This window comes from Phyllobates terribilis, unplaced genomic scaffold, assembly GCF_046119375.1.
Source record: "Phyllobates terribilis strain yellow unplaced genomic scaffold, ASM4611937v1 Scaffold_7__3_contigs__length_470593459, whole genome shotgun sequence".
NCBI lineage: Eukaryota > Metazoa > Chordata > Amphibia > Anura > Dendrobatidae > Phyllobates > Phyllobates terribilis.
Genome location: NW_027362767.1, coordinates 311,784,285 through 311,856,373, shown reverse-complemented (window position 1 = coordinate 311,856,373; position 72,089 = coordinate 311,784,285).

The window sequence follows — 72,089 nt, the reverse complement described above, 5'->3', positions numbered from 1 at the left end:
GAGGTCAGTATAGATGGACTAATAGACCAAGTCCCACACACCGCTAGAAGCCCAACTATTTTTTCAGAGCTAGATGCAGAAAAAAATTATATTCAATTTGCAACCTGCTGGAGGTCAGTATAGAAGGACTAATAGAACAAGTCCCACACACTGCTAGAAGCCCAAATATTTTTTCAGAGCTAAATGAAGAAAAAAATTATTTTTAATTTGCAACCTGATGGAGGTCAGTATAGATGGACTAATAGACCAAGTCCCACACACTGCTAGAAGCCCAAATATTTTTTCAGAGCTAGATGCAGAAAAAAATTATTTTTAATTTGCAACCTGATGGAGGTCAGTATAGATGGACTAATAGACCAAGTCCCACACACCGCTAGAAGCCCAAATATTTTTTCAGAGCTAGATGCAGAAAAAAATTATTTTTAATTTGCAACCTGATGGAGGTCAGTATAGATGGACTAATAGACCAAGTCCCACACACTGCTAGAAGCCCAAATATTTTTTCAGAGCTAGATGCAGAAAAAAATTATTTTTAATTTGCAACCTGATGGAGGTCAGTATAGATGGACTAATAGACCAAGTCCCACACACCGCTAGAAGCCCAACTATTTTTTCAGAGCTAGATGCAGAAAAAAATTATATTCAATTTGCAACCTGCTGGAGGTCAGTATAGAAGGACAAATAGAACAAGTCCCACACACTGCTAGAAGCCCAAATATTTTTTCAGAGCTAAATGAAGAAAAAAATTATTTTTAATTTGCAACCTGATGGAGGTCAGTATAGATGGACTAATAGACCAAGTCCCACACACTGCTAGAAGCCCAAATATTTTTTCAGAGCTAGATGCAGAAAAAAAATATTTTTAATTTGCAACCTGATGGAGGTCAGTATAGATGGACTAATAGACCAAGTCCCACACACTGCTAGAAGCCCAAATATTTTTTCAGAGCTAGATGCAGAAAAAAATTATATTCAGTTTGCAACCTGATGGAGGTCAGTATAGATGGACTAATAGAATGATGCTATGCCCAAAAGATTTTACTTCACTAGGTGCAGTAAAAAAATTGGTATTCTATACACAGGTGTTATATCTTGCAACACAGATAGGCTACTCCACTGACTAACACACTCTGCAATAGGCCAAAAAGGATTAGCTTTGCTAGATTCAGCCAAATGCTGTGAAAAAAACTTGCACAGCACTGGCACAGACCTGCCTGGCAAAAACTGATAGGAACTCATGTAACCTAGTCCTGAAAAGGACTCCAATTACAATTAGTCTTTACTCCCACAACCTATCTATTTAAGAGCACAGACCTCCCTGATAAAAGTCGTAGGAAATGCTGTAACCTAGTCCTTAAAAGGACTGCAATCACAACTATTCCCTACTCCCAAGCTATCTGTATATTTGTGCGAAAATTGGCTTGAAATTAACAAGGTATAGCGCACACAGCAACAGCGGTGCCGTCTAACACGCAGCTGCAGCAGTGAGAAAATGGTGGCGACGGGGAAAATGGCTTGGTCTTATAGGGCAAGGACATGTGACATACACTGCCAATGACACATGCCCTTGCTTGTGTGAAAAAAAGCACTTCGCTCCGTGTGTGCGCTGCTGATAGGCTGACAGATTGCACCTCCCCACTGCAAATGCGGGAAAGAGAAAAAAAAATGGAGATCTTCATTGTTCCTGCAGAGATCCATCCCCTGCCACTCCCCCACCCCGCTGTACACTCAAACTGCGTATTAACATTAATTTTCATCATTACTGAGAAAAAATCCAGTTATGATTTTGGTGCACGAACAGTTATCGAACATAACCTCGAACAGCCGAATTTTTCTCAAATTGTTCGTGTTCGCCGAACGGCTCGAACACCGCCCAAAACAGCTCGCATTTGAGATTGGCGAACAGTTCGAGTAGAACAACGCTCATCTCTATTCTTTAATGAGCATTTTGAGTTTGCTCATCAGTCAGTTCTAATAACTTAGATTTCCCAACATCACCTATTTTCCAACAAATTCCATTGATCTATATAGCACTGATGTTCAAATTAAAAATAAGAAGAATTCTAAAATATCTTTACTGCTATCAAAGTGTAGAAAACTTAAAATGTTTAAAATTCTTTAATCAGTACTGCAAGAGCAATCTTTTTTATAGTAAAAATAACTTTGATCCTATGAAGCAGAATGAAATTTCAGAATTTGATGTAAATATATATGTCATGAAAATTGGATTGAAGTTTATCTTTCTGACCCTTATTTTTTTTATAAAAGTGAAAACAAAGAGTTAGGAAGAAAGAATTGTGAGATGCTTTAGTTTTGCTGTCATCAAAGAGTAGACCTCTTATTTACTGAAGGAAATTGATTTTCTTTCAACAGTAAGTAAGGTTAGTTGTTGTAGGTAATGTATAAATTACTAATGCAGCTCCCATATTTCCCAGCTTATATGGGTGTTAAATATGTTATCATGCAGCTTTTACAGTTACAGGAGCCATATATACTTACTGTACTACTGGATCTTTTGTAATGTTTCCTACTGTGTTAAGATTTAGGTTAAGTGCACATGAAGCGTTTTTGATGCGCTTTCGCGGCGGTTTTCCCGCCGTGGAAACGCTGCGAAAACAATAGTTAATAAGTCTGCCAGGTATAGCAATGCTAATCCTGATGTGATGCATAAATTTCCGCTCTGGATTTGCATTGGGTTAAAAACCACAGCAAGACCATTTCTTCTGCGATCCCGCTGTGAATTAGCGCCCATTGAGGACCATTGAACTGCATCAAATCCGCAAGTCTTAAAAATACTTGCTGATTTGCGGCACATTTACTGCATTCTTGTTCCCCAAAAATGCAGCAAATAGGAAGTGACCTCAGTGGGCGGGAATGACATCCCATGAGCATCCCATAATCCAGGAAGTAGAGAATCAAATAGAAGATTCCCGACTTCCTGAATTATAGCCGCTCTTCCAGCCAGGTACAACAGCATGAAGATAATTGTCTCCGGGCTGATCCAGTTGGTAAGTGTACCCATGTGTCCGGTGGTCTCTGTGTCACTGTGTGTGTGTCCGGTGGTCTGTGTGTCGGTGTGTGTATTCATCCGTGTGTGTGTCCGGTGGTCTCAGGTTGTGTCCTTTGCCGGTCCGGGTGTCGGGGTTTGCAGCCAGACATAGTCTGATGAGAGACTATCCCATCTGCCTATGTCTGTCCCCCATGCTGAAGTGAGGGCAGGAGCGCGATGATGGTAGCAGTAGTTCCCATCAGCGTGCTCCTGCTTTGTAGTGCCCCTAAAAAATAAAAAAGAATATAGCCCTATAAATAAATATTAAAATAATAGTTGTTCCCTTAAAAAAAAATAAAATAAAAAATAAAAAATTTTTGGCCAATAAAAATGCAAAAATAAATTTTACCTCGAAAAAAATTAATTTGTATCCAATAAAAAAAAAAATTTAATAAATGTAGTTCATATTTACCTGTCTCTGATGTTATCGCACCCTAAAAAAATATAAAATAAAAAAACACCTATACTCACCTTGCACCTAAATCCCCGAAGCCATTGATCTCCTGTGATAAATTAAAAATAAAAAACCAACAATCTTATCCTCACCTTTCCGACGTAGTCCAAGTAAAATAAATCGAGTGGCCCACGAAGATCTAAAGTTTAAAGCAGCCACTAGTGTTCAGCCACCCCCGTAGTGTTCGGGTTCGGTTCGGTTCGCAGAACACCGGGATGTTCGTGGAACTGTTCGTCAATCACCTTAGAACACTGTCGAACACCGTCGAACACCGTTAAAACCAATGGCAGGCAAATAAAAAAACATCGAAAACACCTTCAAAGGTGTCCAAAAGCTGACAAACTGCTCAGAAGACAATCTCTTTAAAAAAGCCGGCCGGCAATTCAGCATAGGTACCCGACAATTTAGAACAGAAAGAATAGAGCATCACACATCGATTAGATAGATAGAAACATGTCAGTCACATATATAAGAAGTACAGTGACAGTATTGGTTACTGTACTTGTCATTTAGTGTTAAAGGATTTATTTAAAAAAAATAATAGTGTTTTCATGCACCGTCTCTTTAAAAAAGCCGGCCGGCAATTCAGCATCGGTACCCGACAATTTAGAACAGAAAGAATAGAGCATCACACATAAATTAGATAGATAGAAATATGTCAGTCACATATATAATAAGTACAGTGATAGTGATTACTGTATTTGTCATTTAGTGTTAAAATAAAGGATTTATTAAAAAAAAAATTGGCGTGGGGTTCGCCGTAATTTTAGTCTCTAGCGGAGGTTAAGCAGATGGCTGGGGCAGACGTTTGAAGCCTGGGAAGGGGGTAATACCCACGGAGCATCCCAGGGTACTAATATCAGCCCCCAGCTGAATACCTAGCCTTTACTAGCTATTAAAATGGAGGACCCCGCAAAAAATGACGTGGGGTCCCCCCTATTTTAATAGCTAGCAAAGGGTAGGCAGACAGCTGGGGGCTGATATTAATAGCCCAGGAAGGGTGCCATGAATATTGGCCCCCTCCCAGGTTAGAAACACCAGCCGTCAGCCACCCCAGAGATATATCCTTTAACGCTAAATGACAAGTACAGTAACCAACACTGACATGTTTCTTTCTATCTAATCTATGTGTGATGCTCTATTCTTTCTCTTCTAAATTGTCGGGTACTGGTGTATGCCGCTGCTGAATTGCCGGCTTTTCATGTTTCACTGTGAGCACTGTTCCCATCGATTTGGGCAAACACTGTAATGCCACAACCACCATGGCTGTGACATTACAGTGAGTGGCAGACAATCCCTGCATGATGTGAAAAAATCCAGTTACGTTTTTGATGCACGAACAGTTATCGAACATAACCTCGAACAGCGAATTTTTTGCAAATCGTTCGCGTTCGTCGAACTACTCGAACACAGCCCAAAACAGCTCGAATTTGAGATTGGCGAACAGTTCTAGTCGAACACTGCTCATCTCTAGTAGCCACATAAGATGTGACCTCTCTAAAGGACCGCCGGCGAAACACTGAGGGGAATGTAAAGCTCTCCAGCAAGTTCAGTCAGCGTTGCTCCGGTGACCTCCTTTATGGCCCCAACCCTTCGTGAGAATTTCCCACTGTACGCCAGGGCCATAAAGGAGGTCACCGAAGCAGATCAGCTGACTGCACTCTGGTGACCTCAGTCAGTGCTTCACACTGCTGGGAGTGATCGCGTTCCCGGTATTGTGAGCTTACTACAAGCATGACAGCTGCCACATCTCCAGAATAGTGATGAGCGAGCACTAAAATGCTCGGATACTCATTGTTCGAGTCAAGCAAATTGGAATGCTGGAATGCTTGGACCGAGTAACGAGCCCAATGTAAGTCTATGGCAAACTCAAGCATTTTTCAGGTGGCTCCCCCGGGCGGTCTGCAGAGGGCCTAAAAATTGCCCAAATCGATAGGAACAGTGCTCTAATGACATGGGGACAGCATGGGGTAGACCACTGGAAGCATTTCTGACTCCCAGGTCAATGCTGTCAACAACATTGCCAGAGGTATTACACCACTTTTACGGACTCACAATAAAACATACAAAAACGAAACCAAAATTGATTTTCCTAGGCAATATGTTAATGAACATCCTTTCCAGGTTAATGACTTGTATATAAGGCAAAATAAATAACCAAAAACACAAATGCTCCTCCAAAACTTGATCTATGTTCACACGTAGGGTTTTTGATGCGTTTTTGCACTTTTGCATTGCTTTCAACCAAGACAAATGCATTCCCCGGGAAATGTAATTTTAACATTCTACTACCTTATCAGGTCATGTGGTGTGTGACACATCATCAGACACATCCTGTTTCATTGAAGATGGAGGGACTCTCAAAGTCACAAAGACTATTTTTATAGGACCATCAGGCGGCTGTTACTATTCTTAAAGGTCCAGCAGTGGGCCCTCACTATTGTTAGAGAGCTATCAGCCGGCTATGCTTTGTTGTTTCCATTATTAATGAGTGGGTCTCCTATACTGTTAATGCATATGCAGTGACTGCAATGGCTGTCAAAAATTTGGAGGAACTTCAATGCCCCTTGCACGAGTTGTAGAGGTCGGAGGGCCTCCTAAAAACAATGTTCCGATTATTAGGAAGTGGGTCTCCTATACTGTTTGCCTATGCAGTGAAGAAGCGACTGCCAAAAATTTGGAGGAACTCCAATGTCCCTTGTAAGAGACGTAGAGGTCAGAGGGCCTCCTGAAAACAATGTTCCCATTATTAGGAATTGGGTCTCCCATACTGTTTGCCTATGAATTGAAGCAACGGCTGCCAAAAATTTGGAGGAACTCCAATGCCCCTTGCAAGAGACGTAGATATGTTGATATATATCATGGTTGTAACATACTTGGCGGCGTCCTTGCATGGTGGTCCATCTCCCACTGTGCAAGAGCGCGCACTTGATCTCCAGTCCAGAATGTCTCTCTGGCTTCCCTCCTTGCTGTCTGTTTGTCTGTTTTGGCTGCATAGGGCGATGCCCTCTGAACTTCCTGTTTCTTGTACCTGCTGCGGACATGCCCCTGTTGCACCTTCAGCCTATTGCTGTCCATCTTTGGGTATTTATACCACCTTCTTCCTCAAGATGGCGCCAGAGCATTGTTTCTTGTCAGTTGGCTTTTTGTCTCTGACATGCCAGGTCCTATCCTGTTTTCCAGTTCTGTGTCTGAACTGTGGTCTGTTCTTGTGAACACGCTTCGTGCCTGTTCTTTCGCCTTCTAGGGGCCGTATTCCTAGATCTGCCTGTCTGTGCCTTGCGGTATCTGTTCCCGTCTGAACAGAGTCCTGTTTGTGTCTCTGCCTTGCGGTATCTGTTCCCGTCTGAACAGAGTCCTGTTTGTGTCCCTGCCTTGCGGTATCTGTTCCCGTCTGAACAGAGTCCTGTTTGTGTCTCTGCCTTTTGGTATCTGTTCCCGTCTGAACAGAGTCCTGTTTGTGTCTCTGCCTTGCGGTATCTGTTCCCGTCTGAACAGAGTCCTGTTTGTGTCCCTGCCTTGCGGTATCTGTTCCCGTCTGAACAGAGTCCTGTTTGTGTCCCTGCCTTGCGGTATCTGTTCCCGTCTGAACAGAGTCCTGTTTGTGTTCCTGCCTTGCTGTCTCTGTTCCCGTTCCTCTGTTCCCTGTTCCCTGTGCCTCGTTTCTACTTTAACCTTGTCTCCCTTTTCCCTCTATGTCTGTTTTCTGCGTCTTTCTGCAGAGTCTGAACTCGCTCCTAAATTCCTTCTTGTCGTCTCTGTACCTCTGTTGTGAATTTAGTGTACGCTCGCTACTTCTATGTAAGTACTGTGCGTGCTTCTGGTTCTGCCTTTCCTTCTCCGTCTGTTCTTTGTGAACAGAGTCCTATCCCCTTGCCTTGCTTACCGCTCTGCGGTGTCTGCTCTGCTCCTGCTTAGCTTGCCGCTCTTGCGGTTTCTGCTCTGCTCCTGCCTTGTTTACCGCTCTGCGGTGTCCGCTCTGCTCCTGCTTAGCTTGCCGCTCTTGCGGTTTCTGCTCTGCTCCTGCCTTGTTTACCGCTCTGCGGTGTCCGCTCTGCTCCTGCTTAGCTTGCCGCTCTTGCGGTTTCTGCTCTGCTCCTGCCTTGTTTACCGCTCTGCGGTGTCCGCTCTGCTCCTGCTTAGCTTGCCGCTCTTGCGGTTTCTGCTCTGCTCCTGCCTTGTTTACCGCTCTGCGGTGTCCGCTCTGCTCCTGCTTAGCTTGCCGCTCTTGCGGTTTTCACTCTGCTCTTGCCTTGCTTGCCGCTCCTGCGGTTTCTGCTCTGCTCTTTTCTTGCTTACTGCTTCTGCGGTTTCCGCCCTGCCCTGCTTCTGCCCGCTGCTCCGGCAGTCCTGTCCTGCCCTGCTTGTGCTCGCTGCTCCTGCAGCCCCGTCCTGCTCTGTTCTTGCCCACCGCTTCGGGCGTTCCCTCTCTGCTGTGGTTGTCTACCGCATCTGCGGTTCTGTGACCCAGTCTGTACTGGGTCTTAACCTCTCTGTGCTCCAGCCCGTCCTTTCGGCCAGTACCTCCCTGCCTGCATACTCGCCTGTATCCACCCATCTGCATACCTGCCGTGTTTGCTTACATCCACCAGTCTGTGCCAGCCTAACCTGCCTGTTCCAGTAATCCCAGCGTGGGTCAGACCCCGTGTCCGGAGTTTGACCTGGAGTAGCACCTGGTCCCTCTGCCCGGTTTCTCCCTGGTGCACTGGCGCCGTATGCCGTCGTGCCACCTTGGTCGGATCGGCCAGATACTTAGTCACGCCCCTCCAGGCACTCTCCGGTCCATGGTCCAGTGGAACCACAACACCCGCACACGCCAGTCAGTCCGGGCGTGTGCATAACAGCATGCTCAGGCCATGGTTCCCGTTGAGCCCCACGGCCTTCGCTCTCTGAGAAGTTTTCCAGCGAATACATGCATTAAAAATAAATAAATATTTTTTTTTTTTTTTCTCAGCTGAGTTCCAGGCGAATTACGCACCCGTCCAGATGGATCTATCTGCTCTCGTTCCTGCGGATCCGCCACGTTACTATGGGGATCCAAGACAAAGTCGTGCATTTGTGGAGCAATGCATGCTACACTTCAAGTTCTACCCTCTATGTTTTCCCACCGATCGGGTTAAGGTGGCATTCATTATGTCTTACCTGGCGGGTGATGCCTTGGAATGGATCAACCCCCTATATGAAACACAGGATCCGATCCTCCTGGACCTAATGGCCTTCCTGGTGGCCTTTCTAATGGTCTTCGATGATCCTAACCCGGAGGCTCCTGCTGAAGCTTCACCTCCCAATATCCCGGAGCAGCCCCGATGGGTAATGTGTGTGGGTAGCGCAATAGTCCTCCAGCCCAATGAGACTACTGCCCACCCAGAATCCTCACAGGGTGACTACGCTTTCCGGAATACTTCTCCCAACCTCAAGAGGCAGTCCAGACGTGCTAGACGTAGAGGCAAGCCGTCACGCCAGGGTCTGTCCTCCCTGAGACCTCCTGACCCCAACCTTGAAGTCCCTACTGAAGCTTCATCTCCCTGTATCCCGGAGAAGCCCCAACGGGTAATGTGCGTGGGTAGTGCTCCGGTTCTCCTGCCCGAAGAGACTTCTGCCCATCCAGACTCCACACAGGAGAACTTCCTGCACCCGGCATCAGATGCTTCACCCACTTTAACCGGTGTGCATGTCCAAGGATGCTCCAAAGCTGTGGTTACCTCTGAGTCTGTGCACCTCTACTACCTGGCGGAGGACCCCTTGTTGCCTCCTGAATCCTCCGGGATACCACTCGATGACAAATGGAGAGAGACTTCTCTACACTCGGTACTCGATACTTTGTCCGCTTCGTCCTGTGAGCCTGACAATGGGTACCCCAAAATGGTAGTTACCCCCGAGTCTCTACACCCCTCCGACCAGGCGGAGGACCTCCAGTTGTCTCCAGAACCCTTCGGGGTGCTACCTGGTAGCGAAAGGACAGAGACTCTCCTATACTCTGTACCTGATACCTCGCTCGCTTCGTCCAGTGAGTCCAACCTAGTGTACTCCGAAGCAGAGGTTACTCCTGAGTCTCTACACCCCTCCGACCAGGCAGAGGACCTCCAGTTGTCTCCAGAACCCTTCGGGGTGCTACCTGGTAGCGAAAGGACAGAGACTCTCCTATACTCTGTACCTGATACCTCGCTCGCTTCGTCCAGTGAGTCCAACCTAGTGTACTCCGAAGCAGAGGTTACTCCCGAGTCTCTACACCCCTCCGACCAGGCAGAGGACCTCCAGTTGTCTCCAGAACCCTTCGGGGTGCCACCTGGTGGTGAATGGACAGAGACTTTCCTATATCCTGGATCTGATACCTCGCTTGCTTCGTCCAGTGAGTCCGACCTTGTGTACTCTGAAGCAGAGGTTACCCTTGAGTCTCTACACCCCTCTGACCAGGCGGAGGACCTCCAGTTGTCTCCAGAACCCTTCGGGGTGCCACCTGGTGGTGAATGGACAGAGTCTTTCCTATACTCGGTACCCGATACCTCGCCTGCTTCCTCCGACCTAGTGTACTCTGAAGCAGATGTTTTCTCTGAGCCTCTGCACTCTTCTGACCCGGTGGAGGACCTCCAGTTGTTTCCTGAATTCTCCGGGGTACCACCAGATAACAAAGAGACAGTGACTTTTCCTCATTATGTACCTGATAACCCGACTATTTCTTCCTGTGAGCTTGACAAGATGTACCTCGAAGCAGAGATTACCCCTAAGTCTCTGTCCCCCTCCAACCCGGTGAAGGACTTCCAGTTGTCTCCTGTACCCTCTGGGGTGCCACCTGAAAATATGTGGAGAGAGACTTCCTTGTGTGCTGTTCCTGGTACTCCACCCGTTTCGTCTGTTGCTAAGGATGGCTGGATAGGAGGTAGCATCCTAGCTAACCAGATGAGATCAATTTTTCCTGTGGACAGTGGAAGTGATCTCCTTGAAGTGAACGACTGGTCCTCGAATTCCCTGCGGAAGATTCTGGCAGGCCTGAAGAAGAGGGGGCGTAAGGGGGGGGGGTACTGTAACATACCTGGCGGCGTCCTTGCATGGTGGTCCATCTCCCACTGTGCAAGAGCGCGCACTTGATCTCCAGTCCAGAATGTCTCTCTGGCTTCCCTCCTTGCTGTCTGTTTGTCTGTTTTGGCTGCATAGGGCGACGCCCGCTGAACTTCCTGTTTCTTGTACCTGCTGCGGACACGCCCCTGTTGCACCTTCAGCCTATTGCTGTCCATCTTTGGGTATTTATACCACCTTCTTCCTCAAGATGGCGCCTGAGCATTGTTTCTTGTCAGTTGGCTTTTTGTCTCTGACATGCCAGGTCCTATCCTGTTTTCCAGTTCTGTGTCTGAACTGTGGTCTGTTCTTGTGAACACGCTTCTTGCCTGTTCTTTTGCCTTCTAGGGGCCGTATTCCTAGATCTGCCTGTCTGTGCCTTGCGGTATCTGTTCCCGTCTGAACAGAGTCCTGTTTGTGTCTCTGCCTTGCGGTATCTGTTCCCGTCTGAACAGAGTCCTGTTTGTGTCCCTGCCTTGCGGTATCTGTTCCCGTCTGAACAGAGTCCTGTTTGTGTCTCTGCCTTGCGGTATCTGTTCCCGTCTGAACAGAGTCCTGTTTGTGTCCCTGCCTTGCGGTATCTGTTCCCGTCTGAACAGAGTCCTGTTTGTGTCTCTGCCTTTTGGTATCTGTTCCCGTCTGAACAGAGTCCTGTTTGTGTCTCTGCCTTGCGGTATCTGTTCCCGTCTGAAAAAAGTCCTGTTTGTGTCCCTGCCTTGCAGTATATGTTCCCGTCTGAAGAGAGTCCTGTTTGTGTCCCTGCCTTGCGGTATCTGTTCCCGTCTGAACAGAGTCCTGTTTGTGTTCCTGCCTTGCGGTATCTGTTCCCGTCTGAACAGAGTCCTGTTTGTGTTCCTGCCTTTCTGTCTCTGTTCCCGTTCCTCTGTTCCCTGTTGTCTGTGCCTCGTTTCTACTTTAACCTTGTCTCCCTTTTCTCTCTATGTCTGTTTTCTGCGTCTTTCTGCAGAGTCTGAACTCGCTCCTAAATTCCTTCTTGTCGTCTCTGTACCTCTGTTGTGAATTTAGTGTACGCTCGCTACTTCTATGTAAGTACTGTGCGTGCTTCTGGTTCTGCCTTTCCTTCTCCGTATGTTCTTTGTGAACAGAGTCCTATCCCCTTGCCTTGTTTACCGCTCTGCGGTGTCTGCTCTGCTCCTGCTTAGCTTGCCGCTCTTGCGGTTTCTGCTCTGCTCCTGCCGTGTTTACCGCTCTGCGGTGTCCGCTCTGCTCCTGCTTAGCTTGCCGCTCTTGCGGTTTCTGCTCTGCTCCTGCCTTGTTTACCGCTCTGCGGTGTCCGCTCTGCTCCTGCTTAGCTTGCCGCTCTTGCGGTTTCTGCTCTGCTCCTGCCTTGTTTACCGCTCTGCGGTGTCCGCTCTGCTCCTGCTTAGCTTGCTGCTCTTGCGGTTTCTGCTCTGCTCCTGCCTTGTTTACCGCTCTGCGGTGTCCGCTCTGCTCCTGCTTAGCTTGCCACTCTTGCGGTTTTCACTCTGCTCTTGCCTTGCCTGCTGCTCCTGCGGTTTCTGCTCTGCTCTTTTCTTGCTTACTGCTTCTGCGGTTTCCGCCCTGCCCTGCTTCTGCCTGCTGCTCCGGCAGTCCTGTCCTGCCCTGCTTGTGCTCGCTGCTCCTGCAGCCCCGTCCTGCTCTGTTCTTGCCCACCGCTTCGGGCGTTCCCTCTCTGCTGTGGTTGTCTACCTCATCTGCGGTTCTGTGACCCAGTCTGTACTGGGTCTTAACCTCTCTGTGCTCCAGCCCGTCCTTTCGGCCAGTACCTCCCTGCCTGCATACTCGCCTGTATCCACCCATCTGCATACCTGCCGTGTTTGCTTACATCCACCAGTCTGTGCCAGCCTAACCTGCCTGTTCCAGTAATCCCAGGGTGGGTCAACCCCCGTGTCCGGAGTTTGACCTGGAGTAGCACCTGGTCCCTCTGCCCGGTTTCTCCCTGGTGCACTGGCGTCGTATGCCGTCGTGCCACCTTGGTCGGATCGGCCAGATACTTAGTCACGCCCCTCCAGGTACTCTCCGGTCCATGGTCCCGTGGAACCACAACACCCGCACACGCCAGTCAGTCCGGGCGTGTGCATAACAATGGTGATATGGTGGTGGATGACGAGGATGTAGAGAAGGAGGAGGACATGAGCAAATAGACAAAATCAGGAAGCGTGTACCCATATCTGGGTGTGAAGACAGAGGTGCATGGGAATAGAATTAGACCTCCCAAAACAAAATACTGTATTTGAGTTTATGTTACGCTGCTATCATTCGGTGGTGTTGAGAAGTCTGGCCCAATCCAGCACATTTTCATTTTTATAAGAGACAGCCTGTCAGCATTTTCAGTTGACAGGCGGATGCACTTATCAATTTTTAATTCCACCGGCGGCACTAAAACCACGCTTTGACAAAATGCTAGTGGCAGGGCAGGCCAGGACCTCTAAGTCGTAGAAAGCCAGTTCATGTCATGTGTCCAGCTGGGATACCCAATAATTATTAGGCACAGAGGAATCATGGAGAACGTTGGTACAGTCGGCCAGGTACTCCCTCTCCATCTTAAGAAACTTTTAATTATTTGAGAGAGTACCCTGCGCATCAGGGCTTATGCGATGGAAGGGTTTGTGAAAACTGTCCCAGAACTTTGGCAATATTCCTCTGCCTCTGCTCGATTGCATTTGTGTCTCTTGCCTGTACACCTTTGTTGTCCAACGAGCTGTGACCTCTGCCGCCAGCGTTTTCAGGTGGGAATTTTTTTAATAATTCCGCAACAAGGGCCTTCTTGTACTGCACTATTTTATTAGGCCTGTCCTGCAAGGGAATAAGAGACAGAAATTTCCCCTTGTAGTATAGGTCTAGAAGTGTCACCAACCAATAATCACTGTCAACCAAAATTTGTACAATGCGAGGGTCACGGAAAGGCAGCGTAACATAAACTCAGCCATGTGTGCCAGACTGCAAAGAGGCAAGACTTCCAGGTCCTCCCCAAGAGAATTACTGATCATGCTCTCCTCCTCATCTTCCTCCTCCCTTTCCTCAGGCCATCCACGCTGAACAGACGGTATGACAGTTGTGCAGGTAGTAGCGCATGAAACTAGCTCCTGTTCTTTCTCCTCCTCCTCTTCCTCATTGTCACCCAATCCATGTTGGGATGGGATGAGGCTGGGCAGTGTGTAATCACCCTGCATGGTTCCATGCTCCATCTCATCGTGGTCCGCCTGCAATGCATCCTCTTTAATTGTGAGCAGAGAGAGCATTTCAGAAGACAGAGAAGCAGAATGGTGACGCTAATTATGGCGTCATCGCTGCTCACCATTTTGGTGGAGTCCGCAAAGTTTTGGAGGATGGTACATATGTCTGACATCCATGTCCACTCCTGAGGTCTTATGTGTGGAGCCTGAACTGAATACCGATGGCCTTGTTGATGCTGGTAGTCAACAACTGCCCTATTCTGCTCAAAAATCCTTCCCAACATCGGCAATGTAGAGTTCCAACGCATGGGGACATTACCCATCATTCGGTGAGCAGGAAGCTGCAAATGCTGCTGAAGAATGGAAAGAGTGGAGGAAGCTGTAGCTGACTTTCAAAAATGGGCATACAGGTAGAGTACTTTAACAAGCAGATCCGGCAGCTCCGGGAAGGATTTGAGAAACCGTTGAATCACGAGGTTAAGCACATGGGCCCGGCACGGTACATGTGTGAGCTTGCCTTGCCTCAGAGGCGCGATCAGGTTCCGACCATTGTCACACATGACCATGCCTGGTTGTAGGTTCAGCAGTGTGAGCCACAGATCTGCCTACTCTTTCAGAGCTGTCCAGAACTCTTCATCATTGTGCGTTTTGTCACCTAAGCATATTAGTTTCAGCACAGCCAGTTGCCGCTTGGCTGAGGTAGTGCTGCAGTGTTTCCAGCTTGTGTCATTTCGGAGATGAAGGCTGAAGAGGAGGAGGATGAGGTGCAGTAGCTGTAGAATGTGGTGGCAACCCTAATTGACCTAGAGCCCGCAATCCTTGTGTTCCGTCACAAGGTCCGACTGGGTCCCTGCTTCCACTATTTTAACCCAGTGTGCCGTCAGTGGTATTTACCATCTATACCCACAAGCACTTGTCCATGTGTCCGTGGTTAGGTGGAGGTTCCCACTAACTGCATTGTTGAGGGCATGACTAATTGTTATGGGGACGGTTGCAAACAAATTTATTAATAATGGAAAGCAACCGAACCCGGGGTCCGCGGTGCAGCCTAGAAGACTGCGGCCAAACACCCACCGGATAAGAAGGTAAAACAACCAATTAGTATATAAATCCCTCCAGTGTTACTGCACACCGAGGCGGGAAAAGGGATTCGCACTATCTCCGCTAACTGCACGAGAGATGTGCGACAATTAACGTAGCCGTAGCCCTGTTAACTGCACAGAGGCTATGCAGCAGATGCTAAGAAGTGTGTGTGACTCACGCCGGCGTATACGTGCTCCCAGCCAGTGTGCGACCGGACTGCGGAGTAACTCTCCACGTGGCTAACAGGCGGTGCCAGGAATATGGAGTTCACAGTCTGCTCACGGTGTATAGCGACCCCCTTGTCGGAGCCAGACTGTCAAACGTAACTACCTGCCTCCCTCCAGCTAAGACTGCCTATCCCCAGCTAAACCTGCCTGTCCGAAGCTAGAGCAGCAAGAGAGCACGTGGAACTCAAACAGACAAGTGTCTACACATGAACACAACCTTAGCTCAATGATCAGAGCGCGCTGCCATGCTTGTGGGCGGCCTATTTAAAGACTAAGCCCTGCCCACTGTGGCATTATTGTTCGCACTACTGATGATGTCATCCGCGGCCAATCAGGCGGTGCCAGGTCACCAGATCAGCTGACACCAAGACACCAATCACGGTCTGCCGTGTCACGGGCATGCTCAGTGCAGTGCATCCTGGACTTAGGCTGTAGCAGCCCTTGTTCCCCTCTGCAACCTATGCTTAACACTACTAGGAACAACTACCCAATAGACAGCCTGTACTTCCCGTGCACTGGCTAGGCGTTGGGACCGATAGTGATGCTAAGCAGCATCTGCCCCAACTTGACCAGAATGGGAGACTACAGATGATTCTGACCCAATTTCCGGTTCAGCAACCGCCCGACGCCTAACACTAATATTGGGAAACACATGCTTGTGTAATGTGGGGATGGCACACTGGGAGAAATAGTGGCGGCTGAGGACCGAGTACTGAGGGATGGCCGCCAGCATCAGGTTGCAGAAAACTTCCATCTCTATGAGCCTAAAAGGCAACATTTTGAGCGCAAGCATTTGCAAAATGTATGAATTTAGTAGCATGGCCTGATGGCCTGAGGGGTGTTGTTTGCGCTTGGGTTCCATGGACTGAGACAAGGATGTGGATGTGCTTGCTGATGATGCTAGTTGAGAGTGTGCAATGACAGGTGCCGGGCAGGAGTCATCTTTGCATGTGCCATGAACAGGGGATTGGTGTGAACGCCCAACAGCAGAAGAAGCAGTAGTGTCACCCCCAGACACTGTTTCTGGACCCTTCATTTAGGCCAACTTAGTCGGGTGCTTTGCTGCCATGTGCCTAATCAGGCTGCTAGTTTTGCTACTCCTGCTGATGCTGGCCTGGCAGGTGGTGCAAATGGCCTTTTTGAGGTTATCGGCAGAGTCTTTAAAAAACAACCAGACTCAGGGAGACCTAACAGTTGTACTGGCAACTTCTGTCGTGTTGCTGTCACGGGGATTAGTTGCCCGCCTTCTGTCTGTTGCCACCACACTGCTTGTTCTTGCCTGTTGTGGTGCTATGTCTCCCTCCCCCTGTGTTCTGCTGTCCTTGCTCTGCATGTCACCTTGCCAGGTTGGGTCAGTGACTTCATCGTCCACCACCACATCTTCCACTTCCTCACCCTGGTCCTCCTCTTGACTTTCTGGCAATTGTGTCTCATCATGATCCACCTCTTGTGACAGTTTCCCACTATCGCCTTTGTGTGACCGTGGCTGCTCAAAAATTTGGGCATCGCTACATGCAATCTCCTCTTGCCCCGCTTCAAGTGGACAGGACGAGAGGCCCGAATCAAAAAATAGAAAAATGAAAAGCTCTTCGGACTGTCCAAGTGTGGGATCAGTTGTCTCAGGGCACTCGGCATGGTGGGAGGAAGAAGGATCAGGGTGAGGAATATGCAGTCCAGATTCAAGGCAACTGAGACTTCACCGTGTTGAAGACAGGGTGGTGGTGGTGGCTAAGTGACTGGAAGCATTATCTGCTATCCAACCAATAACCTTTTCACACTACTCTGTGTTCAATAGTGGTGTTCTGTGGTCCCCTATTAATTGGGACAGGAAGGTTGAGTGACAAGATGTGGGTGTTTGTTGTGGCACAATTTCAGCTAGCCCACGGCCTCGGTCTCGTCCTCTGCATGCATCATCACCATCACGTTCACTTCCCCGTCTCTTGCCACGCGCCTTCCCACTTTAAATGGAGGACATTATTTTCATGTTCACTACAAATGGCTGAATTTGAAGCACACTTATATGTGATACGTGTGATGGAAAACCACAATTTTAAATAGCTGGCCTGTAGGTTACTATTTTTCTCAGCGACCTCGTGTCTATAACTTCACTGACACAGTGCAACAAAATTTAAATGGAGGCCAGAAATGGCTGAATTTGGAGATCACCTCTATGTAATATGTGTTACAGAAAACCACAGTTTTAAAGAGCTGGCCTGTAGGTTACTATTTTTCACAGTGACCTTGTGTCAATAACTTCACTGACTCACTGCAACAATATTTAAATGGAGGCCAATATTTTCCACAATCACTACAAATTTCTGAATTTTTATCACTGTAATATGGAAAGAATCTGGCTGTATCATTCAGTGCCAACATGCAAATAGAGCAGAAAAATGGTGTACTCTGGATAGCTTTTTAAGTAAATAACCAGGATTAAGATAAAAAAAATATTTCCCTGGCCCCTGATATCTGGGGCTATATCTACAAATATCTGTAAGAACAGCAGCAGCAGGAACGTTCAATGGACCCTCTTGCACTATATGCACTGCAGTCTGCCACATACACTGCCTGCCTGCCTAATTCCTGCTATCACCACTGAATATATGCAGCTGGATTAGTACTCAGAGGGACTGTTAGTTGAGATGGATATAAATATATGTTGTGGAATACCTATACTAACTATGAAGAAGCAAATCTCTCCCTGACGCAACAGCAGCTCTCCCTACTCTGCATGATTCCGGGGTAGACTTTGACGAACATGGCAGCGTCCAGTCTTAAATACACCTGATGATGCCGTGCGGCCAGTCAATCACTGTAATTCCCACAACCAACATGGCTATGATATTACAGTAGGTGGCAGGCAATCTCTGCATGTTCATTGGCTCTCTAAAGAGCGCCAAAAATCAAGGGAGGAGACCTGAGCTCCTACTCGAGCAACCCGGAAATACTGGTCGAGCGCCGAGCATCTCAAGCAGTGAGATGCTCAGGCGAGTACCGAGCAGTGGCGAGCATGTTCGCTCATCACTAGTCCATGTGTGACAGATGTTCATGTGAGATCTGCATGGGAACGTGACAGATAAGTATTTTTGTGCTTTTTTTATTTTTTTGAGACAAGGAAATCGATGATTAGACATTTAGGTAAGTATTTTTTTTTTAGTAAAATAAGAATTAAATAAAAAAAATGTGTCATTTATTTCAATTAATTATTTTTTCTGGGTTTTGATGTTTTTATTTTTTTAACTCTTTCTGTAGGTTAGTAATGGGGGCGTCTTTTAGACGCCCTGCATTACTAACCTGGGATTCATGCCAGCTGCGAGGCTAAGTGCCAGATTTGATGCACAAAATTGATGCGGAAAATCTGAGGCGGCTGAGAGCTGATATTATAGCCTGGGAGGGGGCCAATATCCATGGCCCCTTTTTTAGGCTATTAATATCAGCTTCAAGTTGTCTACCTATCCTTTGCTGGTTACAATTTATAGAAGCACTTCAAGCCATTTTTTTTCTCGGGTACCCCTGTAAAAAAGCCAGAAAAGTCTAAGCAAATTGCTGCGGGCTGGTATTACTAGCCAAGGAAGGGGCCATGACTACTGACTACTTCCCAGAGTATAATCAAAATCCACAAGGACTCGCACAGACCAAATAAATATGCTCAGAAGGAAAATGAAATCATAATATGAAGGTCAACCTTCAGCACTATAGTGATATGTTGGAGAATTGTTTGATGCCAAAAAGAAAAAACTTTATTGAGAGCGACCAATCCAACAAAATTGACCAAAGTTTCGGCTTACGCTTTTTTCAAGGTTATCTATACAAAAAGAAAACATATATGCAGCTATCAATGGTCGTTCTGACTTATACATGGGAATAATACAATTATTATAAGCATTACACAAAAATTATGCTCTCTTTATAGTGTGAAAATCTCATTAAATTTCAATCACGGAGGCAAAGGTAAAAAAATAGTCCTGTAGGGATGAGAGTACATAATAAATCACCAGTCTAAATAATTTCAGGGTACCGGTAACCATAAGTAATGTTCCCATTGCAAGAGAAACATGGATAGTGCCCTAAATCAACATATAAGGAGAACACAAGGTCCAGAAAATAAGTATATAACAACCATGTGCATCTTAGCAATACTTAATAAGGCCCAAAAGCTCAAATGGAGAAACGATAGGTGAGCACCGGAAAATGTGAAAGATAAAGACCGCTTACCTGGCTCAGTAATAGGTGCTCATAGCCTGTGAATAGCTTGTACAGGAGCGTATGTTCCTCCATTATTGTGTGAAGGAAAAAGAGTCTGTCCCTCTAAGTACATGTTCCGGAAAGCGGAAACAGATGTGACGTCACAAACCGGATCTGACAGTTGCGTTCCACCACCAGAAAAAGAGGAAGAAGCTGCGCATGCGCAGGCTCAAGGTCTGCGTTCCACTGTGTGATTAGCTGATGGAAACATTTGCATCGATAGTATTATGATAAAAATGGATGTTATATAGGTGTAGATAAACTGTGGAGAATAAATGTAACACCTATGTGGGAAATGAGTAAGAAGTGAAATAACAGAAAGGAAGAAAAGAAAATGGAAAATAAGGAGCAAATACCTCATGGAGACCTAAGGTACCTGGAAAAAAAGAAAAAAATTACAAAGTTAAAAGTACAATAAAAACTGTACCACGTCAAATAATGTAAATATCTCTGTCCTGGCTCAATGCAAAGGCCACATAATTAATATAGCCAAACTCTAAGTTCCAAATACAATTCTAATATATAATTTCATACTCCCGATTCAGCCCATTAGGTTCTAGAGTATCTAATCGAAATATCCAAAATGCCTCCCTTTGTTTTAACTTTAAAATTCTATTCCCACCTCTTCTAAGAATCGGAATTGTTTCCAATATTTGAAAGAGAAGTTGGGAGATATTATGTGCAGCTGCTGTAAAATATGCCGGAATAGGGAGCATAATTTTTTGCACCTAATGGTAGATTTATGTTGTGATATGCGGTCTCAGATATTCTGGGCAGTCTCCCCAACATATCCGAGAACGCATGGACATTTGATCATATAAAACGCAAAGGAATAGTCACATGTATAGAAACTCCTTGCTTGAAATTTCTCGCCTGTCCTGGGGTGAGTAAAAAATTCCCTCTTAATAATGTTGGAACACTGGGGGCAGTGTAAACACAGGTAGGTGCCCTTTTTTGGTGTGGATAGAAAAGTTTGTTGGTCCACCCTCACCCGTGACCCTATGTCAACCCTAACTAACTGATTCCTTAGATTAGTTGCTCTTTCATGACAAATACGGGGTGGTGAGGAAAATTCATGAATTTCTGGGTATGACTTGTTCAATAAAGGCCAATGTTGGTGGATTACCTTATGAAAAAGATTCATAAAGGAATAATATGTGTTCACAAAAGTCACCTGAGGTGGACCAACAAACTTTTCTATCCACACTAAAAAAGGGTACCTACCCATGTTTACACTGCCCCCAGTGTTCCAACAAAATTAAGGGGGAATTTTTTACTCACCCCAGGACAGGCGAGAAATTTCAAGCAAGTGGTTTCTATACATGTGACTCTTCCTTTGCGGTCCATATGATCAAATGTCCATGCGGTCTCGGATATGTTGGGGAGACTACCCAGCATATCCGAGACCGCATATCTCAACATAAATCTACCATTAGGTGCAAACAAATTCTGCTCCCTATTCCGGCATATTTTACAGCAGCCGGACATAATATCTCCCAACATCGATTTCAAATATTGGAAACAATTTCGATTCTTAGAAGAGGATGGAATAGAATTTAAAAGTTAAAACAAAGGGAGGCATTTTGGATACTTCGATTAGATACTCTAGAACCTAATGGGCTGAATCAGGAGTATGAAATTATATATTAGAATTATATTTGGGACTTAGAGTTTGGCTATATTAATTATGTCGCCTTTGCATTGAGCCAGGACAGAGATATTTACATTATTTGACGTGGTGCAGTTTTTATTGTACTTTTAACTTTGTAATATTTTCTTTTTTTCCAGGTACTTTAGGTCTCCATGAGGTATTTGCTCCTTATTTTCCATTTTCTTTTCTTTCTTTCTGTTATTTCACTTCTTACTCATTTCCCACATAGGTGTTACATTTATTCTCCACAATTTATCTACATCTATATAACATCCATTTTTATCATAATACTATCGACGCAAATGTTTCCATCAGCTATGCGATTTCTTATATAGATTACGATAACACACACAGTGGAACTCAGATCTTGAGCCTGCGCATGCGCATCTTCTTCCTTTTCTTCTGGTGTTGGAACTCAACTGTCAGTTCCGGTTTCTAACATCACATCAAGTTCTGCTTTCCAGAACACATACTTATAGAGGGACAGACTCTTTTTCCTTCACACAATAACAGAGGAACATACGCTCCTGTACAAGCTATTCACAGGCTATGAGCACATACTACTGAGCCAGGTAAGCAGTCTCTATCTTTCATATCTTCCTGTTCTCCTTATATGTTGATTTGGGACACTATCCATGTTTCTCTTGGAATGGGAACATTACCTATGGTTAATGGTATCCTGATATTATTTAGACTGGTGACTTATTATGTACTCTCATCCCTAAAGGACTACTTTTCTACCTTTGCCTCCGTGATTGAAACTTGATGAGATTTTCACAATATAAAGAGAGCATAATTTTTGTATGTTGTTTATAATAATTGTATTATTCTCATGTATAAGTCAGAACGACCATTGATAGCTGCATATACAGTACAGACCAAAAGTTTGGACACACCTTCTCATTTAAAGATTTTTCTGTATTTTCATGACTTTGAAAATTGTACATTCGCACTGAAGGCATCAAAACTATGAATTAACACATGTGGAATTATATACTTAATAAAAATGTGTGAAACAACTGAAAATTTGTCTTATATTCTAGGTTCTTTAAAGTAGCCACCTTTTGTTTTGATGACTGCTTTGCTCACTCTTGGAATTCTCTTGATGAGTTTCAAGTGGTAGTCACCAGAAATGGTTTTCACTTCACAGGTGTGCCCTGTCAGGTTTAATAAGTGGGATTTCTTGTCTTATAAATGGGGTTGGGACCATCAGTTGTGTTGAGAAAAAGTCATGTGGATACACAGCTGATAGTCCTACTGAATAGACTGTTAGAATTTGTATTATGGCAAGAAAAAGGCAGCTAAGTAAAGAAAAACGAGTGGCCATCATTACTTTAAGAAATGAAGGTCAGTCAGTCAGAAAAATTGGGCAAACTTTGAAAGTGTCCCCAAGTGCAGTTGCAAAAACCATCAAGCACTACAAAGAAACAGGCTCACATGAGGACCGCCCCAGGAAAGGAAGACCAAGAGTCACCTCTGCTACTGAGGATAAGTTTATCCGAGTCACCAGCCTCAGCAATCGCAGGTTAACAGCAGCTCAGATTAGAGACCAGGTCAATGCCACACAGAGTTATAGCAGCAGACAAATCTCTTCAATAACTGTTAAGAGGAGACTTTGTGCAGCAGGCCTTCATGGTAAAATAGCTGCTAGGAAACCACTGCTAAGGACAGGAAACAAGCAGAAGTTTGGGCTAAAGAACGCAAGGAATGGACATTAGACCAGTGGAAATCTGTGCTTTGGTCTGATCAATCCAAATTTGATATCTTTGGTTCCAACCACTGTGTCTTTGTGCGACGCAGAAAAGGTGAACGGATGGATTCTACATGCCTGGTTGCCACCGTAAAGCATGGCGGAGGAGGTGTGATGGTGTGGGGGTGCTTTGCTGGTGACTAGAGATGAGCGTAGTTCGACTCGAACTGTTCGCCAATCTCAAATTCGAGCTGTTTTGGGCGGTGTTCGAGCCGTTCGGCGAACACGAACGATTTGAGAAAAATTCGGCTGTTCGAGGTTATGTTCGATAACTGTTCGTGCACCAAAATCATAACTGGATTTTTTCTCAGTAATGATGAAAATTAATGTTAATACGCAGTTTGAGTGTACAGCGGGGCGAGGGGAGGGGCAGGGGATGGATCTCTGCAGGAATAATGAAGATCTCCATTTTTTTTTCTCTTTCCCGCATTTACAGTGGGGAGGTGCAATCTGTCAGCCTATCAGCAGCGCACACATGGAGCGAAGTGCTTTTTTTCACACAAGCAAGGGGATGTGTCATTGGCAGTGTATGTCAAATGTCCTTGCCCTATAAGACCAAGCCATTTTCCCCGTCGCCACCATTTTCTCACTGCTGTTGCTGTGTGCGCTATACCTTGTTAATTTCAAGCCAATTTTCGCACAAATCTACAGATAGCTTGGGAGTAGGGAATAGTTGTGATTGCAGTCCTTTTAAGGACTAGGTTACAGCATTTCCTACGACTTTTATCAGGCAGGTCTGTGCTCTTAAATAGATAGATTGTGGGAGTAAAGACTAATTGTAATTGCAGTCCTTTTCAGGACTAGGTTACATCAGTTTCTATCAGTTTTTGCCAGGCAGGTCTGTGCCAGTGCTGTGCAAGTTTTTTTCACAGCATTTGGCTGAATCTAGCAAAGCTAATCCTTTTTGGCCTATTGCAGAGTGTGTTAGTCAGTGGAGTAGCCTATCTGTGTTGCAAGATATACCACCTGTGTATAGAATACCAATTTTTTTACTGCACCTAGTGAAGTAAAATCTTTTGGGCATAGCATCATTCTATTAGTCCATCTATACTGACCTCTGTAGCGCCGGCGTCCCTGCCCTCTGCTAGGCAGGGACGCTGTTCCCCTCACCCCTCTGCTCCGAGCCCGGCGTCCTCCTCCCGGTCTGCTGGCAGCGCGCGCTCCTTCCCGGCCACTGTGCTTAGGGCGCGCGCGCGCTCCCTCCCTCTTAAAGGGGCCGCGCGCGCCATCCTAAGGAGTCCCCGGCCAATGGCCGGAGGACTTCACCATATATAAGGCACCTCCTCCAAAATGGAGGTGCCCGAGCAATGTTGTTGCACTGTTCACTACTCTGCTTCAGCCCTCAGGTCCCGTTGCCAGTTACCTGCCAGATTCCTGCCAGTTGCTGTCTGATTCCTGCCTGATATTCCGCTTACCTGCCTGCTAGCCTGAGGTCTGACGGTCTGCCTACCGACTCCTGTCAGTCTGTCTAAGGACCAGCTTGCCCGCTCACCTGGGAGCGCTCTTCTGCTACCTGCCTGCTAGCCTGAGGTCCGACGGTCTGCCCTCCAACTCCTGTCAGTCTGTCTATGGACCAGCTTGCCCGCTCACCTGGGAGCGCACATCTGCTACCTGCCTGCTAGCCTACCTGGAGGCTCCGCCGTCACGTGCTGTGACCACCTGCCATTCCAGAGACTCCTGCCCGCTCACCTGGGAGCGCACACCTGCTACCTGCCTGCTAGCCTACCTGGAGGCTCCGCCGTCACGTGCTGTGACCACCTGCCATTCCAGAGACTCCTGCCCGCTCACCTGGGAGCACACACCTGTTACCTGCCTGCTAGCCTACCTGGAGGCTCCGCCGTCACGTGCTGTGACCACCTGCCATTCCAGAGACTCTCGCTTGCTCACCTGGGAGCACACATCTGCCATCTGCCTGCTAGCCTACCTGGAGGCTCTGCCATCACAGGTCGTACCTACCCTTTACCCAGAGACTGCCCCGGTCACTTGCCGTGACCTCCTGCCCGTTCATCCAGAGACTGCCCCGGTCACTTGCCGTGACCTCCTGCCCGTTCATCCTGAGACTGCCCCGGTCACTTGTCGTGACCTCCAGCCCGTTCACTCAGAGACTGTCCCGGTCACCTGCTGTGACTGCCTGCCCGTCTTCCCTGGTCGCCACCCGCTCCCTTACAAGGACCGCCCCCTTGTTTAGTAGCTCAGAGGTTCCGCCTCCCAGACAAGTTACAACCTCCATCAGGTTGCAAATTGAATATAATTTTTTTCTGCATCTAGCTCTGAAAAAATATTTGGGCTTCCAGCAGTGTGTGGGACTTGTTCTATTAGTCCATCTATACTGACCTCCATCAGGTTGCAAACTGAATATAATTTTTTTCTGCATCTAGCTCTGAAAAAATATTTGGCCTTCTAGCAGTGTGTGGGACTTGTTCTATTAGTCCATCTATACTGACCTCCATCACGTTGCAAATTCAAAATAATTTTTTGTCTGCATCTACCTCTGAAAAAATATTTGGCCTTGTAGCAGTGTGTGGGACTTTCTCTATTAGTCCATCTATACTGACCTCCATCAGGTTGCAAAGTAAAAATAATTTTTATCTGCATTTACCTCTGAAAAAATATTTGGGATTCTAGCTGTGTGTGGGACTTTTTCTATTAGTCCATCTATACTGACCTCCATCAGGTTGCAAACTGAATATCATTTTTTTCTGCATCTAGCTCTGAAAAAATATTTGGCCTTCTAGCAGTGTGTGGGACATTCTCTATTAGTCCATCTATACTGACCTCCATCAGGTTGCAAATGAAAAATAATTTTTATCTGCATTTAGCTCTGAAAAAATATTTGGCCTTCTAGCAGTGTTTGGGACTTTCTCTATTAGTCCATCTATACTGACCTCCATCAGGTTGCAAATTAAAAATAATTTTTATCTGCATCTAGCTCTGAAAAAATATTTGGGCTTCTAGCAGTGTGTGGTACTTGTTCTATTAGTCCATCTATACTGACCTCCATCAGGTTGCAAACAATATAATTTTTTTCTGCATCTAGCTCTGAAAAAATATTTGGCCTTCTAGCAGTGTGTGGGACTTTCTCTATTAGTCCATCTATACTGACCTCCATCAGGTTGCAAATTAAAAATAATTTTTATCTACATCTACCTCTGAAAAAATATTTGGGCTTCTAGCTGTGTGTGGGACTTGTTCTATTAGTCCATCTATACTGACCTCCATCAGGTTGCAAACTGAATATAATTTTTTTCTGCATCTAGCTCTGAAAAAATATTTAGCCTTCTAGCAGTGTGTGGGACTTTCTCTATTAGTCCATCTATACTGACCTCCATCACGTTGCAAATTCAAAATAATTTTTTGTCTGCATCTAGCTCTGAAAAAATATTTGGCCTTCTAGCAGTGTGTGGAACTTTCTCTATTAGTCCATCTATACTGACCTCCATCAGGTTGCAAATTAAAAATAATTTTTATCTGCATCTACCTCTGAAAAAATATTTGGGCTTCTAGCTGTGTGTGGGACTTGTTCTATTAGTCCATCTATGCTGACCTCCATCAGGTTGCAAACTGAATATAATTTTTTTCTGCATCTAGCTCTGAAAAAATATTTGGCCTTCTAGCAGTGTGTGGGACTTTCTCTATTAGTCCATCTATACTGACCTCCATCAGGTTGCAAATTAAAAATAATTTTTATCTGCATCTACCTCTGAAAAAATATTTGGCCTTCTAGCAGTGTGTGGGACTTTCTCTATAAGTCCATCTATACTGACCTCCATCAGGTTGCAAATTAAAAATAATTTTTTGTCTGCATCTAGCTCTGAAAAAATATTTGGCCTTCTAGCAGTGTGTGGGACTTTCTCTATTAGTCCATCTATACTGACCTCCATCAGGTTGCAAACTGAATATATTTTTTTTCTGCATCTACCTCTGAAAAAATATTTGGGCTTCTAGCTGTGTGTGGGACTTGTTCTATTAGTCCATCTATACTGACCTCCATCAGGTTGCAAACTGAATATAATTTTTTCTGAATGTAGCTCTGAAAAAATATTTGGCCTTCTAGCAGTGTGTGGGACTTGTTCTATTAGTCCATCTATACTGACCTCCATCAGGTTGCAAACTGAATATAATTTTTTTCTGCATCTAGCTCTGAAAAAATATTTCGCCTTCTAGCAGTGTGTGGGACTTGTTCTATTAGTCCATCTATACTGACCTTCATCAGGTTGCAAACTGAATATAATTTTTTTCTGCATCTAGCTCTGAAAAAATATTTGGCCTTCTAGCAGTGTGTGGGACTTTCTCTTTTAGTCCATCTATACTGACCTCCATCAGGTTGCAAATTAAAAATAATTTTTATCTGCATCTACCTCTGAAAAAATATTTGGCCTTCTAGCAGTGTGTGGGACTTTCTCTATTAGTCCATCTATACTGACCTCCATCAGGTTGCAAATTAAAAATAATTTTTTGTCTGCATCTAGCTCTGAAAAAATATTTGGCCGTCTAGCAGTGTGTGGGACTTGTTCTATTAGTCCATCTATACTGACCTCCATCAGGTTGAAAACTGAATATAATTTTTTTCTGCATCTACCTCTGAAAAACTATTTGGGCTTCTAGCTGTGTGTGGGACTTGTTCTATTAGTCCATCTATACTAACCTCCATCAGGTTGCAAACTGAATATCATTTTTTTCTGCATCTAGCTCTGAAAAAATATTTGGCCTTCTAGCAGTGTGTGGGACTTTCTCTTTTAGTCCATCTGTACTGACCTCCATCAGGTTGCAAATGAAAAATAATTTTTATCTGCATCTAGCTCTGAAAAAATATTTGGCCTTCTAGCATTGTGTGGGACTTTCTCTATTAGTCCATCTGTACTGACCTCCATCAGGTTGCAAATTAAAAATAATTTTTATCTGCATCTAGCTCTGAAAAAATATTTGGCCTTCTAGCAGTGTGTGGGACTTTCTCTATTAGTCCATCTATACTGACCTCCATCAGGTTGCAAACTGAATACAATTTTTTTCTGCATCTACCTCTGAAAAAATATTTGGCCTTCTAGCTGTGTGTGGGACTTGTTCTATTAGTCCATCTATACTGACCTCCATCAGGTTGCAAATTGAATATAACTTTTTCTGCATCTAACCCAGCCAATAGTTTTGGCCTAATACCACAGTTTGGCCACTCAGCTCTGCTCGGTTCCCATCCATTGTTTTTTTGTGCAAACAACTCCAGAGTTGTGAATTAGTTAACCACCAAAATGAGTGGAAAAAGGCCTGCTGCTGGTGGAAAGGGGAATAGGCGTGTTGGGAAGGGGAAAAAAGGTTGTGTCCATGAGGTAGGTGTTAAAGCAACAGTAACATCTGCAGAAGAAAGACCATATTCCAGACAAACTAAAATGTCTACTTCATTTAGCGGACAATGTGATAAGATCCCTTTCTTACGGCCACGCCAATCGCTACAAATTCCAGATGAGACAAAAAAACAGCAGGTGCTTCAACGGATATCAAGTGTTCCATTAAGTGGGCTCTCCTCCACCTCAACTTCAACATCACAAATACTCCAGTCCTCAGAGGTGTCACCCAAATCGCTCTTGCTTCCTCACAGCTCCCAAATCTCCAGCTGCCTGTCTGAGTATGAGGTAGAACAGATAGTTGAGTCTGCAGAGCTGTTTACTCATACTATAGCCTGGGAATCAGAGGTCGACTCCAGCGCTTCTGTGAATCCAGACGAGGAAATGATCTGCACTGATGCCCAGAATCTTTATGAGTCGGATCCAGGACCAGACGCAGAAGGTTCTGACCATAATGTAGACCCTCATTCCCAAACTGTAACTCCTGTTGGTGGAGACAATGAGGAAGACGATGATGAGACTCAAATACCTGATTGGAGCGACAACTTTAGATTTTTGTCAGGGCAGGAGCAGGTTGGCTCTGAGGACGACGGGTGTGATAACGCACAGGGTGATGATGATGAGGTTGGAGATCCCAATTACTGTCAACCCACAGTCAGCCAAGAGATGAGGTCAGCAGAGGAGGTGGAGGAGGATGCTAGTGATGACGAGGTCAGGTTGCGCCTTCATGGACAGAGACGTAGTACTGGAAGCACGTCAACAACTGCATCCTCAAACACAACTCTGCCTCTCACCACAAGTCGTGGTGGCTCTTCAGGTCGCATGGGTGCTAAGTCTTGCATAGCCTGGGCATTTTTTCAGATCGGTAAAGATGACCCAACTCGTGTTATCTGTAACATTTGTCAGCAAAAGCTAAGTAGAGGCCTTAAAATACATAGTTTGAGTACTTCATGCATGAACCGGCACATGGACATGAAGCATAAGTTGCAGTGGGAAGCTCACTGTGCTACAATGCGGCCTAGCTGGCCGGGCCAACGACCGTCTGCCATATCTTGTGCATCCGCGGCCTCTTCATCCTCTGTGACTGGGGGGACAGCAGTCACACCTGTTTTGGGGCGCAGACCTGCTACCTCTTTACCCGCAACAGCCAGCGTGATTTGCAGGTCATCATTTTCTTTGGAGGTGGTAACACCAGCTGGTGTTGAGCCCTGTCCGACATCGATAGCACCACCTTTGGATCAAGGCAACCTAACATGTCCGCCTGCATCTTCCTCACAGACCGGCAGTTTGCCGGGGACACCGTTATCAACCCCGTCTAAGCACAATAGCCAGCCCTCGGTCCCTCAGATGTGGACAAGTAAAAGACCATTTCCTCCTAGCCATGAGAAAGCTAAGAGGTTGAATTTCACCATCTGCAAGCTCTTGGCTACAGAAATGCTGCCTTTCCGCCTGGTGGACACAGAGGATTTTCGAGACCTTATGTCCGTCGCAGTGCCCCATTACCAGATGCCCAGTCGGCACTACTTCTCAAAGAAAGGTGTGCCTGCGCTCCACCAGCATGTCACACACAACATCACCGCTTCTTTGAGAAACTCTGTGTGTGACAGGGTGCATTTCACCACAGACACTTGGACGAGTAGGCATGGACAGGGGCGTTACATGTCGCTGACTGGGCACTGGGTAACTATGGTGACAGCAGGATAAGGGGCTGCTGTCCAAGTCTTGCCGTCCCCACGAGTTGTGCGTCAATCCTCTTTATGTCAAAGTTCCTCCACTGCTTCTGCCTCCTCAACCTCCTCTCGGTCCTCCACCTGCACCCAAAGCCTGTCTGGTCATGCCACAAGCTTTCTAACTGCGCAGAAGGGATCCTGCACACCTCCTTACTATGCTGGCAGTAGGGCTCAACGTCATCAGGCGGTTTTTACTTTGAAATGTCTGGGAAATGTGAGTCACACAGCTGAGGAGTTGTGGTCAGCTCTGGAGAGCCAATTTCATGAATGGTTGTCTCCACTGGACCTGAAACCAGGGAAGGCTGTGTGCGACAATGCTGCAAACCTGGGTGCGGCCCTTCGCCGGGGCAATGTCACACATGTGCCTTGTATGGCTCACGTGTTGAAACTGGTTGTCCAGCAATTTTTAGCCCACTATCGGTTCGGTTCGGTTCGTCGAACACCCGTGTGTTCGCCGAACTGTTTGTCGAACTGTTCATCGAACACCTTCGAACACCGTTAAAACCAATGTCAGGCAAACCAAAACACATAGAAACACATAGAAAACACCTTCAAAGGTGTCCAAAAGCTGACAAACTGCTCAGAAGAAGAACATAACTAACACATGGAAAAGTGACAAGTACATATAGTCATGCGAAAAGAAAAGAGGTGGAGGAGTAAAATGAGGGGGAGACACAGATATAGGCATGTCATGCCCTTCTAAAATCCAAAAAGTGAGAAGCCGACACGGCCAGTCCGTTCCTGCCCGTGCCACCTCCGTGTCGCCGGGTTTGTGCCAGAGCCGCGGTGGACCCTGACGGCCAGCCCCCCTCTCCCAATACTGGTGCCTGTCTGCTGGTGGGTCGAGCGAGCCCCCCTGCGGTGGAGGCAGCTCTAAGCTTTTTAGTTTAAATTGTCTCTCTAATTTAAATGAATACACTTTAAATCCTTTTACAAGGATTTATTGGAGGGCAAGTCTCATGCCAGCAGCCGCGTAATTCCAGCTCCAGTAGCGTCCACTAAAGCTGCTGCAGTTACAAAGCTTTTATAAGGATCGAGCTTGGCTGTCCACCGCAAGGCATCCTACCGCCAGTCCCAGCCCCTATGCCTTGGGGTGCCTCCTGATGCTCTTCACTGAGTATCCCTTGGTCCCGAAGCATTTCCTTTGAAAAAATTAAGTGTCCAAACTACAGGTGGTGTAGCTTGCTTAACAGCCGGGATAATCCGCTGACTAGCAGACACTGCTACTAGGCACAAAGTATTTCTTGGGCTAGATGCAGTTAAAAATTTGTAATTAGATACTCTCGTTGGATGCTGAGAAAGAATTCCATAGAGTCTCCTGGCACGCCATATATTATTCTCTTAAAAAGCTTGGGGTAGGGGTCTAGGGGACCCTTTTATAGCCAAAATCACGGCCCTGTATCGCAATACGTCACCTAGGCTGAAGATAAATGGAACTGTAGCACCCTGAGGGCTCGGTTGCTACAGAGGCATTGCACCTCACCTAAAGGTGTGATATCTCACTCTCAGGTAAGGATGGAGTGTGGATCAGGACCCGACACCTGCATGCATTACACCACATTGCCGTGGGGCAGGGCAACCAATATGCCCCTGAGATGGGCACGACAGTCCCTGTCCCTGACTGGAGTGGGGGGAGGGAACATTGAGGAAGGGGAACCCTGTAGTGCAGGAGCAGGGAGGAAGCAGCTCCTGGGTGCATTGAGAAGGGAGTATAAAAGGTGGGCACCATCTTAGTTCAGTGCAGAGAAGTCTGAGCAGAAGTGACAGGGAGCAGGGGCTCTGCATGAGCTCTGCTCCGGAGGCGGGGCTAGTAACAGAGGCCCAGGCCTGGTAGAGGGAGAAGGAAGAGGAGCGGAGAAGGCTCCAGGAACGAGGAACGAAGGGTTCCCAGGGGTGCGGATGGGCGAGTTGCCACCGCACGCCCGAATCCACCTGCGTGGAGGGGTCAAGCCGAACGGGGAGACCGTTCCCCGAAACTAGTGGAGGCGGGAAACGAACCTCAGCTAGAAACCGGAGGCTGTGACATTTTATGTGGCACAGCCCCTCGCTACACCCGCTAGGAAGGCACCACATAGGGTCAGGGAAACTGGCGCCAAGTTTACCAAGAGGAGGCCCGAGGCAGCCGGACACAAGGGTTGGTAAGAAAGGCCAGACAAAGGACACACAAAGCGGGTCCTTTGATGCGCTCCAAAGTTATCTGGGAGTCGTCTGAGCCCCTCACCTGGTGAGCACAGTACGACGTGGGCAGCCGTTACCTGCAGAAGTGGTCTGGATAATAAGAACTGTGAGTAAAGGCCCTGGACTGCATCACTGACTCCGTGTCATTACTGCTGCTGCCCTGCACCATCACCCCCATCCTCCGCATACACTGCCCTGAGGCTGTACTCCTTCCGTGTGGAGTTATGCTAAACTCTGCTGCACCCACAACACCAGCCTCAGCGGTCTGCCCTGCAGCGGCGGTGCACACTGACCGCAATCCACGGGTGGCGTAGTTGGACATTTAAACATCAAAACCACATAAATAGTTCCGCCACTGGTTTGACCGCCCTGAGCCATGGAACCGGGATGCTGCCACGGAGACTACAACCACCAGCATCCACCAAAAATGGTTCGGCTCCGGGTGTCCCAAGGCCCAGGGGGCGCGTCAGAACATTTTCATCACCTTTCATAATCACCCATGGGACAAGGCAGGAATGTCCTCTGTCCCCTCTCTTATACATCCTAGTGATGGAGCACCTGCTCTCATCAATTCGCCATAACCCCAATATTAGGTGGATTGAGGTGGGAGGCACCGAGTACAAGTGCTCTCTATTTGCTGATGATGTCCTAGTATATATCACTCAATCACATATATCCATCCCTGCTGTTATGGCTGAAATAGATCACTTTGTTACATGGTCAAATTTTAAAATTAATGCAGCGAAGTCTGAGGCCCTCGATGTCTCCCTCCCCAAATCCATACAGAATTCCATCCAGTCCAACTTTCCCTTTGCCTGGCCCTCACAGGGTATCAAATACTTAGGAATTCCAATTCATAGAGACCTCTCCCGTCTATGTTATCTTAATTTTGGGCCCTTTATTGAACAACTCCATACAGACCACGGTTGGCAAGTTAGAACTGTAAGATTCACTACGTGAACCACTGGTGTTTTGTGGAAAAGCACATGTACACTGTGTTCCAAATTATTATGCAAAAAGTGTTTAGGAGTGATAAGGGAAGAATTTGTTTGTTTGTCAGTTAAACTCATTGATGGTGACGTGTGTCAGGGCTCTTTATATCACTGTAAGCAATTGCAGACACCTGTGCTAATTAGTTTGGCTGGTGTGTCCAATGAAAGGCAAGACTACTTAAGAAGGCTGTCCCACATTATTAAGCAGCCTACATTTTCTGCCAAAATGGGAAAGAAAAAGGATGTGTCAGCTGCTGGGAAGCAGCAAATTGTGGAGTGTTTAGGTCAAGACATGACTACAATCAACATTGTGCGATGATCAGGATGAAGTGTCTTTGCAATCAAGAAGTATGTAGCTGATTCACAGTACACACGTGTATGTGTGGATATGGGCAAATTGAGGACTCTTTCCTACAGGCAATTACGTCAGGTTAAAAGACCAGCGGCAAAAAAGCCTTGTCATAGCAGCAGACAAGTTTTTGAAGCTGCTGGTGCCTCCAACGTCCCCCGAACAACAAGATGTAGGGTCCTTCAGAGGTTTGCAGCTGTGCGTACGCCATCCTGTTGACCTCCTCTATCCACTGCACACAAGCAGAAACGGCTCCAGTGGGCCAAACATTACATGAAGACTGATTTCAAAACTGTTTTGTTCACGGATGAGTGCCGTGCAACGCTCGATGGTCCAGATGGATGGAGTGGAGGATGGCTGGTTGATGGACACCCCACGCAAACACGGCTACAGCGCCAACAAGGAGGAGGTGGAGTAATGTTTTGGGCTGGAATCATGGGGAGAGAGATTGTCGGCCTCTTTAGGATCCCTGAAGTAGTAAAGATGAACTCAATAATGTATGTGGAGTTTCTCAAACAGCACTTCCTGCCATGGTTCAAGAAGAAGAACCGTGTATTCAACAGCAAGATCATTTTCATGCATGATAATGCACCGTCTCATGCTGCACATAACACATCTGCATCTCTGGCTGATATGGGCATAAAATGGGACAAACTTATGGTGTGACCCCCATGCTCCCCTGACCTCTACCCCATTCAGAACCTCTGGAGCATCATCAAAAGGAGTGTCTATGATGGCGGGAGGCAGTTCACATCTAAGCAACAGCTCTGGGAGGGTATTCTGTCCTCATGCAAAACAATTGAAGCAGAAACCATCCAAAACCTGACAAATTCAATGGACGAGAGAGTTCAGAAGCTCATTTCGAACAAGGGATCCTATGTGCAAATGTAACATCACCTAGAATAAAGTTTTGAGTTGAAAACTGTTTGATTTCAGTTTCTAATAACCTGCTAATGCTTATCATTTCAAAAATGACTATTTTTTTGGTTTTTATTAAAATGAAAAGGTTGATCGAAGAGTGTGGGGGATCTAAGAGTGTGGCAACCCAGTAGTCAGGATTACTTCGAATTCTGACAATCTGAGGGTCATGTTGCAGGTAGTGCAGCAAGAAGGCACTTATGTGTCTTGCGCATCTCAGAGCCCCAAAATTATTTTCCGGGCTAGATGCAGCTAAAAATTATTATTAATTTTAAATCTGGTGTAGCTTAGTATAGATGGCCTAATAGAATCAGTACTGCACACTGCTACAAAGCCCAAATTATTTTCCAGCCAAGATACAGATAAACATGATTAGTAATTTTAAATCTGGTGGAGCTTAGTATAGATGGTCTAATAGAATCAGTGCTGCACACTGCTACAAAGCCCAAATTATTTTCCAGCCAAGATACAGATAAACATGATTAGTAATTTTAAATCTGGTGGGGCTTAGTATAGATGGCCTAATAGAATCAGTACTGCACACTGCTACAAAGCCCAAATTATTTTCCAGCCAAGATACAGATAAACATGATTAGTAATTTGAAAGCTTAAAACTGTTGGTGAGGTGATTTTAACCAATCATCAAGCTTTTACTCTCCCCAGGATGACACAGGGGTAGAAAAGTCGTTTCGGATCCATGATTTGTTCATCTTTATGAACTTGAGTCTGTCTACATTATCAGTGGAGAGCCGCGTGCGCTTATCTGTCAGCACACCACCAGCAGCGCTGAACACACGTTCAGACAGAATGCTGGCTGCGGGGCATGACAAGATCTCCAAGGCGTAAGTGGCTAGCTCCGGCCATTTATCCAGATTGGAAGCCCAAAAAGAGCAAGGGTCCAGTGACACAGTCATGGCTTCAATGTTTACTTAGAGAAACTCCTGTACCATCGTCTCTGTCTCTAGGCGTTGACTATGTGTCAGACTTCTTGTCTCCTGTGGCCTTGCAAAGGATGGGCTAAAAAGTTGTGAAATGATTCCGCAAAATTGATGTTACCAGCAGATACTGTGTTTCAGTTACGGTTTGAGTGCTGAACACTCGACGGTCCCACGGTTGGCAAGTTGGAACTGTGAGATTCAGTACGTGCACCACTGGTGTTTTGTGGAAAAGCACATGTAAGATTCTGCAACAGTCTCTGCTGATACTCCTGCATGCGTGCATCCCTTTCTATGGCAGGAATAATTTCTGCAAATTTACTTTTGTACCGGGGATCTAACAGTGTGGCAACCCAGTAGTCATGATCATTTCTAATTCTCACAATTCGAGGGTCATGTTGCAGGTGCTGCAGCAAGAAGGCACTCATGTGTCTTGCGCATCCAGGAGCACCAAGTCCCTGTTGTGTTGGTGGCGAGGTAACAATCATGCTTCCTTCCTCTGTCCTCTCCCCCGAACCTCGCACAACAGAAATGTGATCAAGGTCTCCCTCATCTGATGAGTCTTCCATCAGTTCGTCCTCCACTTCTTCCTGGGCTCCTGCACCTTCCTCACTAGTTTGGCTGCTACCATGCGCCCTGGTAAAACCATCTTCCCCACCCTCACATGCATGCCGCCTTGGTTCTGCCGACCGTCTGGACCTTGCAGATGTTAGCCCTTACGCATACAACTCCTCCTCCTCTACTTCCTCCACCTCCTCTTGTGCCACCACCTAAGTTCGAATTCTGCTTAACATGTGCTCCAGCATGTAAATCACCGGAATAGTCATGCTGATAATGGCATCGTCAGCACTAAACATCTTCGTCGAAATTTCAAAACTGTGCAGAAGGGTGCATAGGTCCCTGATCTGAGACCACTCCTCCAGCGTGATTTGCCCCACCTCTGGATCTCGTTGGCCCAGGCTATACGTCAGAACGTATTCCACCAGGGCTTGTCGGTGCTGCAACAGTCGCTGCAACATGTGCAGAGTTGAATTCCACCGGGTAGGCACATCGCATTTTAGCCGGTGAAGTGGCAGGCCCAACGACTTCTGTAGAGATGTAAGTCACTGAGCTGCGGGATGCGAACGGCAGAAGTGAGCACACAGCGACCGTGCCCTCTGCAGAAGGCCATCTAGTCCGGGATAGTGGGCTAAAAATTGCTGGACAACCAGGTTCAACACGTGAGCCATACAAGGCACGTGTGTGACATTGTCCCGGCGAAGGGCCGCACCCAGGTTTGCAGCATTGTCGCACACGGCCTTCCCTGGTTTCAGGTCCAGTGGAGACAACCATTCATGAAATTGGTTCTCCAGAGCTGACCACAACTCCTCAGCTGTGTGACTCACATTTCCCAGACATTTGAAAGTAAAAACCGCCTGATGACGTTGAGCCCTACTGCCAGCATAGTAAGGAGGTGTGCAGGATCCCTTCTGCACAGTTAGAAAGCTTGTGGCATGACCAGACAGGCTTTGGGTGCAGGTGGAGGACCGAGAGGAGGTTGAGGAGGCAGAAGCAGTGGAGGAACTTTGACATAAAGAGGATTGACACACAACTCGTGGGGATGGCAAGACTTGGACAGCAGCCCCTTGACCTGTTGTCACCATAGTTACCCAGCGACATGTAACGCCACTGTCCATGCCTACTCGTCCAAGTGTCTGTGGTGAAATGCACCCTGTCACACACAGAGTTTCTCAAAGAAGTGGTGATGTTGTGTGCTACATGCTGGTGGAGCGCAGGCACACCTTTCTTTGAGAAGTAGTGCCGACTGGGCATCTGGTACTGGGGCACTGCGACCGACATAAGGTCTCGAAAATCCTCTGTGTCCACCAGGCGGAAAGGCAGCATTTCTGTAGCCAAGAGCTTGCAGATGGTGAAATTCAACCTCTTAGCTTTCTCATGGCTAGGAGGAAATGGTCTTTTACTTGTCCACATCTGAGGGACCGAGGGCTGGCTGTTGTGCTTAGACGGGGTTGATAAGGGTGTCCCTGGCAAACTGCCGGTCTGTGAGGAAGATGCAGGCGGACATGTTAGGTTGCCTTGATCCAAAGGTGGTGCTATCGATGTCGGACAGCGCTCATCACCATCTGGTGTTACCACCTCCAAAGAAAATCAAGCTGGCTGTTGCGGGTAAAGAGTTGGCAGGTCTGCGTCCCAAAACAGGTGTGACTGCTGTCCCCCCAGTCACAGAGGATGAAGAGGCCGCGGATGCACAAGATGTGGCAGACGGTGGTGGTTGGCCCGGCCGGTTAGGCCGTATTGTAGCACAGTGAGCTTTCCACTGCAACTTATGCTTCATGTCCATGTGCCGGTTCATGCATGAAGTACTCAAGCTATGTATTTTTTGGCCTCTACTTAGCTTTTGCTGACAAATGTTAAAGATAACACGAGTTGGGTCATCTTTATCGATCTGAAAAAATGCCCAGGCTATGCAAGGCTTAGCACCCATGCGACCTGAAGAGCCACCACGACTTGTGGTGAGAGGCAGAGTTGTGTTTGAGGATGCAGTTGTTGACGTGCTTCCAGTACTACGTCCCTGTCCAGGAAGGCGCAACCTGACCTCGTCGTCACTAGCATTCTCCTCCACCTCCTCTGCTGACCTCATCTCTTGGCTGACTGTGGATTGACAGTAAGTGGGATCTCCAACCTCATCATCATCACCCTGTGTGTTATCACACCTGTTGTCCTCAGAGCCAACCTGTTACTGCCCTGACAAAAAACTAAAGTTGTCGCTCCAATCAGGTATTTGAGTCTCATCATCGTCTTCCTCATTGTCTCCACCAACAGGAGTTACAGTTTGGGAATGAGGGTCTACATTATGGTCAGAACCTTCTGCGTCTGGTCCTGGATCCGACTCATAAAGATTCTGGGCATCAGTGCAGATCATTTCCTCGTCTGGATTCACAGAAGCGCTGGAGCCGACCTCTGATTCCCAGGCTATAGTATGAGTAAACAGCTCTGCAGACTCAACCATCTGTTCTACCTCATACTCAGACGGGCAGCTGGAGATTTGGGAGCTGTGAGGAAGCAAGTGCGATTTGGGTGACACCTCTGAGGACTGGAGTATTTGTGATGTTGAAGTTGATGTGGAGGAGAGCCCACTTAAAGGAGCACTTGATATCCGTTGAAGCACCTGCTGTTTTTGTGCCTCATCTGGAATTTGTAGCGATTGTCATGGCCGTAAGAAAGGGATCTTATCACATTGTCCGCTAAAAGAAGTACACATTTTAATTTAGCTGGAAGATGGTCTTTCTTCTGCAGATGTTACTGTTGCTTTAACACCTACCCCACAGACAAAAAGTTTTTTCCCCTGCCAAACACGCCTATTCCCCTTTCCACCAGCAGCAGGCCTTTTTCCACTCATTTTGGTGGTTAACTAATTCACAACTCTGGAGTTGTTTGCACAAAAAAACAATGGATGGGAACCGAGCAGAGCTGAGTGGCCAAACTGTGGTATTAGGCCTAAACTATTGGCTGGGTTAGATGCAGAAAAAAATTATATTCAATTTGCAACCTGATGGAGGTCAGTATAGATGGCCTAATAGGACAAGTCCCACCCACTGCTAGAAGCCCAAATATTTTGTCAGAGCTAGATGCAGAAAAAAATTATATTCAATTTGCAACCTGATGGAGGTCAGTATAGATGGACTAATAGAACAAGTCCCACACACTGCTAGAAGCACAAATATTTTTTCAGAGCTAGATGCAGAAAAAAATGATATTCAATTTGCAACCTGATGGAGGTCAGTATAGATGGACTAATAGACCAAGTCTCAAACACTGCTAGAAACCCAAAGATTTTTTCAGAGCTAGATGCAGATAAAAATTATTTTTAATTTGCCACCTGATGGAGGTCAGTATAGATGGACTAATAGAACAAGTCCCACACACTGCTAGAAGCCCAAATAATTTTTCAGAGCTAGATGCAGAAAAAAATTATATTCAATTTGCAACCTAATGGAGGTCAGTATAGATGGACTAATAGAACAAGTCCCACACACTGCTAGAAGCCCAAATATTTTTTCAGAGCTAGATGCAGAAAAAAATTATATTCAATTTGCAACCTGATGGAGGTCAGTATAGATGGACTAATAGACCAAGTCCCACACACTGCGAGAAGCCCAAAGATTTTTTCAGAGCTAGATGCAGATAAAAATTATTTTTAATTTGCAACCTGATGGAGGTCAGTATATATGAACTAATAGACCAAGTCCCACACACTGCTAGAAGCCCAAATATTTTTTCAGAGCTAGATGCAGAAAAAAATGATATTGAATTTGCAACCTGATGGGAGTCAGTATAGATGGACTAATAGACCAAGTCCCACACACTGCTAGAAGCCCAAATATTTTTTCAGAGCTAGATGCAGATAAAAATTATTTTTAATTTGCAACCTGATGGAGGTCAGTATAGATGGACTAATAGAACAAGTCCCACATACTGCTAGAAGCCCAAATAATTTTTCAGAGCTAGATGTAGAAAAAAATTATATTCAATTTGCAACCTGGTGGAGGTCAGTATAGATGGTCTAATAGAACAAGTCCCACACACTGCTAGAAGCCCAAATATTTTTTCAGAGCTACATGCAGAAAAAATTATATTCAATTTGCAACCTGATGGAGGTCAGTATAGATGGACTAATAGACCAAGTCCCACACACTGCTAGAAGCCCAAGTATTTTTTCAGAGCTAGATGCAGATAAAAATTATTTTTAATTTGCAACCTGATGGAGGTCAGTATAGACGGACTAATAAACCAAGTCCCATACACTGCTAGAAGCCCAAATAATTTTTCAGAGCTAGATGCAGATAAAAATTATTTTTAATTTGCAATCAGTTGGAGGTCAGTATAGATGGACTAATAGAACAAATCCCACACACTGTTAGAAGCCCAAATATTTTGTCAGAGCTAGATGCAGAAAAAAATTATATTCAATTTGCAACCTGGTGGAGGTCAGTATAGATGGACTAATAGAACAAGTCCCACACACTGCTAGAAGCCCAAATATTTTTTCAGAGCTAGATGCAGGAAAAAATTATATTCAATTTGCAACCTGATGGAGGTCAGTATAGATGGACTAATAGAATGAAGCTATGCCCAAAAGGTTTTACTTCCCTAGGTGCAGTAAAAAAATTGGTATTCTATACACAGGTGGTGTAGCTTGCAACACAGATAGGCTACTCCACTGACTAGCACACTCTGCAATAGGCCAAAAAGGATTAGCTTTGCTAGATTTAGCCAAATGCTGTGAAAAAAACTTGCACAGCACTGGCACAGACCTGCCTGGCAAAAACTGATAGGAACTGATGTAACTTAGTCCTGAAAAGGACTGCAATTACAATTAGTCTTTACTCCCAACCAATCTATTTAAGAGCACAGACCTGCCTGATAAAAGTCATAGGAAGTGCTGTAACCTAGTCCTTAAAAGGACTGCAATCACAACTATTCCCTACTCCCAAGCTATCTGTAGATTTGTGCGAAAATTGTCGTGAAATTAGCAAGGTATAGGGCACACAGCAACAGCGGTGCCGTCTAACACGCAGCTGCAGCAGTGAGAAAATGGTGGCAACGGGGAAAATGGCTGGGTCTTATAGGGCAAGGACATGTGACATACACTGCCAATGACACATGCCCTTGCTTGTGTGAAAAAAAGCACTTCGCTCCGTGTGCGCGCTGCTGATAGGCTGACAGATTGCACCTCCCCATTGTAAATGCGGGAAAGAGAAAAAAAAATGGAGATCTTCATTATTCCTGCAGAGATCCATTCCCTGCCCCTCCCCCCGCCCCGCTGTACATTCAAACTGCGTATTAACATTAATTTTCATCATTACTGAAAAAAAATCCAGTTATGATTTTGGTGCACGAACAGTTATCGAACATAGCCTCGAACAGCCAAATTTTTTTCAAATCGTTTGTGTTCGCCGAACGGCTCGAACACTGCCCAAAGCAGCTCGAATTTGAGATTGGCGAACAGTTCGAGTCGAACAACGCTCATCTCTAGTCGCTGCTGCTTCCACTTCAGTCGGTGCTGCTCCGTCTTCTGCCGCTGCTGGTACAGATGCTGCTGTTGCGTCAGGGGTCAGAGTGATGGCACTGGTACTGACTGTCCCGTGGCAAAAAGAAAGGCCCTAATTATAGGGGAACAAAAAAAACAAAAGGGCCAAGAGGATGTGAGTGATGTTCACACCCTGACAACTCACACCCTCAGTCTTATTGACGTCCACCAGGGAGAATAAATTTGACCATTTTGCGGCAGCGGTTGCTGGTCAGCTTCGGGCAATTCCACGGGACAGGCAGTCCATTTACATGGCAGTGAGCACCTCTTTGCTCATGCCTCTGGAGAGCCCATTGCCTGTGGCCTCTGGGCAGACCATAATCAGTGTTCTGTTCAGTACAGTTCAACCAGCTGGACCTCCACTATCAGCTGGAGTACCGCAACGACATCCCCAAGCAGCAGCCTATTGGCCAGAAGATGGTGAGGCGTTTGGCTTCTTTGGCAACCCACCACCCCCTGGATCCCTGGGAGTGCTGGTCCCTCCCCAAATGTGAGCTATTCACTGGAGCTTTTCCCCAGTTATGGGTATGACCCGGAATACCATCAATTTCAATCAAATAGTATTCCACCTGTCACCAGTTTTGGACCATAAAAACTATGGCCAGCACCTGTAGGTCCTTATTTCCACCATTTTGGAATGCTGTAAAGACTGCATGAAAAAACACCTTTATTATAGTCATCTACACCAGGCTCCAGGCAGATGTGTGTCAGCTCTTGATCCGGCGCCTGGTTGGGTCAAAAGTGCGTCAGCTTTGAATGCCATACAAGAAGCATCATCCACATGAAGAAGGGCAACCACTGCGAGTCTGGAGGAGGTGTCAGACCAAGACCAGCGACACTCATCAAACTGGATTATGGCGTAGATAAATATAAAATGTGTTTAGCTTTATATCCTATAAACAGAAAGTGCCTACAGATGCTGACCATACTTTATGTATCATCCCTGGTGGCATGCTTGCATAGGGAACCATCTCCCACTATGCAAGACCGCAATCTTACCAATCAGTCCAGCCTGCAAACCTTGCTCCAGTTCATGCTGTGTGCATGTCTCTTGTCTGATTGCTTAGGGCAGCAGCCGGGTTACTTCTTGATTCTTATAGCTGCTGTGGGCACGCTCCTATTGCGTGCCCAGCCTATTGCTGTGAGTCACTGGATATTTAAACCCCCTCCACCCAGAAGGAGGTGCCTGAGCAACACTATCTATCAGTGTGCTCCTTGCCTCTGAGTTGCCAGGTCTGGTCCTGTATCTTGTCTGTTTCTGCCACCCTGGGGGCTGCATATCCAGGCCTGTTATCTCTGACTTCTAGTCTGTTTCTGCCAACTGGGGGCTGCATACCCAGGCCTGTTATCTCTAACATCTAGTCTGTTTCCGTCACTCCTGGGGCTGTATACTCAGGCTCGTTCTTATATCTCGTTGCAGTATCAGTTCCTGTCTGAACTGTCTCCTAGCCTGTTACCTGTTTGTCTCTATGTTCGTACGTTCCCTTTTCCTGCAGTGTCTGAACCTGCACCTAACTCCAACTCGTTATCTCTGTACTTCTGTTTGTGAGTTTTGTGTCCACTCGCTACTTCATTGTAAGTACCTTGTGTGTATCTGGTTCTGCTTTTCCCTTTTCCCTTCCTCCGTATCTACCTCCTGTGTTCAAGCCATCTTCCTGTATTTTCCAGTCTGTTCCATGTGAACAGAGCCCTGTCCTCTCTGCCTGCACCTTCAGCCCTGTTCTGCTCTGCTTGCTCACTGTGCCAGCGGTTCCTCTCTGCTCTGCCTTGCCCACCGCTCTGGCGGTTTCTCTCTGCTCTGCCTTGCCCACCGCACCGGCGGCTTCTCTCTGCTCTGCCTTGCCCACCACTCTGGCGGTTCCTCTCTGTTCTGCCTTGTCCACCACACCTGCGGTTTCGCTCTGCCCCGCCTGCACACCGCACCTGCAGTTTCGCTCTGCTCTGCCTTGTCCACCGCACCTGTGGTTTCGCTCTGCTCTGCCTTGTCCACCGCACCTGCGGTTTCGCTCTGCTCTGCCTTGTCCACCGCTCCAGTGGTTCCTCTCTGCTCTGCCTTGTCCACCGCTCCGGCGGTTCCGCTCTACTCTGCTTTGTCCACCGCATCTGCGGTTTCGCTCTACTCTGCTTGCTCACCGCACCAGCTGTTCCTCTCTGCTCTGCCTTGTTCACCGCTCTGGTGGTTTCGCTCTGCTCTGCCTTGTCCACCGCAACTGCAGTTTCGCTCTGCTCTACTTGCTCACCTCACTGGCGGTTCCTCTCTGCTCTGCCTTGTCCACCGCTCCGGCGGTTCTGCTCTGCCCTGTCCTCCGCTCCGGTGTTTTCGCTTTTCTCTGCTTGTCTACCGCATCTGTGGCTCTGTTCCTGTCTCCCAGTCTGTACTGGACCCTATCCAGTCTGCGCTCCAACCTGCTAGTACCTCCCTGTCTGCATTCCAGCCGTGCTTGCCAGTACCTCCCTGTCTGCACTCCAGCCATGCTTGCCAGTGCCCACCTGTCTGCATACCAGCCGTGCTTGCCAGTGCCCACCTGTCTGCATACCAGCCATGCTTACTAGTATCCACCTGTCTACATACCAGCCGTGCCTGCCAATATCCACCTGTCTGTATGCCAGTCTAATCTGCCTGTTCCTGCATTCCCCGGTGTGGGTCAACAGCTGTGACCGGGGTCTGACCTGCAGTAGTACCTGGTCCCTCTGCTCGGATCCTCCTTGATTCACGGAGTCGACTGAGCCGCCGTGCTACCTTGATACTTAGTTACGCCCCTCCAGGCACTCCTCGGTTCATGGTACAGTGGGATCACTAATCACGCTCACGCCAGTCAGTCCGAGCGTGAGCGTAACACTTTATATGGACGGTAAACTATTGACAGGTTGCAAAATATTTTTTTCCTGTTTTGAAAAGTTTACTGTGTTTTATGACAATGTTTGTCATTTGTAGTTTAATAATTGGCTTCATGTTTAATGACAATGTTTGTCATTAGTTTGCTATTTTTTTTTATTACTTTGTTTTACAAGTTCACAATGACAATGTTTGTCATTTATATTCCAGTTATTTGTTCTAAAATAAAATTATATTTCAAAATTTGTGTTGATTTTTCATTAAGAAATAAAAATGGTCTATACATAGCATGTATTCTCCAATACAATAGATATTTTGGTCCCAACTACAACTATTTTATCTTGTATGTGTTTGGTTGGTGTCAAAAAAAACAACAAAAAAAACAGTGGGCTCCTGACCTGCATGTACCTCAGCGCAGGTGAGGGGACCACTCCCTGCAGTGATTAAATTACTCTGCTAATGAACAAGATTTGATTTTTTATTTTTTTTGTCATTTTCACACAGTTTAGAAAAAACGGGATGTGTACTACTCTCAACATTGTCCCTTGCTGGTGCTGCTCACAGCGCAACAGCGCAAGCAAGGGACAATGGCCAGTGATTCCTTCAGCACCCAGTACCTGGGAAGAGTGCTATTGTACCACAGATTCCCAGGCACCGATACGTGTGAGTGGTGCCGCACACATATGCAGAACAGTTCCATACAAACACAGGCTCCACAGGTACGTTTTTTATTCCATACCCGAAAAATCAGGACGTGTGGAGCATTGTTTACTGGGCCCTATGCCGCACTACAATGCCATCTTGTGACCACTACTTCTGACTGAGCATAATCAGAGGTGACGGTCACAATGTAAGTGTATGATAGCCACGTTCTAGCCTTGTTGTAGCTGTCATAGACTTACATACACTTGTGAGTTGGCGATTGACCAAAAAAACATCTAGAAGGTGATAATTCAATAACTGATGGAGGCTGTATTGAAAATCAAACAAATGTACGTTTATTATGGAAAAAGAACAATTTTTGCAAAAAATATTAGATATAAGAAACAATTTTCTTGATGATCTTCTTTTTTTTCATTGGGGATCAGATCTTCTCTGCTGGTCAGTCTGCATACCACCAACATAGGAGTATTGCCAGTGCATGGCACCTTCAGGACTCATGAAGTAGTCAGCAAAGGTTTTTTGCACCCTTGCACCAGAGTTGGATTGCCTTCCCGGAGCCAAGTTGACCACTGGAATTAATTCTGACAGCTGTGACTCCTCATCTACCTCAGTGCTCTATTCACAAGCATAGTTGTAGAGTACAGCATGCCTTAATTACAGTGTCAACAGTCTCCGGATCCAACTGGATGGGTGTGTGAAAGATCCTCCACTGACTACACATGATTCCGAAGGTGCGTTCCACATATCTGCGAGCACGTCTCAGCCGATAATTAAAAATTCTCTGCCGGGCATTCAGTGCTCTTCGTGGGTATGGGCGCAGCAGGTTGGTCATTAAGGGAAATGCCTCATCCGATACCATCACAAAAGGAACTGGATTTGTGGAACCATGCAAAGGTCTTGAAGCTGGGAGTGTTCTGCCGTCTTGAGGAATTTGCAGCCCAATCTGTGATGATCGCAACACCCGAGTGTCCTCAGTACTGCCATAAGCACCAACGTCAATGGCAACAAATTTGTAATGTGCACCAGCCACCACCATCAGGACCACAGAAAAATACTTCTTATAATTAAAGAAGCATGATCCTGATTGTGGTGGCTGCTGAACCCTCACGTATTTGCCATCAACAACATCTATGCAGTTGTGGAAATTTGCCACAGTTTTAAAGCCTGCTGCAACCTGCAGCCAAGTTTCCTTGGTTGGGGAAGGCATCATAATGGGCTGAAACTTCTGCCAGATGACGGTTCATGTGCACCTCACAATTTTGGAAATGGTGGATTTACCAAACCTAAATTGGAGGTGCAGTGATGTATAGCTCTCTCCTATGGCCAGAAATCTGCAAAGGAAAATAAGATGATTAGAAACGCCAAAAAAAGGAATACAAGACAACATTATTACATGGCCCCACTATCAGTATTTGGTAAGTAATTTATCTCAGGAGTGGGAGCCAAAACCAGGAGTGGGTGATAAATGCAAAATTGGTGACTTGTTTTTATTATACCTTTTCTCTGATTGTTCCTCACCTGGTTTTGGCTCCCATTCCTGAGAAAAAATACTGACCGAATACTGACAAAATACTGATAGTGGGGCCGTGGCCTAAAAGCATATGTAGTTTACATACAGTGGCATGTAAATGTTTGGGCACCCCTGGTAAAAATTACTGTTATTGTGAACAGTTAAGCATGTCAAAGATGAAATGACCTCAAAAAGGCCTAAAGTTAAAGATGACACTTTTCCTTTATATTTTTGGTAAAAATATATATATTTTGCTATTTTTTACATTTTAAAAATTACAAAAAGGAAAGTGGACTGATGCAAAAGTTTGAGCACCCTTGGAGATTTGTGTTCTCAGATAACTTTGACAAAGGTTTCAGACTTTAATTAGTCTGTTAGGATTATGGCTTATTCACTATCATCGTTAGGAAAGGCCAGGTGATGCAAATTTCCTAGCTTTATAAAAACTCAGTCTCCTCTAACCTTGTGCCAAAAAACTGCAGCTTTGGGTGCTGCTAAGCAGTTGCCTAGCACTCTGAAAATGAAAATGGTGGAGGCCCACAAAGAAGGAGAAGGCTATAAGAAGATAGCAAAGCATTTTAAGTTGCCCTTTCCTCACTTCAAAATGTAATTAAGAAATGGTAGTTAACAGGAGCAGTTGAGGTCAAGATAAGGTCTGGAAGACCAAGCAAAATTTCAGTGAGAGCTGCTTGTAGGATTGCTAAAGAGGCAATTAAGATCCCCCGCTTGACTGCAAAAGACCTTCGGAAAGATTTAGCAGACTCTGGAATTGTGTTACATTGTTCTACTGTTCAGAGACACCTACACAAATATGGCCTTCATGGAAGAGACATCAGAAGAAAACGTCTCCTGCATCCTCACCATAAATTCAGCATTAGAACTATGCAAAAGAACTTCTAAACAAGCCGGATGCATTTTAGAAACAAGTCCTGTGGACCGATGAGGTTAAAATAGAACTCTTTGGCCACAATGATCAAAGGTATATGTGGAGAAAAAAAACACAGAATTTCAGAAAAAGAACATCTCGCTAACCATTAAGCACCGGGGTGGATCAATCATGCTTTGGGGTTGTGTTGCAGCCAATGGCATTGGGAACATTTCACGGGTAGAGCAAAGAATGGATTCAATGTCATTTTAACAAATTCTGGATGCAATCATAACACCATCTGTAATAAAGCTGCAGTTGAAAAAAGGATGGCTTCAACAAATGGATAATGATCTTAAACACACATCAAAATTCACAATAGCCTACCTCAAAAGGCGCAAGCTGAAGGTTTTACAATTGTCCTCACAGTCCCGTGATCTGAACATCATTGAAAATCTGTGGCTAGACCACAAAATAGCAGTGCATACAAGATGACCCAGAAATCTCACAGAACTGGAAGAATTTTCCAAGGCAGAATGGATGAAATCCCTCAAAGAATTGAAAGACTCTTGGCTGGCTACAAAAAGCATTTACAAGCTGTGATATTTTCAAAAGGGGGTGCTACTAGGTACTAACCATGCAGGATGCCCAAACTTTTGCATGTGCCTATTTTCCTTTTTATAATTTTTAAAATGTAAAAGATAAAAATATATAATTTTATTTGCCTAAAATACAAAGGAAATGTGTCATCTTTAACTTTAGGTCTTAAGAGATAATTTCTTTGTTAAGTTGCTTAACTGTTTACAATAACAGTAATTTTGACCAGGGGTGCCCAAACTTTTACATGCCACTGTACTAATTTTAATAAAAGTCACAAAAAAGAAACAAACACATGAAATGACTGATAAAGTCATCAGATGCAGTTAATGGCTGCAGTTAAATGCCGCTGACAAACTGTGACAGCGGAATTTAACATGTGGTGGCTGGAAGCACGTTCTTGTAGACAAGCATTGGTGCACCAATGATGTGATGACGTGACACCAATGCTTTGCTATAACAGTATTAGCATCACATGATGACCCTTGTTGCTGGCATGAACACCCTCCTCTGAACAGCAACCCGTGGCCGTTATTCAAAGGAGATGTTCAATTCTGCTGTTCAGAACACAGCTTTTGCAACATTTAAAAAAAAATTGGATATCACTGCATTGACAAATACCAGATCAGCCAAAGAAAAAAAATGTAGCGATAAAATATAGATATAGAAATATTTTTATTTTTACATACCGCAAGGTGATGAGCAGCCTTTCCTCAGCAGAGATGGCCCTTCTCATAATGGAGTCTCTGTAGTCCAGCTCAGGTGACAGAAGAATGAGCAGCCGGTCAAACGCATGAATGGAAATGCAACAAAATTGCAGAAATTTATCCGGATATCTGGAAAAAAAAAACTTTAGGTACACACGGATGACAATATACTTTTTTCCCTATGATAATAACTTACCTCCTTAAATCTTGTTACAGCACAATGAAGTGCCACTTGTCACATCTCTCCTGCACTATAGGGTGTACCCCAGTTTTTTCAGTCTTCTTCTTCTAGACAGCTCCTATGGAACAATAATTGGTTAGTGCACACCACAGGAAAAAATAAAATGAAATGTACATTCTACCTACATTTATCTTACCTGCTCGCTGTGAAGATGCAGGATATTTAGCACACTAATCAATAGCAGGTTCATATAAGGCCTGTGGAGATGCAGGAGCTGCTCTTCATGTAGCACTGTGTGACTTGCAAAAAGCAGAATGGAAAAGAGGGGTTGGGCATGGAAATGACATGAGAAAATTATTTATTTTTCAACTATCTTTATTAGCTCCCAACCTCATACATTTCTGTGCCAAAACGCTTAAAAAATGCATGTAAAAATGCATCAAAAATGCTCTGAAAAAATGCATGCCTTTTTCCTGCCAAGGAGATGCAGAAACACACCGGAAAATTCTGCTTCGAATACTGACTGTGCGCACATAGCCTTAGTCTTTGATTCATCATTAGCTTTTATAGCTTTTATTGTTGCTTTTATGCTTTTTATCGTGGAATTGGCTGCCACTTTTGGTGCCAAAAATCTCAAAATTGTGCAAAAGATTCAAGAACAATTTGGATAGTCAAAAACTGTCTTTATTTTGTCCTTGACCCTTTTGTGACTGTTCAGAGCAAAAAATTACATGTTCGAGAACATTTCACAAAAAAAAATGGATATCCAAAAAATCACTCCAGGGGAAAACGGACTGTAGTACATTTGTGTAAACATGTTGTGACATTTCAAAAAGTTGCAATTGATGAATCTGGTTAAAATATATAGAAACACTTAACTACTCACATTGGTGAATTAAGTAAAACAAAGAAAGCACATAAAAAGTCACCTTAAAAGACACAAATGAAAAGATGAAAATGGTGCAAACAAAAAAAATATTTGCAGAATAAAATCTATATAGAAAAATGTTATTTGTATATAACTTTTAGGCATTCATTCTGAAGGAAAATGACATTAACAAATCAGTTTTTTATATGTACAAATACAATAATATCTCACATATTGCTTGTGAAATGGACAAACCATAAGTGACAAATTTTTGCATTTATTTTACATTTCTGCCTGCAAATTTATCATTTTATTTTATTTTTAAAAACAAAATAAATTTGTATCTTTCCAGAAATATAAATGCAAGTGTCTACTTACAAAGTGGACTGTTTTAGGTGCTTTTTGGATGTGGGCCAGCCTGGCTTTTCTTGTCACTAACTTTTTTTTGTAAAAGGTAAATTTGAAAAAGAAGTATATAATTTACTCTTAGAATACCTGTTTTACTTTCCAAACTTGGCTACCGTACACCCCTCAACGATACTGTGCGCTGTTAGCGCCTGTACTTTTTGGGGCATGTACCTACCTAGCATTATTTTGTTTATGTTTTTTTATCAAGAGGGGTGCATTAAAAAAAAAAGTTTAACATTTGCATACCATACACATTTGAACGATATTTTTGGGCTGAAGTGCTTTTTGGTTACAGCTTTTTGTCTGAGAGATAAGGAAAATTGTGTTTAAAAAATACATGTCTATACATAGATATACATACAGATATATCCACTCTATATATGTATATATACTGTACATAGGTTTTACTTTTGGCATAATACATTTTAGTGGCATTTGTTCTTTTAATTGGGAACATTTGGTGGTATATACTGTATGAATTTTTGGTAATTTTATTTTCTCCATTTTTTAGGAAGGACTATATGGGATATATAATGTGACATTTTAAAAAGTTCTTAATTTACCAAAAGCAGCAATATTTTATTTCTTTTCTTTTTTACAACTTTTTTAGTTGTAAAAAAATGTATTCTTCTCGGTAATTTTACAGATAATCAGTGAAGTCTTAGCAGGATTTTATGGGAACATAAAGATGGCAGACACAAGGGCCTTCAATTCCTAATTGGGTACTGATTTAGAAATAAATAGCTTCCCCTCTGACAACTTAGGCCCTAGATTCCAAAGACAATATCAAATATGGCATCTAACTGCCTTTATCAGATTTATTGATATACTTTGTACTGTAGGACAAAATAAATGTGTCGAGGTCAGGTATTTGAATTGTATTAGGATTATAGCAACTTAACATTTCACAGACACCTCAGTCCAGTTCTCCAGCAAAGATGCCTATTGTATCACCTACCTTTAGGAACTACATACTGAATGAACATGTGCATTGCCTCTATTGACAAGTCACTTTCAGTATTCCCAAGGCTAGCATATGAAAATAATCTGTGCTTATGTTTGATGCCAAAGCAAGGCACTAATTCACATTTTCCCCAGGATGCTGGATGTAGAGGTTAAATATTTGCTGCAAGGGCAGCAGCAGTTCTTAACAAAAGTATAATAATAATAATAATAATAATAACAATAGGGATACACATTATTTTGGTAGTAAATTAACTGCATAGTAGAATAGAATGAGGTTGTGTTGTGATGCCAGAATTAATTTAGGTGTGAAACATTCATCACAATGCAGAAATGTGTATGCATCACTTTATGAATTGGGTTATCAAACTTAGTCCTTGGTATTTTTTAAATTAATTTTAAAAGGAATATGTCAGCAGATTTTTTTTCTACGTAATCCGAGGGCAGCATGATGTAGGGGCTGAGACCCTGATTACAGCAATGTGTTTCTTATCAGGCTGTGTGCTGTTGTTTCAATACAAAGAGTTTTATCAGCAGGAGATTATCACTGCCGGACTAGCTTCTCACGTGCCTCCCTGTAAAACCATGCCCCCAGCACTGATTAGCAACTTACTGTCAATGTACAATGTACATAAAGACCTGCTAATCAGTGATGTGCGCAGGGTCAATTGTATGAGCACTGCTACATCTACAGCAGAGAAAACTTTGATTGTATCCAAAATGTTGCACCCAACAAAGTAAGTGATACATCGCTGGAATTAGGATCTCTTTATCTACATTATTTTGCTCTCAGATGAGGTAGCGAAAACCTGATGACAAATTCCCTTTAATTTCATTCTTGCTTACAGTATATGGCTGTTTATTCAATCTTTTCCTTTCTAAGTAGTGTTGCTAAACTATGTATGAACATGTCAGTTTTTGTCTTTTTTCTCAGTGTGCTGGAAACACTTTTTAGTCCATGTGTTAGTTTTTACAGTTCATGCGTCATCCATTTTTTCTCGTATGGAAAAAAAATTAAAGCTATTGACTACTCAATGAAAAATGGACCTCAACCAGATGATGGATGAATTACATCAATTTTTTTCCTAGATCCATTCACTTGAAAGAGAGACTTTAATAGGTAAATTAGATCAAATAGGACATAAAGAGTGGTGAATATTGAGAAATTAATGTCTGTTAATTAATTACAAAAACGTATGACTAAAACAGACATGTGTAACAGCCCTTTACAGAAATGCAAAACTGTAAAGCAAATTTACATAGCTGACAATGAATTGAAGACTGCACTGTGAACAATTGTTTGAGTGCTTATTTCCTACATAAACAGCAGTATATAGTATATTATAGTCATTGTTTCATATATCTCACAGGTCTACTGCATCTTTATCAGTCAGAAGAAAACTGGTTAAATTTTGAAGTCAAGTTTGAAATTCCTTAACATTTCAACACTTTTTTTTCAAATACCAGAAACAAATACTAACTTTAATTCAAGTACCAGATAATTTGAAATTTTATTAGACTTTAATGTCGGACTTCAAATTAAAAACTGTCAGGAGAGATAAAAGGTTGTGAATCGGAATTCCACAGATTTAATTAGACTTAAATGTCAGCAACAGTGGCAAAAAGTCAATGCATCTAAATTAAGACTAAACTTTTGCAAATAAAATGTTAATGTTTAGTGTAAAGCACTAGTCAAACTGCCTTGGCACTTGTCCATGGCAGTAAGCTACTTTGGTTTTGACGTGTTAAATTGTAATCTGTATGCAAATTGCCTTTCAAAGCAATGTTACTTGTTAGTACACTTGTTCTGGAGTCTCATAAAGAGTAGCAGTGTAATATAATATCATAGAAAACTTTACTGTGACAAAGATCATAAGTTATAAGATTTCTAACGGCTATTCAGTGTTTGGCCTTACAGAGTTTAAATGGAGTATTCATGTCAGTGACATTAGCCGGCAAGGTATAAATTGCACTATAATTAGGCTATTAGTATAGATGCTTGCAGATATAATATATGTTAATATTTCTGAAAGTAGAATTAAGATTCTGCTCCGATAGCGAGCAAACTCATTACAGACATAAAAGGTTGACAGGATGAAAAAGGATTTACATTTGTAACATCACCTAGAAAATTATTAAAAGTGACAGATTCCATTTTTGATGCAGGACTCGTACTTGCATGTCGAAAGCGTGGCGACACTGTGGCAGAATTCTGCATAGATGAAAACTAATAGGAAATTAATAGAGTGTAATACAGAGCCTATTGAATTGGATAGAACTGTGTGGCTTTGATGTAAGAGAACAGAAGACATAATTTCAATCTTTGTTTAGTATCCTGGACAGGCAGCTTCACTATTAGCATGTGAGTATGGTCAGGACTGGAAATGTGATAGATAGCACCGGAGATCTTTTTTGACAGCTTTTCTGTTCAAATATGAATTTCTGTCACATCCCTAGAATGTTTGAAGGAGTATTCGGAGATGAAATATCATAGCAGCAACAAGCCCAGTGTAAAGCTATTATGTGTTGAAAGGAAAAATAATTACAAACTGTACATCTCCTAGGCACACATCTGTATTAATAATGCATCATAATAAATACACTGGGGTATGCTAATGAAATGTTATTGAACATTAAAGTTTTGGGAACCATCAGGTTATGAATCTGTCAAAGGAAAGCATCAACGATTGGCTGCAGAATTAGATTTTTGCACCCGTTTCAGAAGATAAATACATTATAAAAATGAAACATTTATGAAATATCATGATTTATGTCTCCATCCATAAACTCCCTCTAGGGTATGCACATAGACACATAAATAGATAATGATATATATTTATTAAAGCTGGTGTATATATATCTATCTACCTGAACATCGCCATTATGGGCTATTAATTTGCACTTTTTTTTTACTTTCTCAAATTGGTGTGCTACCTCCATTTTTTCTTTTTAAAGATAGATAGATATGCATTTATATGCCATATTTTTCAGACTGTAAGGCACACCTTACCATAAGACACACCCTAGATTTAGACAATAGAAAATAGGGAAGACATTTTTCTTATTAATTAAATCTTCACTGGTGATGTGAAGTGGAGGGGGTCATTATCACTAATTTTAATGTACTAGGGTAGGATGAGGAGGTAATATGTATGATAATAATATGAATGATAACAAAAAACTTTTTCTCCACTCATGATTAATGATTGGGTGAAACCATTCATTGTCAAGCTACTGTGTTTTCTCTTTTTAAATCTTAATGACAATCAAAAACATCCAAATGACCCTGATCAAAAGTCAACATACTCTGTTGATTTTGGCCTGATAACATGCTCAGAATTTGACACAATTGGGTTTGAATAGCTACTAAAGGTAACATCCTCACCTGTGACCTGTTTGCTTGTAATCAGTGTGTGTGCATAAAAGCTGAGTGAGTTTCTGGGATCCAGACAGACTCTTGCATCTTTCATCCACATCCAGTCACTGACGTTTCTGGATTGTGAGTCATGGGGAAAGCAAAATAATTGTCAACGGATCTATGGGAAAAGGTTGTTGAACTGTATTACACAGGAAAGGGATACAAAAAAAATCCCTCCAGGATTTTAATCCATGACGGCGTAGTATGTTACTACAGGTAATATTTACGCTGGTGGTCCTAGCTCTCTTCAGGTCATTGACCAGGTCCTCCCATGTAGTTCTGGGCTCGTTTCTGACATTTCTCAGAATCATCCTTACCCCAAGAGGTGAGATTTTGCATGAGACCCAAGACTGAGGAAGATTGACAGTCATCTTGTTTTTCTCCCATTTTCTAATAATTGTGCCAACTGTTGTTGCCTTCTCAACAATCTGCTTGTCTATTGCCTGAAGCCCATCCCAGCCTTGTGCAGGTCTACAATTTTGTCCCTTGTGTCATTAGACAACTCTTTGATCTTGGCTGTGGTGGAGAGGTTGGAATGCGATTGAGTGTGAGGACAGGTGTCTTTTATACAGGTAACAAGTTCAAACAGGTGTAATTAATACAGGTAATGAGTGCAGAGTAAGAAGGCTTCTTAAAGAAAAACTAACAGGTCTGTGAGAGACAGAATTCTTGCTGGTTGGTAGGTGACCAAATACTTATTTCATGCAATAAAATGCAATTTAATCATTTAAAATCATACAATGCGATTTTCAGGTTTTTATCTTTAGATTCTGTCTCTCACAGTTAAAGTGTATCTATGATAAAAAAGACAGACCTCTCCATTCTTTGTAGGTGGCAAAATTTGGATAATCGGCAGTGAATCAAATACTTATTTTCCTCATTGTTTATACATGTATGATGATGTCTGTAAAGCACTATGGAATTAATGGCGTTATATAAGTGAGTAAAATAATTAAATACATACACACATGTATATGTATATATTTGTGCAAATATTTTAGGCAGGTGTTAAAAAAATTTCAAAGTATAAATATTGCAAAGTATAAAAGGACAGAACTGTTTATAGTTTATTTTTATCAATTACCAAATTACAAAGTGACCTATAGACTGTGAGCCCTCGTGGACAGGACCCCCTGCCCGACTGTACCAGTGCGCCTCGTTTGATGTTTCATGTTCGTGTCCCTGTCTGCCCCCACACTTGTAAAGCGCCATGGAACCTAATGTCGCTATATAAATATTTATTTATTAATAATAATAATAATAATAATAAACCAAATAAATATACACAAGTTTATACACCATTTTCCCTACACCTCTTTTCCTTCTCCACATGGCCACCTACACTAACCCCCCTTTCTTACCTCATTTCCTCTGCCTACCAAGTTTTAATCCTTTTCACTCATTCAATGCTTTTTCCTCATTTTCAACTATACTCATTTCTCCTTCTGGGACATATTGTACACCTCTTCCTTTTCCATCTAACTTCCTTATATATATATATATTAATACATTTCTTCCTTGACTCCTCACCTCTTTGCTATATTTCTTTACCCTATTTCTTAGTTTTACTCCCTTCAGTATGCTCTGATTTCCCTATTCCACGTCTTTTTCCACTTTTTTCTTTTTTGTACTTAATTGCCTATCTTATCTCCACCTCCTCCACACAATTTTTTTCACTGTCTACCTTTCCGTCCTTTCTGGGCATTCTTCACTATCCACGGGCACCATTTTTGTCTTTTTAAAGCATTCTGTCATTGTACCCTCTTTACTAGAGATGAGCGGTGTTCGAGTCGAATTGTTCGCCAATCTCAAATTCGAGCTGTTTTGGGCGGTGTTTGAGCCGTTCGACGAACACGAACGATTTGAAAAATATCCGGCTGTTCGAGGTTATGTTCCATAACTGTTCGTGCACCAAAATCATAACTGGATTTTTTAACAGTAATGCTGTTAATCAATGTTAATACACAGTTTGAGTGTACAGTGGGTGGGGTGAGGGGCAGGGGATGGATCTCTGCAGAAATAATGAAGATCTTCATTTTTTTTTTCTTTCCCGCATTTACAGTGGGGAGGTGCAGTCTGTCAGCCTATCAGCAGCGCACACACGCAGCGAAGTGCTTTTTTTCACACAAGCAAGGGCATGTGTCATTGGCTGTGTATGTCACATGTCCTTGCCCTATAAGACCCAGCCATTTTCTACGTCGCCACCATTTTCTCCCTGCTGCAGCTGAGTGTTAGACGGCACCGCTGCTGCTGTGGGCGCTATACTATTTAACTGTGTGAATTGCAAGCGAATTTGCTCTTAAATAGACAGATAGGTTGGGAGTAGGGACTAGTTGTAATTGCAGCCCTTTTGAGGGCTAGGTTACAGCATTTCCTAGGACTTTTTGCCAGGCAGGTCTGTTTAGTGCTGTGCAAGTGTTTTTCACAGCATTTGGCTAAATCTAGCTAAGCAAATCCTTTTGGGCCTCTTGCAGTGTGTGATAGTCAGTGAAGTAGCCTATCTGTGTTTCAAGCAACACCACCTGTGTATGTAATATGCATTTTTTACTACACCTAGCCAAGTAAAACCTTTTGGGCATAGTAGCAGTGTGTGTTACTCATCTTATTAAGCCATCTATACCAAGCTCCACCAGCTTTGAAATTAATAATAATTTTTAGCTGCATCTAGCCCGGAAAATAATTTTGGGCCTGTAGCTGTGTGTGGTACTCATTCTATTAGGCCATCTATACTAAGCTCCAACAGCTTTGAAATTAATAATAATTTTTAGCTGCATCTAGCCCGGAAAATAATTTTGGGCCTGTAGCAGTCTGTGGTACTCAATCTATTAGGCCATCTATACTAAGCTCCACCAGCTTTGAAATTAATAATAATTTTAAGCTGCATCTAGCCCGGAAAATAACTTTGGGCCTGTAGCAGTGTGAGGCACTCATTCTATTAGGCCATCTATACTAAGCTCCACCGACTTTGAAATTGATAACAATTTTTAGCTGCATCTAGCCCGGAAAATAATTTTGGGCCTGTAGCAGCGTGTGGTACTCATTGTATTAGGCCATCTATAGCAAGCTCCACAAGCTTTGAAATTAATAATAATTTTTAGCTGCATCCAGCCCGGAAAATAATTTTGGGCCTGTAGAAGTGTGTGGTACTCATTCTATTAGGCCATCTATACCAAGCTCCATCAAATGTGTATGTGATAAAATTGTTTTACTGCTTCTAACCCAGCCAATCCTTTTGGGCTAGTACCACAGTTTGGCCACTCAGCTCTGCTCGGTTTCCATCCATCGTTTTTTGTGCAAACAACTATAGAGTTGTCAATTAGTTAACCACCAATATGAGTGGCAAAAGGCCTGCTGCTGGTGGAAAGGGGAATAGGCATTTTGGGAAGGGAAAAAAAGGTTGTGTCCGTGGGGTAGGTGTTAAAGCAACAGTAACATCTGCAGAAGAAAGACCATCTTCCAGCCAAACTAAGATGTCTCCTTCTTTTCGTGGACAATGTGATCCAATCCCTTTCTTACGGCCACGCCCATCGCTGCAAATTCCAGATGAGGCACAAAAACAGCAGGTGCTTCAATGGATATCAAGTGCTCATTTAAGTGGGCTCCCCTCCACCTCAACTTCAACATCACAAATACTCCAGTCCTCAGAGGTGTCACCCCAATCACACTTGGTTCCTCAAAGCTCCCAAGTTTCCAGCTGCCCATCTGAGTATGGGGTAGCACAGATGGTTGAGTCTGCAGAGCTGTTTACTCATACTATAGCCTGGGAATCAGAGGTCTGCTCCAGAGCTTCTGTGAATCCAGACGAGGAAATGATCTGCACTGATGCCCAGAATCTTTATGAGTCAGATCCAGGACCAGATGAAGAAGGTTCTGAGCATAATGTAGACCCTTGTTCCCAAACTGTAACTCCTGTTGGTGTAGACAATGATGAAGACGATGATGAGACTCAAATACCTGATTGGAGCAACAACTTGACTTTTCGGTCAGGGCAGGAAGAGGTTGGCTCTGAGGACGACGGGTGTGAGAACACACAGGGTGATGATGACGAGGTTGGAGATCCCAATAACTGTCAACCGACAGTCAGCCAGTCAATGAGGTCAGCAGAGGATTTGGAGGAGGATGCTAGTGACAACGAGGTTAGTTTGCGCCTTCCTGGACAGAGACATAGTACTGGAAGCACGTCAACAACTGCATCCTCAAACTCTACTGTGCCTCTGACCACAAGTCGTGGTGGCTCTTCAGGTCACATGGGCTCTAAGCCTTGCATAGCCTGGGCATTTTTTCAGATTGATAAGGATGACCCAACTCGTGTTATCTGTAACATTTGTCACCAAAAGCTAAGTAGAAGCCAAAAAATCCATAGTTTGAGTACTTCTTGCATGAACCGTCACATGGATATGAAGCATAAGTTGCAGTGGGAAGCTCACTGTGCTACAATGCGGCCTAGCGGGCCGGGCCAACCACCGTCTGCCCCATCTTGTGCATCCACGGCCTCTTCATCCTCTGTGACTGGGGGGACAGCAGTCACACATATTTTGGGACGCAGACCTGCCACCTCTTTACCCGCAACAGCCAGCGTGATTGGCTGGTCATCACTTTATTTGGAAGTGGAAACACCAGCTGGTGTTGAGCGCTCTCCGACATCGAGAGCACCACCTTTGGATCCAGGCAACCTAACATGTCCGCCAGCATCTTCCTCACAGATGGTCAGTTTGCCGGGGACACCCTACTCAAACCTGTCTAAGCACAACAGCTAGCCCTCGGTCCCTCAGATGTGGACAAGTAAAAGATCATTTCCTACTAGACATGAGAAAGCTAAGAGGTTGAATTTCACCATCTGCAAGCTCTTGGCTACAGAAATGCTGCCTTTCCGTCTGGTGGACACAGAGGAATTTCGAGACCTTATGTCCGTCGCAGTGCCCCAGTACCAGATGCCCAGTCAGCACTACTTCTCAAAGAAAGGTGTGCCTGCTCTCCACCAGCATGTCGCACACAACATCACCGCATCTTTGAGAAACTCTTTGTGTGACAGTGTGCATTTCACCACAGACACTTGGACGAGTAGGCATGGACAGGGGCGTTACATGTCGCTAACTGGGCACTGGGTAACTATGGTGACAGCAGGACAAGGGGCTGCTGTCCAAGTCTTGCCATCCCCAAGAGATGTGCATCAATCCTCTTTATCTAGAAGTTCCTCCACTGCTTCTGCCTTCTCAACCGCGTCTCGGTACTCCACCTGCACCCAAAGCCTGTCTGGTCATGCCACCCGCTTTCTACCTGCGCAGAAGGAATCCTGCACAAATCCTTACTATGCTGGCAGCAGGGCTCAACTTCATCAGGCGGTTTTTACTTTGAAATGTCTGGGAAATGTGAGTCACACAGCTGAGGAGTTGTCGTCAGCTCTGGAGAACCAGTTTCATGAATGGTTGTCTCCACTGGACCTAAAACCAGGGAAGGCCGTGTGCGACAATGCTGCAAACCTGGGTGCGGCCCTTCGCCGGGGCAATGTCACACACGTGCCTTGTATGTCCAGCAATTTTTAGCCCACTATCCCAGACTAGATGGCCTTCTGCAGAGGGCACGGTCGCTGTGTGCTCACTTCCGCCGTTCGCATCCCGCAGCTCAGCGCCTTATATCTCTACAGAAGTCGTTGGGCCTGCCACTTCACCGGCTGAAATGCATTGTGCTGACACGGTGGAATTCAACTCTGCACATGTTGCAGCGACTGTGGCAGCACCGACAAGCCCTGGCGCAATACGTTGTGACGTATAGCCTGGGTCAACGAGATCCAGAGGTGGGGCAAATCACGCTGGAGGAGTGGTCTCAGATCAGGGACCTATGCACCCTTCTGCACAGTATTGAAATAGCGATGAAGATGTTTAGTGCTGACGATGCCATTATCAGCATGACTATTCCGGTGATTTACATGCTGGAGCTCATGTTAAACAGAATTCGGAGTCAGGTGGTGGGACAAGAGGAGGTGGAGGAATTAGATGAGGAGGAGTTGTACGCTGAAGGGCTAACATCTGCAAGGTCCAGACGGTCGGCAGCACCAAGGTGGCAGGCATGGGAGGGTGGGGGAGAGGGATTAACCAGGGAGCATGGTAGCAGCCAAACTGTTGAGGAAGGTGCAAGAGCCGAGGAAGAAGTGGAGGCCGAACTGGCGATGGGCATGGAAGACTCATCAGATGAGGGAGACCTTGATCACATTTCTGTTGTGCGAGGTTGGGGGGAGAGGACAGAGGAAGGAAGCATGATTCTTACCTCGCCACTAACACAACAGGGACTTGGTGCTCCTGGATGCGCAAGACACATGAGTGCCTTCTTGCTGCACTACCTGCAACATGACCCTCGGATTGTCAGAATTCGAAATAATCCTGACTACTGGGATGCCACACTCTTAGATCCCCGGTACAAAAGTAAATTTGCAGAAATTATTCCTGCCATAGAAAGTGATTCACGCATGCAGGAGTATCAGCAGAGACTGTTGCAGAATCTTACATGTGCTTTTCCACAAAACACCAGTGGTGCACGTAGTGAATCTCACAGATCTAATTTGCCAACCGTGGGACTGTCGAGTCTTCAGCACTCAAACCATAACAGAAACACAGTATCTGCTGGTAACAGAAATTTTGTGCAATCATTTCACCCCTTTTTTATCCCATCCTTTGCAAGGCCACAGGAGACAAGAAGTCTGACACATAGTCAACGCCTAGAGACGATGGTACAGGAGTATCTCCAAGTGAACATCGAAGCCATGACTGTGTCACTGGACCCTTGCTCTTTTTGAGCTTCCAATCTGGAAAAATGGCCTGAGCACGCCACTCATGCCTTGGAGATCTTGACGTGCCCCGCAGCCAGCGTTCTCTCTGACAGTGTGTTCAGCGCTGCTGGTGGTCTGCTGACATATAATCGCACGCGGCTGTCCACTGAGAATGTAGACAGACTCACGCTCATAAAGATGGACAAATCATGGATCCGCAAGGACTTTTCTACCCCTGTGTCATCCTGGGGAGACTAAAAGCTTTAGGATTTGGTAAAATCACCTCACCAACCATTTTAAGCAACTCTGGGGCAATTGGTGCCACTTAAGTGGTGTCTGTGCCACAAATTTTTGGAAAAAATGGAGACTCTTTTTAGAGTCCCCTTGCTGTGTTTTACGTGACGTTGGCATTGTCAGTTACAGGTGGGTTGGGTCTTCCCCCCCCCTTTTAACCATAAGAAACTACATACACTCTGACTTGGGGCAACACAGATGTTTGAGTCTGAAGAGCAGTTTACTCAGAGGTCTGCTCCAAAGCTTCAGTGTCTGCTAGTCAGCGTAGTAGCCCAGCTGTGAAGCAAGCTGCGCCGCCTGTGTATCTAATAATAATTTTTAACTTCATCTAGCCTAGGCAGACTGTGGGGACCCCTAACCAAACCCAGATGCTCAGCCCCCGTACCGCCCCCCTTTCAATGACAATACAATCATGTAACTCTTACAACTGGATGGGTGAGGATTGGTCACAGCTTTATTAACTGTTTATACTCATGACATTAGAAAGGCATTTTATTTCTAAAATAATTCAGCTTGTTTCAGCATGCCCTGTGTTTCCACACTGGCAAGTTGGCCAACAAGTGTAACTCTCCTGCTTACTCGTATGCAGGACTCTGACCCCCATCCATCACTCTTAACGCTTGTTCCACTCCGTCCTGGAGTCCTGACAGGAATATGTCCAGTCCAATATCCATTAAGTGAACACTGGCGGGCCGTATGAGGCCTGATTTATCTCCTTCCAGTTGTCGGTGTCGTATCACAACACCGCCTCTATCTCTTATAAATTTTGCCATCCAAATATTTATTAGCCGCCTTGTCCGTACAATGGCCGTGATGTCTCGGGCACCTTGCCGTACCGCTTTCGGCACAATCTCTGACCATACTACAGTTATTTTTGAGAACAATTCTCTGAAGCGCTCAGTGTCTAGTTTCATTATTGCCATTAGTTATGCGCTCTTGTGATAACCTCTGTCGTATCCCCCGGCCTGTATAAGATGACCGGACCTCTTGCCTCTCTCCCTACCTTGATTACCTCCATTAGTACCTGTGGCCATACCAGGCCTCTAATACCTCTCCAGTTGAAATATGTGTTATGAAACTCTAATTTCCTCACACCTGGGCGGACTTTCGCCCTTTTTTTGCACAGTATATATACGAGTAGCCTATCACCCACACTGTTGGCTTAGGCGTCACCTGTAGAAAAGCAAACCACGTTAGGATAACAAGTCCGGTCTTATGTATCTCGCCAAACACGTGGATCACCATCTCGCTATCCTCTGAACTTCCGTTTCAGACAGTCCTGCTCTTGCTGCTTCCGTGGCCGCGCCTATGCGGAATGAGTGTGTCCCATAATCTTTGGGGTGGTTCCCTGCCGATGTTAGGCATTTATTAAATATAGCTTGGAACTGGTATCTTGATAATGGCGTTCCATCAATGTGTGATAGGAAGAAATTACTTTGTGATCTGATGGTTATATATGTTTTTACTATTGTTACCCGACTCAGCGTACCGTTTGTGGGTTGTAGAAGTACCCAAGTGCCCCTGCCCGCTGGAACCGTTTTCAATTTGCGTATGCGTAGACGTATTGCATTTTTGGCTATGACTGCGTCCTGGTGTAATAAGCCTCCACTGGTGGTAATTTTGGATTGAGGGACTAATTCGCTTATGCATAGTGCCCCGAAGAAGGCGATCGCAAATGCAGTAGACAGTAGTGTTGCTTCGAATTGTGAGTGTCATGTTAATGGTGTTGGGGATATGATGTGAGAAATCAGTTTTAGTGACACGGGACGGGACGTCTACACTCCTGACTTGGCTGACCCCTTTTCCACCCTTTTATGGATTGTCAGATGATGAATCTCTTTGTCACATCTCCCCAATTCAGTAGTTGGAAGTGAAATGATACTCCGGTCAGCCACCGCTGCGCTGACACCCCTGATATGCCCCTCATCGTTAGCTGGTGGAGAAATTCTATGGTGACTTGTAATCTGGCTTGTTCACATTGGTCAACCCGTCTGATTGCTACTAGTCATGTCCACTCTTCCCATGCCTTACCGTATGCTTGCCACATCGACGGGGCAACTGACACTCTGATTAATGGCATCAACTATTCGCCACTAGATTCCATAGGGAGGTTGGGCAACTGTTGCCCGATGGGTGGGCGTTGGGGAGGAGCTCTGTGAAAATCTGCCAATTGAATTGTGATAAAGCGTTAGCAGCAGTGTTAGACTCCTCAGCATCGTGGCTGGCACGGACCCATACATTGTGTTTTAGGCACAGGAATGCTAGCCGGCATAGTAGGCCTAGCACAGGGAGACGATGATGCCATATTATTAATGAAGTGCGCTAGGCTGGTGTTTTTTGTTATGAAGCATATATTTTTGTTAGCCAGGTGCGTGCCCCATATTTCTATTGCTATCACTATTGGAAACAGTTCCAGGACTGTCTGTTTTTTTGTCAGCACTTGTTCTGCCCAATACGGAGGCCATAAGCTTGTGCACCATTGGTTATTTAGTATTGCTGCATATCCGCCTGATTCTGCCGCCCCGGTGAATAATCTTAGTTCAATGTTGGACTGTTCTGCTGACATAAATAACATGTGACCGTTGAATGATTATAAGAAGGTTTTCCACACCTCTAAGTCCGCCCGTAGCTGGCTGCTGATTCTGATTGTATGACTCGGTTTAGATGCCCCTTTCGTTGCGGGCGATAAATGAAGAGAAAAAACCCTTCTGACTGGCATCACCCGGCTCGCAAACACTAGGAGACCTAGTAATACTTGCATCTGCTGTAGTGTTACTTTCCATACTGCGCCAAAAACCTACATCAGGTGTAATGTTTTGGTATTTTTTCCCATGGGAGGTGGAACAACCTTGCTGTGGTGTTGATTTCGATGCCTAAGAATGATATCTTTGTTGTGGGGCCTATGTTTTTGGTTGGGCATAATGGGACTCCAAACCGACGGGAGATGTTTGTGAATTCGTTAAGTAAGGGGCAGCGAAAGTGGATGACCAATCGCCACGGCCCTCGGAGGGGCCACCACAGTCAGTGAATCCTTCCTTATTTAGTCTAGTGTCTACCAATACTTTGGGCTTAGTAGCCCAGCTGCGAAGCAAGCTGCACCGCCTGTGTATCTAATCAGAATTTTTTACTGCATCTAACCCAGCCAATCATTTGATAGTATTGCTAGTAGCAGAGTCGCATAGGCTCTAAACCTTGCATAGCCTGGGCATTTTTTGAGATGTCTAAGGATGACCCAACTCATGTTATCTGTAACATTTGTCACCAAAAGCTAAGTAGAGGCCAAAAAAAAAATAGTTTGTGTACTTTATGCTTGAACCATCACATGGATATGAAGCATAAGTTGCAGCGCGAAGCTCACTGTGCTACAATGCGGCCTGGCGGGCCGGTCCAACCACCATCTGCCCCACCTGTGTCATCCTGGGGAGACTAAAAGCTTTAGGATTTTGGAAAATCACCTCACCAAGCATGTTAAGCAACTCTGGGACAATTGATGCCACTTAAGTGGTGTCTGTGCCACAATTTTTGGAAAAAATGGAGACTCTTTTTGGAGTCCCCTTGCTGTGTTTTACATGGCGTTGGCATCGTCAATTCCAGGTGGGTCGGGTCTCTACCCCCCCTTTCAACCGTAAGAAAGTACATACACTATGGCTTGGGGTAACACAGATGGTTGAGTCTGAAGAGCTGTTTACTCATACTAAAGCCTGGGAATCAGAGTTCTGCTGCAAAGCTTCAGTGTCTGCTAGTCAGTGGAGCCACCGCCTGTAGATCTAATTACATATTTTTAACTGCATCTAGCCAAGGCAATACTTTGGGCCTAGTAGCAGTGTCTGCTAGTCAGCGGATTATCCCAGCTGTTAAGCAAGCTACACCACCTGTAGTTTGGACACTTAATTTTTTCAAAGGAAATGCTTCGGGCCCCCGGGACACTCAGTGAAGAGCATCGGGGGAGGCAACCCAAGGCACAGGGGCTGGGACTGGCGGTAGGACGCCTTGCGGTGGACCGCCAAGCTCGAGCCTTAAAAAAGCTTTTTAACTGCAGCAGCTTTAGTGGACGCTACTGGAGCTGGAATTACCGCGGCTGTTGGCATCAGACTTGCCCTCCAATAGATCCTATTAAAAGGATTTAAAGTGTACTCATTCAAATTAGAGAGACAATTTAAATTACAGAGCTTAGACCTGCCTCCACCGCAGGGGGGCTCGACCCACCAGCGGACAGGCACCAGTATTGTGAGAGGGGGGCTGGCCTTCAGCATCCACCGCAGCTCTGGCACAAACCCGGTGACACTGAGGTCGCACGGGCAGGAACGGACTGGCCGTGTCGGCTTCTCACTTTTTTGGTTTTAGAAGGACATGACATGCCTATATCTGTGTCTCCCCTTCCTTTTACTCCTCCACCTCTTTCTTTTCGCATGACTATATTTACTTGTCACTTTTCCATGTGTTATTTGTGTCTTCTGAGCAGTTTTTCAGGTTTTGGACACCTTTGAAGGTGTTTTCTATGTGTTTTTGTTTGCCTGCCATTGGTTTTCATGGTGTTCGACGGTGTTCGACGAACAGTTCGGCGAACATACCGGTGTTTGACGAACCGAACAGAACCCGAACACTACGGGGGTGGCTCAACACTACTCTTTACTTGGTTTTTGTACCTTGAGAAAAGTGCCAGTCTGGCCAAAATGTGTTATAAATGAAAACCTCTTTAAAAAACAAGGCTCCTTCTTCACTGCAGCACAGCCCTCTAAACATGACAAGTCCTTCTCTTGCTAATAACACATAATTAATTGCCCTTGCATGCATATACACAACTATACTTAATACAAAGAAAAAACACAACATTTGAGCTTGGTTTAAGATGGTATACATGCAGCACATAAATGCATGTTTCACAATGACCATGAATCGGAAAAACCTACAAGAAGTAAAATGAACATAAACCCTAGTGTAAATAAATATAAAGCAAGTGCATTTAAATAAAATAGGGTTCTTAGTAATACTGTTTTTGATCAAGAATAGTATAAAAGCTTTCCCACAGCGACAAGGTGAGCCCATTCAGGAAAGCCCTACACTGTCTAATATTAAAAATCTTACCATGTGTCAAAGTTGACCTATGTGTGAATAAGAGATAGATGCTGGGAAAGGAAGTTGTTTCTCTGCTCTCTGAAGTCACGACAAACCATTAGTATGGATAAAAATGTAGGTTTATTGACTACGCTTTTCAGAGTCCACCGACTCCTTCCTCAGGACAACCATACATACCAGTCGTGACCGTCGTGAGACAGGTTAGCTTTACCCTTCTGATAATGTGTTGTCGAAATATCAATCCTGCTCAGTATGAGAGGAACCGCAGGTTCAGATATTTGGTGTGTGTGCTTGGCTGAGGAGCCAATTGGGCGAAGCTACCATCTGTGGGATTATGACTAAACGTCTCTAAGTCAGAATCCCCCCTATACGTGATGATACCGCAGTGTCGAGGAGCCCATTCCTGCCAGGGATAGCCGGGGGCTCCCGAACCCGCGGCAAGTAATGCCGCACGCCCCGTGGACTGGAGAGCTGCCGGAAGCCCCGCCACATCTTTCCCGGAGCACACCACAAGTTTCGCTGGGAACCTGGTGCTAAATCATTCGTAGACAACCTGCTTCTGTCTCGGGGTTTCGTACATAGCAGAGCAGCTCCCCTCACAGCTATCTATTGAAAGTCATCCCTCGAGACAAAAAAGGTTATGTATGGTTGTCCTTAGGAAGGAGTTGGTGGACTCTGAAACGCGTAGACAATAACCTAGATTTTTATCCATACTAATGGTTAGTCATGACTCCAAAGGGCACAGAAACAACTTCCTTTCCTAGCATCTATCTCTGACATATCCATAGGAAGCTGCAGCATTTGGAGTTCAGGCTTTATAGGTGTTGTGTTCCACACAACCCTACTAGATGAGCAGTTTTTAATACTTTTATGTAACATTTATGAATTGGATAAGACCCTATTGCGCTCTTGCATTTTTCCATATGTGTTAATAAGGGTAGACAAAGCACTGGGTCCCAAACTGTGGACACCAGGCAAATGAACACAATTCTAACCCTAACAAAACCCTAACCCTAACACAACCCTAATCCTAACCATAAATCTCTTTTTGATTGCATTTTATTCCAGTTTTTTTTCGGCTGTATGATGATAAAGCACTGTTGTTTGCATCATTTTTTTTACAGTGTTCACTAAAGGGATTAACTAGTGAGTCAGTTTCATAGGTCAGTCGTTCTGGATGCGGCGATACCAAATATGTGCACTTTTATTGTTTTTTCTTTCATAATAATATTTATTTATGGGTACAATAATTTTTTTATTTTCTTTTTTAAAAATATTTTTACAACTTTTTTTTACTTTAATTTCACTTTTTTAATTAGACCTACTATGGGACTTTCACTTTCTGCAGGCTGATAACAGTTATAAGTAGTGTTGAGCCACCCCCGTAGTGTTCGAGTTCGGTTCGGTTCGTCGGACACCCGTGTGTTCGCCGAACTGTTCGTCGAACTGTTCGTCGAACACCTTCGAACACCGTTAAAACCAATGGCAGGCAAACAAAAACACATAGAAACACATAGAAAACACCTTCAAAGGTGTCCAAAAGCTGACAAACTGCTCAGAAGACATAACTAACACATGGAAAAGTGACAAGTACATATAGTCATGCGAAAATAAAAGAGGTGGAGGAGTAAAAGGAGGGCGAGACACAGATATAGGCATGTCATGCCCTTCTAAAATCCAAAAAGTGAGAAGCCGACACGGCCAGTCCGCTCCTGCCCGTTCCACCTCCGTGTCGCCGGGTTTGTGCCAGAGCCGCGGTGAACCCTGACGGCCAGCCCCCCTCTCCCAATACTGGTGCCTGTCCGCTGGTGGGTCGAGCAAGCCCCCCTGTGGTGGAGGCAGCTCTAAGCTTTTTAATTTAAATTGTCTCTCTAATTTGAATGAATACACTTTAAATCCATTTACAAGGATCTATTGGAGGGCAAGTCTCATACCAGCAGCCGCGGTAATTCCAGCTCCAGTAGCGTCCACTAAAGCTGCTGCAGTTAAAAAGCTTTTATAAGGATCGAGCTCGGCTGTCCACCGCAAGGCATCCTACTGCCAGTCCCAGCCCCTATGCCTTGGGGTGCCTCCTGATGCTCTTCACTAAGTATCCCATGGTCCCGAAGCATTTCCTTTGAAAAAATTAAGTGTCTAAACTACAGGTGGTGCAGCTTGCTTAACAGCCGGGATAATCCGCTCACTAGCAGACACTGCTACTAGGCACAAAGTATTTCCTGGGCTAGATGCAGTTAAAAATTTGTAATTAGATACTCTCGTTGGATGCTGAGAAAGCATTCCATAGAGTCTCCTGGCACGCCATATATGATTCTCTTAAAAAGCTTGGGGTAGGGGTCTAGGGGACCCTTTTATAGCCAAAATCACGGCCCTGTATCACAATACGTCACCTAGGCTGAAGATAAATGGAACTGTAGCACCCTGAGGGCTCGGTTGCTACAGACGTATTGCACCTCACCCAGAGGTGTGATATCTCACTCTCAGGTAAGGATGGAGTGTGGATCAGGACCCGACACCTGCATGCATTACACCACATTGCCGTGGGGCAGGGCGACCAATATGCCCCTGAGATGGGCACGACAGTCCCTGTCCCTGGCTGGAGTGGGGGGAGGGAACACTGAGGAAGGGGAACCCTGTAGTGCAGGAGCAGGGAGGAAGCAGTTCCTGGGTGCATTGAGAAGGGAGTATAAAAGGTGGGCACCATCTTAGTTCAGTGCAGAGAAGTCTGAGCAGAAGTGGCAGGGAGCAGGGGCTCTGCATGAGCTCTGCTCCGGAGGCGGGCCTAGTAACAGAGGCCCAGGCCTGGAAGAGGGAGAAGGAAGGAAGAGGAGCGGAGAAGGCTCCAGGAACGAGGAATGAAGGGATCCCAGGGGTGCGGACAGGCGAGTCGCCACCGCACGCCCGAATCCACCTGCGTGGAGGGGTCAGGCCAAAGGGGGAGACCGGTCCCCGAACTAGTGGAGGCAGGAAACGACCCTCAGCTAGAAACCGGAGGCTCTGACATTTTATGTGGCGCAGCCCCTCGCTACACCCGCTAGGAAGGCACCACATAGGGTCAGGGAATCTGGCGCCAAGTTTACCAAGAGGAGGCCCGAGGCAGCCGGACAGAAGTGTTGGTAAGAAAGGCCAGACAAAGGACACACAAAGGGGGTCCTGTGAAGTGCTCCAAAGTTATCTGGGAGTTGTCTGAGCCCCTCACCTGGTGAGCACAGTACGACGTGGGCAGCCGTTACCTGCAGACGTGGTCTGGATAATAAGAACTGTGAGTAAAGGCCCTGAACTGCATCACTGACTCCGTGTCGTTACTGCTGCTGCCCTGCACCATCACCCCCATCCTCCGCATACACTGCCCTGAGGCTATACTCCTCCCGTGGGGAGTTATGCTACACTCTGCTGCACCCACAACACCAGCCTCAGTGGTCTGCCCTGTAGCGGCGGTTCACTCTGACCGCAATCCACGGGTGGCGTAGTCGGACATTTAAACATGAAAACCACATAAATAGTTCCGCCACTGGTTTGACTGCCCTGAGCCACGGAACTGGGTCGCCGCCACGAAGACTACAACCACCAGCATCCACCAAAAAGGGTCCGGCTCCGGGTGTCCCAAGGCCCAGGGGGTGCGTCAGAACATTTTCATCACCTTTCACAATCACCAATGGGACAAGGCAGTGATGTCCTCTGTCCCCTCTCTTATACATCCTAGTGACGGAGCACCTGCTCTCATCAATTCGCCATAACCCCAATATTAGGTGGATTGAGGTGGGAGGCACCGAGTACAAGTGCTCTCTATTTGCTGATGATGTCCTAGTATATATCACTCAATCACATATATGCATCCATGCTGTTATGGCTGAAATAGATCACTTTGTTACATGGTAAAATTTTAAAATCAATGCAGCGAAGTCTGAGGCCCTCGATGTCTCCCTCCCCAAATCCATATAGGATTCCATCCAGTCCAACTTTCCCTTTGCCTGGCCCTCACAGGGTATCAAATACTTAGGAATTCCTATTCATAGAGACCTCTCCCATCTAAGTTATCTTAATTTTGGGCCCTTTATTGAACAACTCCATACAGACCACGGTTGGCAAGTTAGAACTGTAAGATTCACTACGTGAACCACTGGCGTTTTGTGGAAAAGCACATGTACACTGCGTTCCAAATTATTATACAAAAAGTGTTTAGGAGTGATAAGGGAAGAATTTGTTTGTTTGTCAGTTAAACTCATTGATGGTGATGTGTGTCAGGGCTCTTTATATCACTGTAAGCAATTGCAGACACCTGTGCTAATTAGTTTGGCAGGTGTGTCCAATGAAAGGCAAGACTACTTAAGAAGGCTCTCTCACATTATTAAGCAGCCTACATTTTCTGCCAAAATGGGAAAGAAAAAGGATGTGTCGGCTGCTGAGAAGCAACAAATTGTGGAGTGTTTAGGTCAAGGCATGACTACAATCAACATTGTGCGATGATCAGGATGAAGTGTCTTGGCAATCAAGAAGTATGTAGCTGATTCACAGTACACACGTGTGCGTGCTGATAAGGGCAAATTGAGGACTCTTTCCTACAGGCAATTACGTCAGGCTGAAAGAGCAGCAGCAAAAAAGCCTTGTCATAGCAGCAGACAAGTTTTTGAAGCTGCTTGTGCCTCCAACGTCCCCCGAACAACAAGATGCAGGGTCCTTCAGAGGTTTGCAGCTGTGCATGCGCCATCCTGTCGACCTCCTCTATCCACTTCACACAAGCAGAAACGGCTCCAGTGGGCCAAACATTACATGAAGACTGATTTCAAAACTGTTTTGTTCACGGATGAGTGCCGTGCAGCGCTCGATGGTCCAGATGGATGGAGTGGAGGATGGCTGCTTGATGGACACCCCACGCAAACACGGCTACAGCGCCAACAAGGAGGAGGTCGAGTAATGTTTTGGGCTGGAATCATGGGGAGAGAGATTGTCGGCCCCTTTAGGATCCCTGAAGGCGCTAAAGATGAACTCCATAATGTATGTGGATTTTCTCAAACAGCACTTCCTGCCATGGTTCAAGAAGAAGAACCGTGTATTTCACAGCAAGATCATTTTTCTGCATGATAATGCACCATCTCATGCTGCACATAAAACATCTGCATCTCTGGCTGATATGGGCATAAAAGGGGACAAACTTATGGTGTGACCCCCATGCTCCCCTGACCTCTACCCCATTCAGAACCTTTGGAGCATCATTAAAAGGAGTGTCTATGATGGCGGGAGGCAGTTCACATCTAAGCAACAGCTCTGGGAGGGTATTCTGTCCTCATGCAAAACAATTGAAGCAGAAACCATCCAAAACCTGACAAATTCAATGGACGAGAGAGTTCAGAAGCTCCTTTCGAACAAGGGGTCCTATGTGAAAATGTAACATCACCTAGAATAAAGTTTTGAGTTGAAAACTGTTTGATTTCAGTTTCTAACAACCTGCTAATGCTTATAATTTCAAAAATGACCATTTTTTTGGTCTTTATTAAAATGAAAAGGTTGATCGAAAAGTTTGGGGGATCTAAGAGTGTGGCAACCCAGTAGTCATGATTACTTCGAATTCTGACAATATGAGGGTCATGCTGCAGGTAGTGCAGCAAGAAGGCACTTATGTGCCTTGCGCATCTCGGAGCCCCAAAATTATTTTCCGGGCTAGATGCAGCTAAAAATTATTTTTAATTTTAAATCTGGTGAAGCTTTAGTATAGATGGCCTAAT